The sequence below is a fragment of the Phyllobates terribilis genome, unplaced genomic scaffold (assembly GCF_046119375.1).
Source record: "Phyllobates terribilis strain yellow unplaced genomic scaffold, ASM4611937v1 Scaffold_10__3_contigs__length_209671492, whole genome shotgun sequence".
NCBI lineage: Eukaryota > Metazoa > Chordata > Amphibia > Anura > Dendrobatidae > Phyllobates > Phyllobates terribilis.
In genome coordinates this window covers 191899596-191971684 of record NW_027362770.1, presented here as the reverse complement: position 1 = coordinate 191971684, position 72089 = coordinate 191899596, and the positions used below count along the sequence as shown (strand labels likewise).

Genomic DNA, 72089 nt, shown 5'->3' with positions numbered 1-72089 from the left:
CCGAGTGTCCCCCATCCTCTGGAATTCTGTGCCCCCACACATCACTATCTGCCACACTTAGACCCTTCAGACGGAACTTGAAATCCCACCTCGTCAGGACGGCTACAGCCTGCAATGACCCCGCTGCCACCTCACCACCACCGGAGCTGCCGCAACCCCCTACCCGACTGTCTCCTCCTCATTATCCTGTATACTGTAACCCCCCAAGGGCAGGGTCCTCTCCTTTCTGTACCAGTCTGTCATTGTTAGTTTGTTGACCGTGTTTAATACTTGCATCCTGTATGTAACCCCTTCTCATGTACCGCACCATGAAATTACTGGTGCTGCAAGCATAAATGATAATATTACTTTTTATATTTAATACAGATTGCCTCTGCTGGTAACACCCAGTACTGCACAGTAGATGGAAGCATTTTCTTAGTTATGCCAGTAGGTGTCAGTAGCGCTCAGTGTCACAGAGAGATCAGGAGACAGAAAAGCTGAATCTGGGGAAATAGTGAGAACCAGTGGCGTACCGCCAATGGCGGCAGACCACGCCACTGCTATGGGGCCCGTGGCCGGAGGGGGCGGTGAGGGCCCCAAGCAGCGTGGGAACGAGGAGGATAGGTAAGAGGTTGCGGCGTCAGAGGAGCGGGTTGCGGCAGTGCAGGAGCGGGGCACACGCTGTAGCCTCTGCTGCAGCTATCACGTGTCCCCGCTGCTAAAGAGACATGAATATTCCCTCTTCTCCACTCCCATGGGCGTGGAGAAGACGGAATATTCATTCTCTTTAGTAGCGGGCACGGAGGAGAGCTGAGCCGCATCTCCTGCTGTCAGTGCAGAGGAGTGAATGTGCCGGCAGCAGCTCACCTCTGTGTCTGAGAGCGCCCGCTGCTCAGATGCCGACATGAGCTGCTGCAGACAGGACTCAGCGCTGGAGCAGGGGTGAGGAAGGAAGGTGAGTATAAGTGTTTATTGTTTTATGTGTGCAGTGATTGGGGGGGGTGAGGAAGCCACACATACCAGGAATGGGGGATTGAGGAGGCCACACGTACCAGGAATGGGGGATTGAGGAGGCCACACGTACCAGGAATGGGGGATTGAGGAGGCCACACGTACCAGGAATGGGGGATTGAGGAGGCCACACGTACCAGGAATGGGGGATTGAGGAGGCCACACGTACCAGGAATGGGGGGATTGAGGAGGCCACACGTACCAGGAATGGGGGATTGAGGAGGCCACACGTACCAGGAATGGGGGATTGAGGAGGCCACACTTACCAGGAATGGGGGATTGTGGAGGCCACACGTACCAGGAATGGGGGATTGTGGAGGCCACACGTACCAGGAATGGGGGATTGAGGAGGCCACACGTACCAGGAATGGGGGATTGTGGAGGCCACACGTACCAGGAATGGGGGATTGAGGAGGCCACACGTACCAGGAATGGGGGATTGAGGAGGCCACACGTACCAGGAATGGGGGATTGAGGAGGCCACACGTACCAGGAATGGGGGATTGAGGAGGCCACACGTACCAGGAATGGGGGATTGAGGAGGCCACACGTACCAGGAATGGGGGATTGAGGAGGCCACACGTACCAGGAATGGGGGATTGAGGAGGCCACACGTACCAGGAATGGGGGATTGAGGAGGCCACACGTACCAGGAATGGGGGATTGAGGAGGCCACACGTACCAGGAATGGGGGATTGTGGAGGCCACACGTACCAGGAATGGGGGATTGAGGAGGCCACACGTACCAGGAATGGGGGATTGTGGAGGCCACACGTACCAGGAATGGGGGATTGTGGAGGCCACACGTACCAGGAATGGGGGATTGTGGAGGCCACACGTACCAGGAATGGGGGATTGTGGAGGCCACACGTACAAGGATTGGGGGATTGAGGAGGCCACACGTACCAGGATTGGGGGATTGAGGAGGCCACACGTACCAGGATTGGGGGATTGAGGAGGCCACACGTACCAGGATTGGGGGATTGAGGAGGCCACACGTACCAGGATTGGGGGATTGAGGAGGCCACACGTACCAGGATTGGGGGATTGAGGAGGCCACACGTACCAGGATTGGGGGATTGAGGAGGCCACACGTGCCGGGGATTGGGGGATTGAGGAGGCCACACGTGCTGGGGATTGAGGAGGCCACACATGCCGGGGAGGATTGGGGGATTGAGGAGGCCACACGTGCCGGGGATTGGGGGATTGAGGAGGCCACACATGCCGGGGATTGAGGAGGCCACACATGCCAGGGATTGGGGGACTGTGGGATTGAGGAGGCCACACATGCCAGGGATTGGGGGATTGTGGGATTGTGGGATTGAGGAGGCCACACATGGCAGGGATTGGGGGATTGTGGGATTGAGGAGGCCACACATGCCAGGGATTGGGGGATTGTGGGATTGAGGAGGCCACACATGCCAGGGATTGGGGGATTGTGGGATTGAGGAGGCCACACATGCCAGGGATTGGGGGATTGTGGGATTGAGGAGGCCACACATGCCAGGGATTGGGGGATTGTGGGATTGAGGAGGCCACACATGCCAGGGATTGGGGGATTGTGGGATTGAGGGGGCCACACATACCAGGGATTGGGGGATTGAAAAGGTTACACATACCAGGGATTGTGGGGGCCACACATACCAGGGATTGTGGGATTGAGGGGGCCACACATACGAGGATGGGGAAATTTACCAGTAGCTGCTGCATTTCCCACCCTAGGCTTATACTCAAGTCAATAGGTTTTCCCATTTTTATTTTGTAAAATTAGGGGCCTCGGCTTATATTCGGGTCGGCTTATTTAATATATACTGTATTTTAAAATCAGTGAGTACGTGGTGCCCATAATACTGCAGGACTGTGGCGTGCATTATACTATATGGGGGCTGCATTTTACCCTATGAGGTGTGTAATATACTGTATGGAGGACTATGGGGAGTGCATTATATTCTATGGAGGACCATGGGAAGTTCATCATATTATATGGAGGATTATGGGGGCGCATTATACTATATGGAAGATTATTGGTGGTGCATTATACTATATGGAAGGCTATGTGGGGCCATTATAATACTTTGAGGGCTATGTTGGGGGCCATTATACTGTATGAAAGCAATTATACAGTGTGAAGGTTTGTGTGGGCCATTATACTGTTTGGAGGGCTGTGTGGGGGCCATTATACTGTTTGGAGGGCTGTGTGGGGGCCATGAGAGTGTATGGAAGGCTCTGTGGGGTTCACAGTTGGGGGATTATACTGTGTTAGGGTCACCATACTTTGCCGTGGGAGTTGAAGTGGGGTACAATAGGGTCATTATACTGTGCATGTGGAGGAATGCACCATAGGGGTATCATACTGTTTGGGGGGCACTTTTGTTGGCATCATACTTTATGGGGGCAATGAAGGAGGAATCTACGACTTCAGAAGGAGGAAAATTACTACGTAAAGGCTGGAAAGTTATGAGATCTGCTCTTCTGTGACACAGACAAATATTTATTTTTTGTAGGGGGGGGGGGGACCAATTAGAGCTTCTGCTATGGGGCCCCATGACTTCTATGTACGCCCCTGGTGAGAACGTACAAACCCGCTCGCATATTAACCCCTTAATAACATTTGACGTACTAATACGCGTCTGTGCCCTGGGACTTAAGAGCCAGACCCGTATTAGTACGTCATGGCGATCGCGCGCGCACACAGGCTGTGCGGGCGCGATCGCCGCCGGGTGTCAGCTGATTGTCACAGCTGACACCCGGTACTATGTGCAGGGAGCGGTCCTGCACCGCTCCCAGCACATTAACCCCCGCTATGCTGCGATCGAAGTCGATCGAAATCGATCGCGGCATTGCGGGGGCAAGGGGAGGTGATCGGCGATACTCACCTCCTCTTCCGGCTTCCAGCGCAGACTGCAGCGGCTTCCCGGGTGTTGCCATGACGACCCGATGTCGTCATGACAACATCCGGGTCACCAGAGAGCAGGAAGATTGCTTGGACATGCGCAGTGCATCTCCAAGCAATCTTAACACTGTGCACTTCTGACAGCCTGCATGGCATAGGGATGGTGCTCCATTCCTATGCCATGCAGGCGATCAGAAAAAAAAAAGTGAAAGTCCCAGAGTGGGACAAAGTAATAAGGTGTACAAACTGTCTGAAAGTGGAAAAAAAAAAAAAATGTGTAAAAATATTATAAAAAAATCAAAAAAAATAATACACCAAAAATAAAAATATAATGTACCCATCAATAAATATTATTATAAAAAAAAAACAATAAAAGTACACATATTTGGTATCGCCGCGTCCGGAACAGCTTGACCTATAAAACTGTCCCACTAGTTAACCCCATCAGTGAACACGGTAAAAAAAAAAAAAAAAAAAATCCCAGCAAAAAACAATGCTTTATCACCATACCGCCAAACAAAAAGTGGAATAACACGCGATCAAAAAGACGCATATAAATAAAAATGATACCGCTGAAAACGTCATCTCGTCCCACAAAAAACAAGCCGCCATACAGCTCCATCAGCCGAAAAATAAAAAAGTTTCAGCTCTCAGAATAAAGCGATGCTAAAAAATATTTTTTTCTATAAAATAGCTTTTATTGTGTATAAGCGCCAAAACATAGAAAAATTATACAAATGTGGTACCGCTGTAAACGTACTGACCCGAAGAATAAAGCTACCTCATCAATTTTACCACATGCGGAACAGAATAAAAAAAAAAAAACAATTCCTGAATTGTTGGTTTTTGTTTATTCTGCCTCCCAAAAATCGAATAGAAAGCGATCAAAAAACGTCACGTGTCTGAAAATGGCACCAATAACAACGTCAAGTCATCCCGCAAAAAACGAGCCGTCACATGACTGTCTGCCAAAATCTGGAAAAATTATAGCTCTCAAAATATGGCGATGCAAAAACTAGATTTTACAAAAAATGCGTCTTTTAGTGTGTGACAGCTGTCAGTCATAAAAACCCCATATGATTCTGGCATTGCTGTAATCACACCGACCCGAAGAATAAAGTCGTCTAATCACTTATACTGCACAAGGAAAAATAAACTCTTGGGTTAGGATTGGGCTAGGGTTAGGGCTGGGTTGGGGCTAGGGTTGTGCTGGGGCTAGGGTTGTGCTGGGGCTAGGGTTGTGCTAGGGCTGGGGTTGGGATTTTTTTCAAAAGTAAGAAAAAAAGATGACGATATGGTGACTAGTGTTGAGAGCAAGTGCTCGCTACTTGAGTTTGCATCGGGTGCTCTGGTATGCATTGAGTATCGTGGGTATTTGAGTGACATGCTCGAGTCTCTGCCCCATATGCTTCGCGGCCAAAAAACTTTACGGGGATTGCCTGCCATGCATGAGCGATCCCCGCATGTTTTTTTTTGGGTGCCTAATAACCGTGAAACATGCGGAGCAGGGACTCGAGCATGTCACTCGAGCACACGCTGTACATGGTGCATACCTGAGTACCCGATGCAAACTCAAGTAGCGAGCACTTGCGCTCAAGAATAATGACAACTTATTCAATATGATGACCTAATGTAAACAAATTCTGTGCCGTACCTCTGGGTTCAAAATGTTCACTATACACCTTAATAAAATCCTTGAGGGGTATAGTTTCCAAAATGGGGACACTTGTGGGGGAGCTCCACTGTTTAGGCACATCACGGGCTCTCCAAACGCGACATGGTGTCCGCTAACAAATTGAATGGAAAATCTGCTCAAATTGTTAGCGGACGCCATGTTGCGTTTGGAGAGCCCCTGTGTGCCCAAACATTGGAGCTCCCCCACAAGTGACCCCATTTTGGAAACTAGACCCCCCAAGGCACCTATCTAGATGCATAGTAAGCACTTGGAACCCCCAGGTGCTTCACAAATTGATTCGTAAAAATGAAAAAGTGAAAAAAAAAACACTTTTTCATTTTTATGAATCAATTTGTGAAGCACCTGGGGTTCCAAGTGCTCACTATGCATCTAGAAAGGTGCCTTGGGGGGTCTAGTTTCCAAAATGGGGTCACTTGTGGGGGAGCTCCAATGTTTGGGCACACAGGGACTCTCTAAATGCAACATGGTATCCGCTAACAAATTGAATGGAAAATCGGCTCAAATTGTTAGCGGACACCACATTGCGTTTGGAGAGCCCCTCTGTGCCCAAACTTTGGAGCTCCCCCACAAGTGACCCCATTTTGGAAACTAGACCCCCCAAGGCACCTATCTAGATGCATAGTAAGCACTTGGAACCCCCAGGTGCTTCACAAATTGATTCGTAAAAATGAAAAAGTGAAAAAAAAACCACTTTTTCATTTTTACGAATCAATTTGTGAAGCACCTAGGGGTTCCAAGTGCTCACTATGCATCTAGATAGGTGCCTTGGGGGGTCTAGTTTCCAAAATGGGGTCACTTGTGGGGGAGCTCCAATGTTTGGGCACACAGGGACTCTCCAAATGCAACATGATATCCGCTAACAAATTGTCGGCTCAAATTGTTAGCAGATATCATGTTGCATTTGGAGAGTCCCTGTGTGCCCAAACATTGGAGCTCCCCCACAAGTGACCCCATTTTGGAAACTAGACCCCCCAAGGCACCTATCTAGATGCATAGTGAGCACTTGGAACCCCTAGGTGCTTCACAAATTGATTCGTAAAAATGAAAAAGTGGTTTTTTTTTCACTTTTTCATTTTTTACGAATCAATTTGTGAAGCACCTGGGGGTTCCAAGTGCTCACTATGCATCTAGAAAGGTGCCTTGGGGGGTCTAGTTTCCAAAATGGGGTCACTTGTGGGGGAGCTCCAAAGTTTGGGCACAGAGGGGCTCTCCAAACGCAATGTGGTGTCCGCTAACAATTTGAGCCGATTTTCCATTCAATTTGTTAGCGGATACCATGTTGCATTTAGAGAGTCCCTCTGTGCCCAAACATTGGAGCTCCCCCACAAGTGACCCCATTTTGGAAACTAGACCCCCCAAGGCACCTATCTAGATGCATAGTGAGCACTTGGAACCCCTAGGTGCTTCACAAATTGATTCGTAAAAATGAAAAAGTGGGTTTTTTTTCACTTTTTCATTTTTTACGAATCAATTTGTGAAGCACCTGGGGGTTCCAAGTGCTCACTATGCATCTAGAAAGGTGCCTTGGGGGGTCTAGTTTCCAAAATGGGGTCACTTGTGGGGGAGCTCCAAAGTTTGGGCACAGAGGGGCTCTCCAAACAGAACATGGTGTCCGCTAATTATTCAAGCAAATTTTACAATCAAAAAGTCAAATGGCGCTCCTTCCCTTCCGAGCCCTGCCGTGCGCCCAAACAGTGTTTCTTCCCCAAATATTGGGTATCTGCGTGCCCAGGGGAAATTGCACAACAAATTTTGGGGTCCATTTTTTCTTGTTACCCCTGTGAAAATAAAAAAAATTGGGTCTAAAGTAACATTTTTGTGAAAAAAGTTAAATGTTCATTTTTTTCTTCCACATTCAAAAAATTCCTGTGAAGCACCTGAAGGGTTAATAAAGTTCTTGAATGTGGTTTTGAGCACCTTGAGGGGTGCAGTTTTTAGAATGGTGTCACTTTTGGGTATTTTCTGTCATAAAGACCTCTCAAAGTGACTTCAAATGTGATGTGGTCCCTAAAAAAATGGTTTTATAAACTTTGTTGGAAAAATGAGAAATCGCTGGTCAACTTTTAACCCTTATAGCTCCCTAACAAAAAAAAATTTTGGTTCCAAAATTGTGCTGATGTAAAGTAGACATGTGGGAAATGTTATTTATTAACTCTTTTGTGTGACATATCGCTCTGATTTCAGGGCTTAAAAATAGTGTTGAGCCACCCCCGTAGTGTTCGGGTTCGGTTCGGTTCGTCGAACACCGGGATGTTCGAGGAACTGTTCGTCGAACTGTTCGTTGAACACCTTAGAACACCGTCGAACACCGTTAAAACCAATGGCAGGCAAACAAAAACACATAGAAACACATAGAAAACACCTGCAAAGGTGTCCAAAAGCTGACAAACTGCTCAGAAGACACTCTCTTTAAAAAAGCCGGCCGGCAAATTCAGCAGCGGCATACACCGGTACCCGACAATTTAGACAAGAAGGAATAGAGCATCACACATAGATTAGACAGATAGAAACATGTCAGTCACACATATAAGAAGCACAGTGACAGTGTTGGTTACTGCACTTGTCATTTAGTGTAAAGGATTTATTAAAAAAAATATTAGTGTTTTCATGCACCGTCTCTTTAAAAAAGCCGGCCGGCAATTCAGCATCTGTACCCGACAATTTAGAACAGAAAGAATAGAGCTTCACACATAGATTAGATAGATAGAAACATGTCAGTCACATATATAATAAGTACAGTGAGAGTGTTGCTTACTGTACTTGTCATTTAGTGTAAAGGATTTATTTAAAAAAATAATAGTGTTTTCATGCACTGTCTCTTTAAAAAAGCCGGCCGGCAATTCAGCATCTGTACCCGACAATTTAGAACAGAAAGATAGAGCATCACACATAGATTAGATAGATAGAAACATGTCAGTCACATATATATGAAGTACAGTGATAGTGTTGGTTACTGTACTTGTCATTTAGTATTAAAATAAAGGATTTATTATTAAAAAAATTGGCGTGGGGTTCCCCTTAATTTTAGGCTCTAGCGGAGGTTAAGCAGACGGCTGGGGCAGATGTTTGAAGCCTGGGAAGGGGGTAATACCCACGGAGCTTCCCAGGCTACTAATATCAGCCCCCAGCTGAATACATAGCCTTTACTAGCTATTAAAATGGGGGACCCCCCCAAAAAAATGACGTGGGGTCCCCCCTAATTTAATAGCTAGCAAAGGCTAGGCAGACAGCTGGGGGCTGATATTAATAGCCCAGGAAGGGAGCCATGAATATTGGCCCCCTCCCATGCTAGAAACACCAGCCGTCAGCCGCCCCAGAAATGGCGCATTCATAGGATGCGCCAATTCTGGCACTTAGCCTCGCTCTTCCACGCTGCCCTGGTGCGGTGGCAGGGGGTAATAGGGTTGGGGTTGATGTCAGCTTATAATGCCAGCTGACATCAAGCCCAGGTTAGTAATGGAGAGGCGTCTATAAGACACCCCCATTACTAACCCCATAGTCAAAGTTAAAAAAAAAACACAAACACCCAGAATAAAGTCCTTTAATTGAAATAAAGACACAATCCTTTATTGTTCTAAATTAAACCATACTTACCATCACGCCCATTACAGCTGAAGCCAACGATCTCCTGCAATAAAAGAAAAATAATAAAGCAACCTCATCCTTACCTTTCCATGGTTCCCACGACAGCTTCAGCTCTGCTACATCGAGATGACAGGCTGGACCGCAGCAGAACGCTGCCATCCAGCCTGTCATCCCGCAGACACTGAGAAGCGCAGGCTTGCTTGCGCTGCTCAGCGTCTCTCTGTGACGACATCCAGATGAGCCGAGTTCATGTCCAATGAACTCGGCTCACCTCATGCACGTCACTGACAGCGTGGGAAAATTCTCACGCTGAAGCGCTGATTGCAGGAGAATTTTCCCACGCTGTCAGTGACGTGCAGGAGGTGAGCTGAGTTCATTGGACATGAGCTCACCTCATGCACATCACTGACAGCGTGGGAGAATTCTCCTGCACTCAGCACTTCAGCGTGAGAATTTTCCCACGCTGTCAGTGACGTGCATGAGGTGAGCCGAGTTCATTGGACATGACCTCGGCTCATCTGGATGCCGTCACAGCGAGACAGTGAGGAGCGCAAGCATGCCTGCGCTTCTCAGTGTCTGCGGGATGACAGACTGGATGGCAGCGTTCTGCTGCGGTCCAGCCAGTCATCTCGATGTAGCAGAGCTGAAGCTGTCGTGGGAACCATGGAAAGGTAAGGATGAGGTTGGTTTATTATTTTTCTTTTATTGCAGGAGATCGTTGGCTTCAGCTGGAATGGGTGTGATGGTAACTATGGTTTAATTTAGAACAATAAAGAATTGTGTCTTTATTTCAATTAAAGGACTTTATTCTGGGTGTTGTGTTTTTTTTAAATACTTTACTAGAAATTCATGGCGGTCATGTCTAATACTGGCGTGACCCCATGAATTTTGGGCTTGGGGCCAGCTGATAATACCAAGCTGGCCCTAACCCCTTTATTACCCAGTGAGCCACCGCACCAGGGTCCTGGATGAGTTGGGTACAGCGCCAGAAGATGGCGCTTCTATGAACGCGCCATTTTCCGGGGTGGCTGCGGACTGCAATTTGTAGCGGGGGGGGCCCAGAAAGCTTGGGCCTCCCTGCGCTGCAGATTCCAGCCCCCAGCTGCCTAGTTGTACCTGGCTGGACACAAAAATAGGGCGAAGCCCCACGTACTTTTTTTTTAATTATTTCATGAAATTCATGAAATAATTAAGAAAAAAAGGGCTTCCCTATATTGTTGTGTCCGGCCAGGTACATATAGGCAGCTGGTGGATGGGGGCAGCCCGTTCCTGCCTGCTGTACCTGGCTGGACACAAATATAGTGCGAAGCCCCACTTCAATTTTTTTAAATTATTTCAGGAAATTCATGAAATAATTTAAAAAAAATTGACGTGGGGCTTCGCACTATATTTGTGTCCAGCCAGGTACAGCAGGCAGGAACGGGCTGCCCCCAACCACCAGCTGCCTATTTGTACCTGGCCGGACACAACAATATAGGGAAGCCCTTTTTTTCTTAATTATTTCATGAAATAATTTAAAGAAAATTGACGTGGGGCTTCGCCCTGTTTTTGTGTCCAGCCAGGTACAACTAGGCAGCTGGGGGCTGGAATCCGCAGCGCAGGGAGGCCCAAGCTTTCTGGGCCACCCCCGCTGCAAATTGCAGTCCGCAGCCACCCCGGAAAATGGCGCGTTCATAGAAGCGCCATCTTCTGGCGCTGTACCCAACTCATCCAGGGCCCTGATGCGGTGGCTCACTGGGTAATAAAGGGGTTAGGGCCAGCTTGGCATTATCAGCTGGCCCTAAGCCCGAAATTCATGGGGTCACGCCAATATTAGATATGACCACCATGAATTTCTAGTAAAGTATTTAAAAAAAACACAACACCCAGAATAAAGTCCTTTAATTGAAATAAACACACAATTCTTTATTGTTCTAAATTAAACCATACTTACCGTCACGCCCATTCCAGCTGAAGCCAACGATCTCCTGAAATAAAAGAAAAATAATAAAGCAACATCATCCTTACCTTTCCATGGTTCCCATGACAGCTTCAGCTCTGCTACATCGAGATGACAGGCTGGACCGCAGCAGAACGCTGCCATCCAGCCTGTCATCCCGCAGACACTGAGAAGCGCAGGCTTGCTTGCGCTCCACAGTGTCTCTCTGTGAGGGCATCCAGATGAGCCGAGTTAATGTCCAATGAACTCGGCTCACCTCATGCACGTCACTGACAGCGTGGGAGAATTCTCCTGCACTCAGCGCTTCAGCGTGGGAGAATTCTCACACTGAAGCGCTGAGTGCAGGAGAATTCTCCCACGCTGTCAGTGACGTGCAGGAGGTGAGCTGAGTTCATTGGACATGAGCTCACCTTATGCACGTCACTGACAGCGTGGGAAAATTCTCCTGCACTCAGCGATTCAGCGTGGGAGAATTCTCACGCTGAAGCGCTGAGTGCAGGAGAATTCTCCCACGCTGTCAGTGACGTGCAGGAGGTGAGCTGAGTTCATTGGACATGAGCTCACCTTATGCACGTCACTGACAGCGTGGGAGAATTCTCCTGCACTCAGCGCTTCAGTGTGAGAATTCTCCCACGCTGAAGCGCTGAGTGCAGGAGAATTCTCCCACGCTGTCAGTGACGTGCATGAGGTGAGCCGAGTTCATTGGACATTAACTCGGCTCATCTGGATGCCCTCACAGAGAGACACTGTGGAGCGCAAGCAAGCCTGCGCTTCTCAGTGTCTGCGGGATGACAGGCTGGATGGCAGCGTTCTGCTGCGGTCCAGCCTGTCATCTCGATGTAGCAGAGCTGAAGCTGTCATGGGAACCATGGAAAGGTAAGGATGATGTTGCTTTATTATTTTTCTTTTATTTCAGGAGATCGTTGGCTTCAGCTGGAATGGGCGTGACGGTAAGTATGGTTTAATTTAGAACAATAAAGAATTGTGTCTTTATTTCAATTAAAGGACTTTATTCTGGGTGTTTGTGTTTTTTTTTTAACTTTGACTATGGGGTTAGTAATGGGGGTGTCTTATAGACGCCTCTCCATTACTAACCTGGGCTTGATGTCAGCTGGCATTATAAGCTGACATCAACCCCAACCCTATTACCCCCTGCCACCGCACCAGGGCAGCGTGGAAGAGCGAGGCTAAGTGCCAGAATTGGCGCATCCTATGAATGCGCCATTTCTGGGGCGGCTGACGGCTGGTGTTTCTAGCCTGGGAGGGGGCCAATATTCATGGCTCCCTTCCTGGGCTATTAATATCAGTCCCCAGCTGTCTGCCTAGCCTTTGCTAGCTATTAAATTAGGGGGGACCCCACATCATTTTTTTTGGGGGGTCCCCCATTTTAATAGCTAGTAAAGGCTATGTATTCAGCTGGGGGCTGATATTAGTAGCCTGGGAAGCTCCGTGGGTATTACCCCCTTCCCAGGCTTCAAACATCTGCCCCAGCCGTCTGCTTAACCTCCGCTAGAGCCTAAAATTAAGGGGAACCCCACGCCAATTTTTTTAATAATAAATCCTTTATTTTAATACTAAATGACAAGTACAGTAACCAACACTATCACTGTACTTCATATATATGTGACTGACATGTTTCTATCTATCTAATCTATGTGTGAAGCTCTATTCTGTCTGTTATAAATTGTCGGGTACAGATGCTGAATTGCCGGCCGGCTTTTTTAAAGAGACGGTGCATGAAAACACTATTATTTTTTTTGATAAATCCTTTACGCTACATGACAAGTACAGTAACCAACACTGTCACTGTACTTCGTATATATGTGGCTGACATGTTTATATCTATCTAATCTATGTGTGAAGCTCTATTCTTTCGGTTCTAAATTGTCGGGTACCGGTGTATGCCGCTGCTGAATTGCCGGCTTTTCATGTTTCACTGTTGGCACTGTTCCCATCGATTTGGGCAATCACTGTAATGCCACAACCACCATGGCTGTGGCATTACAGTGAGTGGCAGACAATCCCTGCATGATTGGTGCTCTAAATAGCGCCAGACATGCAGGACACGCTTTTGGTGCACGAACAGTTATCGAACATAACCTCGAACAGCCGAATTTTTTGCAAATCGTTCGGGTTCGTCGAACAACTCGAACACCGCCCAAAACAGCTCGAATTTGAGATTGGCGAACAGTTCTAGTCGAACACCGCTCATCTCTACTTAAAAATTCAAATTTTGAAAATCGCAAAATTTTCAAAATTTTCGCCAAATTTCCGTTTTTTTCACAAATAAACGCAAGTGATATCGAAGAAATTTTTCCACAATCATGAAGTACAATATGTCACGAAAAAACAATCTCAGAATCAGGGGGATCCGTTGAAGCGTTCCAGAGTAATTACCTCATAAAGTGACAGTGGTCAGAATTGTAAAAATTGGCCCGGTCATTAACGTGCAAACCACCCGCGGGGCTTAAGGGGTTAACCCCCTCGCGACCTTGGGATTTTCCGTTTTTGCATTTTCGTTTTTTGCTCCCCTTGTTCCCAGAGCCATAGCGTTTGTATTTTTTGGTCAATATGGCCGTGCGAGTGCTTATTTTTTGCGGGATGAGTTGTACTTTTAAACGCCATTACTGGTTTTACCATATCTTGTACGGGAAAACGGGAAAAAAATCCAAGTGCGGTGAAATTGCAAAATAAATGCAATTCCACAGTTTTTTTTTTTTCTTTCCACGTTCACTGGATGCTAAAACTGACCTGTCATTATTATTCTCCATGTCATTACGAGTCCGTAGACACCAAATATGTATAGGTTCTTTTTTATTTAAATGGTGAAAAAAAAATCCAAAGTTTGCTAAAAAAAAAAATGGCACCATTTTCCGAGACCCGTAGCGTCTCCATTTTTCGGGATCTGGGGCCGGGTGAGGGCTTATTTTTTGCGCGCCATGCTGTCGTTTTTATTAATACCATTTTGGGGTAGATACGATGTTTTGATCGTCCGTTATTGCATTTTATTGCAATTTTGCGGCGAACAAAAAAACGTAATTCTGGTGTTTGGAATTTTTTTCTCGTTACGTCGTTTACCGATCGGATTAATTCTTTTTTTATATTGATAGATCAGGCGATTCTGAGCGCGCCGATACCAAATATGTGTATGTGGGGTTTATTTTTTATTATTTTATTTTGAATGGAGCAAAAGGGGGGTGATTTAAACTTTTATATTCTTTTTACATTTTTTAAAAACATTTTTTTTTTCAACTTTTTGCATGCTTCAATAGTCTCCATAGGAGACTAGAAGCAGCAATTACCTGATCGCCTCTGCTACATAGAGGCGATGAGCAGATCACCTCTATTTATCAGAAATGCTCCTGTGCTATGAGCGCCAACCACTAGGTGGTGCTCATAGTAATCTTTACATGACAACCACTGGAGTCTGCTGCAGACCCAGAGTTGTCATGACCACCTATCGGTGACCCGCGATCATGTGACGGGGTCACCGATGGGCGGGGCTAATGCCGCGCTTCCGGCGCAGCGATGTTAGATGCCGCTGTCAGAGATTGACAGCGGCATTTAACATTTTAACCCTAGAACGCATACCTGGGGCCTCGCAGGCCCGCCCTGTTAATTGTTTTCTATTTTCTGCAAGATTTCTTTAGTTAGAATTTTGAAACTCTAGGTATTCCTGAGGTATATAGTTGTTTGTCATTTCCAGTTGGTCATTTATTTATTATTTGCACACGGGCCTAAAAGGCCCCAGGTATGTGAAAGTGTAGATTTTTATGGTCATGCGTTCTAGGGTTAACAGCTGCGGGTGGATCGCGATTCCACCTGCGGCTGTTGCGGGCACATGTCAGCTGTAATAATCAGCTGACATGTGTCTGGTTCAGTGCAGGCTCACCGCCGGAGCCGTCACTGAATCGGGGGTGATGGCCTGGGGCGTACTAATACGCCCTGGGCCAGTAAGGGGTTAAATATATACATTTTTGTGTTTTGCATTATCTTCACCTTCAAACCAACAATGTAATGATATTTGTTCCAGATGTGACTGAGGGTTAATAATGATCTCCCGATATAAAATTCTTATTTGCTATTTGTATATAAAGTCTGTGTCACGATGTGTTGTCCAGGCTGCTCTACACTGGCTATTCACAGGTGTGGTCCCAATACTGATGAGCATGGGGGTTTTGACCTGCTCTGTTTCTGACCTGGGCTGGTTCACCCCTCATTAGGGCAACCTGGTAGCTCCGAGCTCCCCCAGAGTCACCATATTGATGCTGAACTTAGTGCGGACACCTGATTGACATAGCACAGGGCAGCGCAGAACTCCTGGACTCAAGTGATCCACCAGCCTCAGCCTCCCAAGTAGCTGGGATTACAGGCGCGCACCACCGCACCCGGCAATGCTGAGTGCTGCTATTAATGACTAGAGGCTGCAGGAGCGATGACGTCACCGGGAACCACAGCGCCATCTAGTGTCTGCTGGATGAAACTGCTATACACTCAGTTATAGATGTGTCAGTGAACACCTGCAAGTATGTGTTAGAGGTGTTGGAGGCTTCTGACAAATCACAGACACAAATGTGATCAGAGCCTTATTTTTGCAGTTTGGTTCCGGTACCAGATCCATGTTCTAGGCTTGGTTATGTTACTGCTGTTTACAATTCACAGGTTACAAATCCGCAGCAAATCGGACACGTATTTACAATAGGATCTATGGATCTCTGCTACTACTGTGCCGTGCGCCCTGTATACCCCAACTGAGCGCAGGACTCCTGAGGGGCACAGTCCACATCATGACGGGGAGGTTTTTCCATTTTTGTAGCTTCATTTTAATTCCCTTCTTCTAACAGAAATTAGCATATAAAGTGGATATAAAATGTAACTTTTTTTGGTATTTGCTGATGCCATTTTTTCTGACCATTGTCAGTTTATGATCCCATACAGGGACACGGGCAATTTTCTCAGTTTTATGTGTTCTATGTATTTATTATGTGTACTGTCAATATTTTGTATTGAGGATTGTCAGTTTTTATCTTTTGATAGTAAAAGTTAAGTTTTATATCCACCTTATATGCTAATTTGTCTTGACCTGTGGATCTGGCAAGGTAGGGATTTTGTACATATCCCCTCCCTTACTTCATTTTTGCTCTATTCCTTCTTCTAGGAGCCAAAACTGTGTAATTTTCCTATCACCATATCCGTGTGAGGACTTGTTTTTTGAGACACCAGCTGTAGTTGTAAGTGACACCATTAATTTTACCATATAATAAATGTACTGAAAAAAGGGGGGGGGGTGGATCCAAAGGGGCGACCTACATTGTTATTTGGGTTTTATTTTTTAAGGTGTTCGCTGTGCAGTAAAGATGATCTGGCAACATAATTCTACCGTTCCACAAGACTGTGGTAGTGATTGACCGAACTTCCAAGATATTTTTACATTTTAATAATTAAGAAAATTCAGAATTTTGTGAAAATGAAAATTCATTTTGTGTCGCTACTTTCTGAGACAGGTCACATTTTTATATTAATGAACCTGTGTGAGAGGTTTTTTTTGCACTGAGCTGCAGTTTTTATTGATATTTTGGTGAAATCCATGAGAAGTTATGATTGCCTTTAATTGTATTTTTTTAGGACATGAAGAAACCAAATAACAGGAATTCTGCCATTTTATTTTTTTCCTTTTCGGCTTTTTTAATATTACAGTTACAGATGTGGCAATACAAAACATATGTAGAAAACATGCTGATAGGTTCACTGTGAAGGGGAATTTCTCAGACATTTATGACATGGATATGCACGGCCAGGAGCAGACATACCGCCGGTGCAGCGGAGATGGCGTGGGACCCTTTCTGGGCTGTAATAATGAGGGCAATCTGGCCTGTTACTCGGAGCCCGAGGCTCTGGAGATGGAGAGGTAAGTGTTTATTTTTTTCCCAGTACACAGAAAGAAGACAATGTGGGAGAGAGAACACTCTGATGGATGTGGGGGAGAGCACACTCTGATGGGTGTGGGGGAGAGGACACTATAATGGATGTGGGGGAAAGGAAACTATGATGGATGTGGGGCAGAGGAAACTATGATGGATGTGGGGCAGAGGAAACTATGATGGATGTGGGGCAGAGGAAACTATGATGGATGTGGGGCAGAGGACTATGATGGATGTGGGGCAGAGGACACTATGATGGAGTGGGCAGAGGACACTATGATGGATGTGGGGTAGAGGACATTATTGTGACATGCAGAAGTAGTGCTGTTGCTTCAAAAGGATCCAACAACTATTAGAAGTAACAAGCACAGGAGACAGGAAGTGTTGTGCTCCAAATGCATCCAGCAACTAGAGGGTTACACGTTAACACAGTCACAGGAGACAGGGAGTGTTTTAGCAAAGCCCCAGGGGGATTGTTGGGAAGTTGTTTACTGTCTGGCTGAAGCCGAAGAGAAAGTGGGTGTGTGATCTGTATCTCAAGGGAACTGAATTAAAGTCAGGAGGGAAGCTAAACACAGGTTAGATAAACTCCCTGAGCTAACAGTGTGGAGTATTATTGGGCAGGAAGATAAGGACTGGAAGGAATCATGTCATAGGGATCTTCTCCCTCATCAAACCCTCCCCCCTTCATCTCCATGCAGGATAAAGAATGCTGTGTATTATTGAAGGAAAAGCCGGTGGTTGTGTATGCATAGAAGTGCGCTGCGAAAAGATCTAATCTGTGCTGAATTATGCTACTGAAGAGACTGACATTACTGTGCCTGTTTTATTAAACATTATTATTATTATTTATTTTTGTTTTATTATTGATTTTCCTTAAAAGACTTTGTAGAAAAAAATAACTGTTAAAGCCTAGTGAGAGACATCTGATTGAAGACGTGCGAAAAACTCCAGCTGAAGAGATGCTGATTGTTTTAATTGTGTTTATTGTTTATTCCTTACAGGTGTCCTACAAGAAAAAGGTTGTATGAATAGGTTGTTATTAGTGATGAGCGAGCACTAAAATGCTCGGGTACTCGTCGTTCGGGTCGAGCAAATTGGAATGCTTGAGTGCTAGGACCGAGTAACGAGACCAATGTAAGTCTATGGGAAACTAGCATTTTTCCGGCGGTCTGCAGAGGGCCTAAAAATTGCCCAAATCGATGGGAAGAGTGCTCAAATGACCTGGGATCAGCAGGGGGAAGACCCCTGGAAGCATTTCGGACACCCAGATCACTGCTGTCAACAATGTTGTCAGAGGTATTACGCCACTTTTACGGACTCACAATAAAACATATACAGCAAAAAATGGCAGAATTAAAATATAACTTTTAATGGGATAATTAAATCTAAAATAGTATCTAGATACACACAAACAAACAAATAGGGATGTTATTCACCCAGTGGGGTGGACTAGTTCAGAAAATACAACAGGAGATATATGTTCCTTAATTTACTACAATAATGTTTACTCCTTAATAGTAGAGAGAGACTATCATATGCAAACAGTGGAAATTCATAAGTAGAAAGAAAAGGAACAATCTCACCGGTCCTGCAGCACGAATTTCTCCACAGAATAGCACAGGGTTAATCCAGCGGTCATCCACCTCTGACCCTATAATGCCCTGTTCTCATATGCTGTCCCTAGGACCCCAAAGCTCCCGCCCTGACAAGGGCAGTCCACAGCTGACCCTAAAGATCTGATCAGCCCTACATGGACCCTACAGAAGTTTCCCAACGCGTTTCCTCACCATCAAGTGATTCATCAGGGGAGTAACAGAAAAATTATTATCAATGGTCTAGGGTATGGTAACCCTCCATGCAGGTATATAGAAAAGGCAGTGGCAAAATGGCCACAGGTTGATTGCCTTAAGTATGTTCAGGTACAATTATTCCAAATAATTCCCATGTGTGTACCTTGAGACACATCTGGTCTCATTGGATAACACCGTAAATAGCAGCGAACTTTAGCCAATTAAAGCTCGTATATGCAAATGCCCCCTGCAGGAGCTAAACCCACCCACACATACATGCCCCAGCGATCCACAAACGCCCCATAAAGGGCAGACAGCGATCCCCTACCCCCCAAGGCAGGATCCCCCCGAGGAGACACATCTAAGACCCCCACATAGAAAAATCCATTATAAGACCCCCTGAAAACGAGACAATCTAACACTTCCCATGCAGTATGCTCCATTCCCACGCCGTGGAACGCTGTTTGCGCTCCACGTATGTCACTTCCGGTCATGTGATCCACACCGCGGCGTCACTTCCAGTTTCTTGGAATGCAAGCCTGCGCTCCACCGCCGTCATTTCCGGTTTCGTGGAACGCAAGCCTGCACTCCACCGCCCCATAGCCATCTCACAGACCCAAAATCAGTGGTCTCAGCAAGCATAGCACAATGACCGACCACAAAGAGCATCCCCACTATGTCATAATGCCTGCACAATGCCCCTAAAGAGGGAATGTGCAAATGACAAAAAAAAAAGGGGGGGGGGGGGACGCCTCGTATACATAAGATCTATAAGACACACCCCCTATATATATATATATATATATATATATATATATATATATATATATATATATATATATATATATATATATACCTCATAAGCTTAAAGCCACACAACCTCCAGTGGGAGGATAAAAATGCAAAGAGTGAGGATATGTACAGGGGTTTATAAACGATCTTGGATAGCATGGGATAAGAGGGCATAATCAGTACATTAGAAACGAATAAGTGGTGAAAAGGGGGGGGTGAAGATGGAGAGGAGGGGGGGAGGGGAAAAGGAAGAAGGGAACGGGAGGGGGACAAAAAAGCTCAACTCACAGGGAGAATATATAAGTAGATTTTCATATAGGGATTCAGAGCCATATCCCTGTTCACTCTATCTCATACACATATGAAAGAGAAAAGGTTTATTTATACATTGATGTCCAAGCAGGTTCAAAAGAAGGTTATGTTATGTTTCTCTTATAGAAAAGGTGAGAACGATAGTTTTTCATTTAGCCCAGAGGGGGACATGGTGTCCAGAGCGAAAATCCAACGACATTCTCTTTGAGCTAAGATTTTCTTTCTGTCACCTCCCCTGATACCACATAATATTCTGCCTATTCCAATAAATTTAATTTCATCAGTATTGCACTTATGGTGTAACCTAAAGTGTTTTGGGATGGTTTTTAATACAGAGACATCCTCAGCCGTGCTCGCGGCTTTAATGTCTCTGATGTGCTCCCTCACTCGTATGTGGAACTGTCGGGACGTGAGTCCTACATAATGGAGGTTGCAAGTACAAGTGGCACGATAAATAACATAACTCGTACTACAAGAGATGTAATGAGTGATCCGATAGTCCCTACCCCCATCAGAAGATGAAAAACAGGCAGCTCTAGTGATGCTTCTGCATGCCATGCAGGATCCACATGGAAAACAGCCCCATCTCTGCACACCAGCACCGAACGGGTTCGGAGGATTTGCCACATAGTGGCTCCTTACTAAGATGTCTCTCAAATTCCGACTTTTCCTTGCGGTAAGTAATGGATGGTCAGGAAGGATTCTCCTCAAAGTAGGTTCTGTAGTGAGAATCGGCCAGTGTTTTTGTAATATTTGTCGCATTCTCGGCCATTGATTGTTGAAAGTTGAGATAAATCTCAAAGGGGGATCTTTCTTGGAGTTTTTACTTTTATTCACCAATAACAAGTCTCGAGGTGTTTTTTTGGCACAATGGTATCCCTGTTTTACAGCTCTCCTACTGTATCCGCGTTCAAAGAATCGGTTTGACAGGTCCCGAGCCTGAGCCTCAAAGATCTCCTCTGAGGAGCAGATACGCTTCACTCTAAGAAATTGACCTGTTGGTACTGAACGGATTGTATGTACAGTATGTGCCGATGTTGCATGGAGGAGGGAATTTACTGATGTTTCCTTCCGGTACACATCCGTCTGGAGCACACCATTATTTTGCACTCTTGTTTTCACATCCAAGAAGTCAATCTCTTTCCTCGAGTGTTTGTGAGTGAGTTTGATGTTTCTTTTGTTCTTATTGAGTTCACAGATGAAGTCATGAAGCCCAGGCTCCGACCCCTGCCAAATGATAAATAGATCGTCTATATATCTGTACCAGCACTGCGCATGGGAGGAGGCACCCGCGCCGTCAATGACAACCTCCCTCTCCCAATATCCCAGAAAGAGGTTGGCATACGACGGCGCACACGCCGCCCCCATCGCAGTGCCTCGTCTCTGTAAGAAGAAGCGGTCTTTGAATGTAAAAAAATTATGAGTTAAAATAAATTGTAGGAGTTCCAAAACAAGGTGCCATAGTGCAGAGTCTAGGTTACTCGTACTAAGGAAGAATTCTACTGCCTCCAATCCATCCGAATGATCAATGCTGGTGTACAGAGATTCGACATCCGCAGTAACCAGGGTCATATCTGAATCCAAGTACAGACCATCGATTTTTCTAAGGACGTCCGTAGTGTCCCTGACATAGGAGGGCAAGTTTTCGACCAAAGGATGTAAGTAGTGTTCAATAAATTTGCACACAGGGTCACAAAGCCCTCCTATGCCAGAGACAATCGGACGTCCCAGGGGTTCGAGAGCATTCTCATGTACTTTGGGTAGTAAATAGAATGTAGGGTCTACCGGACACTGTACCACCAACCCATCAAATATTTTTTTGGGGATGATCCCCTGTGCAAATGCTCATTCCAGAATATCAATTAGAGTTTGAGAGAAGTCACTCAAGGGATTATGGGTAAGAGGGGTATATGCCTCACGGTCCCTCAGCTGTCTAAAGGCCTCCTTCTCGTACCTCCGAGCCGGCCAGACCACCACATTGCCCCCCTTATCTGCTGGTTTTATGACCACATCCTTCATGCCCCTCAATTCCTTGAGGGCTTTATGTTGGACCCCCGTCAAATTATCATTTCTCCTCCAATTGGGAATCCTTTTAAAATCCTCATTAACAAGTTTGTTAAATATTTCTATCTGGGGGCACAGGGAGAAGGGGGGGGGGACGTGGTCGATCTAGGCAACACCGAGGACGGGAAGGCACCTGTAGCAGCAGGGATACTCTCTTGTGCCAACTCCTCCAATGCCGCTAACGCTTCCTCCTCTTGTAAGGTATTCAGGTCCTGTCCACTCACCGGGCGAGTATGAAGTTTTCGTAAAGTTACTTTTCTTAGAAAGAGTTGTAAGTCTTTTATTGCTAAAAAAGAATCAAAGTTGTTATCAGGGACAAAAGTAAGACCTAAGCTAAGTACTTCCCGTTGTGCATCGGTTAATACGTGTTCAGAAAGGTTGATTACCTCTAAACTAGTGCTTTGTTTGGGCTTCTTTTCCTTGGACTGGGGTGGTGTTAGTTTGCGTTTATTCTGGCTTTTGCCCTTATTAGATCCTTGCCTTCCCTGACCAATCCGCTCTTTATAAGTATTGCCAAACTGACCGCTTGTAGAGGGATCCTCATCCATTGAGGATAAGGATGAGAAAGAGTGTGTCCGGGGTCTGGGGGTCGCATTGTTCGACCTCTGTTTGTTCCTCCATCTATAAACATGGTTCTCAGCGTAATCCAAGAGATCCCTTTGATATTTTTTAGACTTAGAATTCACAATCTCTTTTTCCCATATCACAAAGTCCCCCTCCTGATCTTTATTAACCTTCAACAATGCTTCAGAGTCAAGTTTTTCTGTCAAAGTCACCTGGATTGAGTTGATTTCACTTTCAATCATTTCCAGGGTGGTCATATTGGATTTGATTCATAATTCCATGTACCCCCTGGAGCAGTTAGATAGGTTTTCCCACTCCTTCTTAAACCCCTCATCTTCAATTGTAAATGAAGGAAAAACCTGCACGCGAAGGCCTCGGGGAATCAGTCCCTTAATATATCTCTCTAGGAAAGCTTTGTTCCACCATATCCATGTTTTCTTATTATAAAGTTGTTTTAACTTAGTAATCAAGTCCTCAGTCTCTCCAGTTTTTAAAACCACACATGATTCCTCACCAAATACCTCATCTAGCTTGGTAAGCCACGTTTTCTCACGTGCCTTATAGTCCATGCGTTCAGGTTGAATAGCTGTGAAAATACACAGTATAGTCAATATATGCATAATACCTACGCAACGGGTGATTAACTCACATGTTATCCCATACATGGGGAAAGAGGGGATTTTACCACATCATAAAGTATATAAACCTATAAGAGAAATGGTGCACCCCAAAAATGCAACTCGGTGCTAGAGAATGAATTAAAAGATATATATATATTTTTTTTTTTGTCGTTGGATTTTCGCTCTGGACACCATGTCCCCCTCTGGGCTAAATGAAAAACTATCGTTCTCACCTTTTCTATAAGAGCTAATCCGTGTTTTTGTCCCTCTCTCTCCAAATGGTTTTAAATTTGTATGTTGTTCTTTTAACTGATTTTTATATACTCTTTTCACATTCCATAGTTGGATACAAGATTATCTTTGATGTCTCTATTTATATACCCTACCTATTGATGGACGTGACCCTCAACTCTATAAGCCATTATGGGATCCTGTGAGAAATGGAGCGCATATGGAGATAAACACAGTCCTAGATTTGGGAACGCAGAAGAAATATAGGATTGTCTTCCTTGGGACCACATATGCCGACGCATATTGCATTTGAGTGATGTCCCATTTAATGAGATTTACTTGTTCCCATACGGATTGTGACTGTCCCGTTTGTTGTCTCTCTATGCTCCTCTCTTGGTCCCCCGGTCCCAATACTCTCCACAACCCACTAATTGGACAATGATTTAAGACGAGAGAGTGGTGAGTTCTGCCCTTCATTTTTGCCCATAAGGAAAATGGCCACCTGGATGTGCGCACGTGCTGTGGGTCCCTGCAGCACCATCATCACCGAAGGCATCCATACGATGCGACGCGGGAAATGACATCACAGGAAACACTTTCCTGACCCGCGCCATCATCGCGATGGCTGGAAGTGACCTATGGACGCCGGGATTTCGCTCGCGTGCGCCGTCACCAATGGCTGTTATGGACATTTTGATTGAGGATGGGGATATAAATGGACATGAGACCTCATACATACCACACCGCCCCCCGAGGAAGCCTACCACGTGAAACGCACGTCGGGGCGCGATCACAGCGGGATACATATGGGTAAGCCTGACTCATGTTAAGTGGCGAGCGCACATATATGTGTATACTGTTTACTAGGTTGCTATTTGAATTGTGCGCATGGCACTGTCCTATGAGTCCATGCATGTTTGTGGCTTAAACCATGAATACTGCCGTTTTGGCATCTATTAATACAAAGGACCCTTATGCACCCTTATATATAGAGCCCCTATGCCCCTCTGTGATCTTTCTTTCATGTATCTCTCACCTCATACCCATTGATCTTTCTTTTATATTTTTGTAGTGATTTTGGTTTTTAACTATACTTAAATAAAATATATATCTTTTAATTCATTCTCTAGCACTGAGTTGCATTTTTGGGGTGCACCATTTCTCTTATAGGTTTATACAGGTTATTCTGTAATGTGTTTTATTGTCTGTACAAGTCCCCTCTAAAATGTAAAATGCTGTGGAATATGTTGGCGCTATATAAATAAAAATTACTGTATTCATCCATGTAGTGCCATAAACCCCCATATAGTGCTGTATAAATCTATATGGTGCTTTATACCCACCATCTTGTCCTTTGCTCATTTATCTCAGCAACCGATCCTGCTGTGAAAAACATGTGATTGGCTTCTCCATTAATAACAATGTGAGATTCAGACCAAGAAATAGATCAGTCTTTGAAAGTTCATTGATCAGGTTTCTCCACTGGTCTGGGGAGCAAAGGGTGTGTAACATCAGAGGAAGTGCAGATCTGAACATTGAGAAACATGAAAATGCAGCTGAGCACTGAAAGAGTTAACAGCCCATCCTCCCCCATTACCAGGAGAACACTGGAGGCAGAGGGCACTAGGACCCAGTGCTCAGAGAATGGGTTCATTAAGTGAGAGGTGACCAGCAGGAGTCCTTCATAACATGCCAATGTTAATCTAGGTGACACCTTTAATACTTTTAAGACGTGGAGCCCCAAACTGGATCCCATATTATAAAGGCTACCCCTCTATAAATATCTAGAGGCCACAAATACATTGGGATCAAATGATCTCTTTATACATCCTCAAATCTTATTTGCTTTTGTTGCTGCTGCCTGATATTGATTGCTCAACTTGTAACCAGAACTCCCAAGTCCTTTTCTGTAGACTGGAACTTTACTCTCCTTCACAAGGTCATTAAAGAAGAGATTAAAGATAATTATTCCAAACCTCTTTTTGGCCCCTACTGCTCCCAGTCCAGATCCTTGTGGTCCCCACCTAACAGATTATTAAATGAATCACCTGATGTAGAGGTAAAAGCTTTGCATCAGACAGAATTCACACTTTATAAAGAGGAGCAGCAGAACAAGGTGGTGGTCCAGTGATCTGCCTTATCTGACCTCTTTATTGTGGGGTCAGGGTGTTTCAGGAGAAGGGATGAGTTCCTGAAACACTTCATTTATGGTGCAGGGGTTTGTGGGGACTGTAAATGATCAATAGGGTGGTCTCCAATGTAGGGGCTGTGGGATCTGAATATCTGGTATATATGGGGGCATACGGAGCACTATATGGGGAGTATACAGCACCACATGATTTACAGCAGTATATGGAGGATCTATAGCACTATATAAAGGGTATACAACATTATATGGATGGTATATAGCATTATAAGGGGGTATACAGCTGGATATGTAGGGTATACTTCACTATCAGAACCATTTGTGACCAACATCCTCATGATAGAAAGTGGAAAAAGGACAGTAAAAAGGGCGGGAAATTCAAAATCCCCAACAGTTCTGTGCTTCGCCCACATCTGCTCCCAGTACAGATCCGAGGTCCCCACTTCTGGCAATATCATACTTAGAAAATCTACCATTTAAAACATGTTTCCTGTCCCTTAACCAGTTCTTCACCCATCTGCATACTGGACCGAGTCCCGGCTTCTGGCTGTTGTGTGGTTCAGCGTCAGACGCCTTTGCAAAGTCCAGATATATCACATTGGACGCATGACCAACAACCATAATAGCACTTACCTTCTCAGAAGTCTAACATGTAGGTTAGGCATAACTTCTCTTTCATGGATCCATCCTGGTGGTCAACTATATTTTTTGCAATACGTTTCTGCACGGAATTTCTTGCAGGACACCCAAGCAGCCACAGCTCTGATGTAGACGAGGTGGGTGGCTCTTAGAAGAGCCTTTGGGTTGTGGGTACAGAGCTTGGAGCAGATCACTTGGCGCTGGTGTACTTGGTGACGGCCTTGGTGCCCTCGGACACGGCGTGCTTGGCCAGCTCTCCGGGCAGCAGCAGGCGCACAGCGGTCTGGATCTCCCGGGAGGTGATGGTGGAGCGCTTGTTGTAGTGAGCCAGGCGGGAGGCTTCCCCTGCAATGCGCTCAAAGAGGTCATTGACAAAGGAGTTCATGATGCCCATGGCCTTGGAGGAGATGCCGGTGTCAGGGTGGACCTGCTTCAGCACCTTGTACACATAGATGGCATAGCTCTCCTTCCTGCTCTTCCTCCGCTTCTTTCCGTCCTTCTTCTGAGTCTTGGTCACAGCTTTCTTGGAGCCCTTCTTGGCCGCTGGTGCAGACTTGGCAGGTTCAGGCATGATGACAGCAGAATGTTCTCTTCACTAGAGAGAGAATAATGATCCTGCTCCTCCCAGAGCGGCCGTATTTATAGACCGGCCATGCAAATGAGCAATGCTGTCAGATCACTGTACTATTGGGTGAGAAAGTCATGTGACCAATGTTCACTAATCTCCGCCCACTGCAGCTCATTGGTGTTTCCACAAGTCTTGTTTCTATAGGTGACTTCAGATCCAGCTAATGGCATGAGAGGAGGGCGGGGCAGCAGCAGCAGCAGCAGCTTATAAAAGGCGCAGGAGTCATCACACTTCTCACACAAGAGACTTCTCTATCTGCTTATAACTGTGAGTGCAGTGATGTCTGGACGCGGCAAACAAGGAGGGAAGGTCCGTGCTAAAGCCAAGACCCGCTCATCCCGGGCAGGACTGCAGTTCCCGGTCGGTCGTGTGCACAGGCTTCTCCGCAAGGGTAACTATGCTGAGAGGGTGGGCGCCGGCGCTCCGGTCTATCTGGCTGCTGTGCTGGAGTATCTGACCGCTGAGATCCTGGAATTGGCCGGCAATGCCGCCCGGGACAACAAGAAGACCCGCATCATCCCCCGCCACCTACAGCTGGCCGTGCGCAATGACGAGGAGCTGAACAGACTGCTGGGTGGGGTGACAATCGCCCAGGGGGGCGTCCTGCCCAACATCCAGGCCGTGCTGCTGCCCAAGAAGACCGAGAGCAGCAAGGTGAGCAGCAAGTCAGGCAAGAGCAAGTGAGCGCCGCTGATCCTGTATCATCCACACAACCCAAAGGCTCTTCTAAGAGCCACCCACACCGTCACCACAAGAGCTGGCGCCGCTGATCTCAGGAATTATCTGTTCTATAGCAGAGATTATTTATATAGCACCGTTAATTCTATAGTGTTGTACTGTACATGAGGAGGGGTTACTTACAGAATGTAAACTAACAATGATAGATTGGAACAGAGAGAAGAGGACCCTGCCTTTGTAGGCTTATATTCTACAGGATGATGGGGAAGGAGACTGTAGGTTGGAGAGGAGGTGGGGGGATTGCAGTGGCAGCGGGGTCATTGCAGGTTGTAAAATTTCTTGTAGAGATGGGTTTTCATGTTACGTTTGAAGGATCCGAATGTGGATAATCGGACATGTTGGAGCAAAGAATTCCAGAGGAAGGGGGATAATCGGGAGAAGTCTTTGCGGCAATTGGGTGAGGAACAAATAAGTGTGGAGGAGAGGAGACTGAAGATATCGGTAGATTATTTTGGAGATGTATGGAGGAGAAAGGTTATGGATGGCTTTGTTTTAGATCAGGGGTCTCAAACACGCGGCCCCTGAGGCTGCTTTATGCGGCCCGCAGGCACAGACCCCTTGATCCCGACCAGGTCCAGGAGGAGCCGCCGACAGCAGCGCTGCATTGCCGCACAGAGACTGTTTCCCAGCACTGATTTCCAATGCCAGCCGCCGGCCAATCAGAGGCCAGCAGCTGATATCTGCGTGTCGGCGCAGCGAGTATGACGTCATTGCCATATGCAGATGTCAGCTGCTGGCCTCTGATTGGCCAGCGGCTGGCATTGGAAATGCAGTGCTGGGAGACAGTCTCTGTGCGGTAATGCAGCGCTGCTGTCGGCGGCTCCTCCTGGACCAGGTCGGGATCGTCAAGGGGTCTGACTCTGTGGTGCCTGCGGGCCACATCTGCAGGAAGGACGCCGAGGGAACGGAGGACAGGTGAGAATCATCTATTTTTTTTTTTTTTTGTGTGTGAAGAACAGCACAGGGGGCACAGAGCCACAAGAGGGGACCAGGATGGGGCACATAGCCACAAGAGGGCACCTGGATGGGGCACATAGCCACAAGATGGGGACCTGGATGGGGCACATAGCCACAAGAGGGGACCTGGATGGGGCACATAGCCACAGGATGGGGACCTGGATGGGGCACATAGCCACAGGATGGGGACCTGGATGGGGAACATAGCCACAAGAGGGGACCTGGATGGGGCACATAGCCACAAGAGGGGACTTGGATGGGGCACATAGCCACAAGATGGGGACCTGGATGGGGCACATAGCCCCAAGATGGGGACCTGGATGGGGCACATAGCCACAAGATGGGGACCTGGATGGGGAACATAGCCACAGGATGGGGTCCTGGATGGGGCACATAGCCACAAGAGGGGACCTGGATGGGGCACATAGCCACAAGAGGGGACCTGGATGGGGCACATAGCCACAGGATGGGGTCCTGGATGGGGCACATAGCCTCAAGATGGGGACCTGGATGGGGCACATAGCCACAAGATGGGGACCTGGATGGGGAACATAGCCACAAGAGGGGACTTGGATGGGGCACATAGCCTCAAGATGGGGACCTGGATGGGGCACATAGCCACAAGATGGGGACCTGGATGGGGAACATAGCCACAGGATGGGGTCCTGGATGGGGCACATAGCCACAAGAGGGGACCTGGATGGGGCACATAGCCACAGGATGGGGACCTGGATGGGGCACATTAGTACAAGATGGGGACTTGGATGGGGAACATTACTACAAGATGTTTGCCATTATTACTATATGATGCTAATTGTAAGACAATATTACTGAATGTGGCCAATTGGGGGAAACAAAATTGTAAAAATCCAAAAAATAAAAATAAAGCATGAAAAAATATTGGGCACTAAAAATGCTGTTTTATATGTAAACTAAAGTAAACACAAAAAAGTGCACGCTTATTATCGCCACATCCATAACGACCCAAGCCATAAAAAAATAAACACGGAAAAAATGTTCAAAAGGTGTATACAAAAAAAAATGGTATCACTAAAAATGTCACATTGAACAAAGAATGCGGCCCCCCAAATTCAAATTTTTTCCATGTGCGGCCCATATACCCAGCCGAGTTTGAGACCCCTGTTTTAGATCGATGAATTGGGAGCCAATGAAGGGATTTGTAAAGGGGGGATGAGCGAGATGAACTAGTGAGGCAGCAGAGTTAAGTACGGACTAGAGAGGTGCGAGAGTGTTCGCAGGTAGGCCACAGAGGAAGATGTTGCAGTAGTCGAGGCGGGAGATGATGGGGGCATGCACAAGCATTTTAGTAGATTGAGGGTTGAGGAAAGGACGGATTCTGGAAATATTTTTGAGCTGGAGGTGGTAAGTTTGTATGTGGGTTTTGAAGGACTGAGCAGAGTCAAGGGTACTCCAAGGCAGTGAATTTCCGGCACAGGGGAATATATGATGTCATTTATTGTGATAGGGTAGAGTGGATACGTGAGACGGAGGAAAGATTGAGTACAGATTTGTCCACATTGAGCTTGAAGAAGCGAGAGGAGAAAAAGGAGGATATGGCTGATACTCCGGGATTCTGGACAGCAGAGAGGTACAGGCGCATCTCGTAAAATGTGAATATCATCAAAAAGTTAATTTATTTCAGTTCTTCAATACAAAAAGTGAAACTCATATTATATAGATTTATTACAAACAGAGGGATCTATTTCAAGTGGTTATTTCTGTTAATGTTGATGATTATGGCTTACAGCCAATGAAAACAGAAAAATCATTCTCAGTAAATTAGAATGCTTGAAAAATGATTTTAAAATCCGAAATGTTGTCCTACTGAAATGTATGTTCAGTAAATGCACAATATTTGGCCGGTGCTCCTTTTGCATCAATTACTGCATCAATGCGGCCATGTGGCATGGAGGCGATCAGCCTGTGGCTGCTGAGGTGTTATGGAAGCCCAGGTGGCTTTGATAGCCGCCTTCAGCTCGTCTGCATTGTTGGGTCTGGTGTCTCTCATCTTTCTCTTGACAATACCCTATAGATTATCTATGGCGTTAAGGTCGGGCGAGTTTGCGGGCCAATCAAGCACAGTGATACTGTTTGCTTGATGATATTCTAATTTTGTGAGATGCACCTGTAGATCTGAGTTTCATCAGCATTCAGATGGTACTGAAAGCCATGGGACTTAAAGTTGTCCCAGGCCAAGGGTAAAGATGCATGAGTAAGAGAGGATATGTAGTAGGAGGCAGTGGTCAACTGTATTGAAGGCAAAGGACAGGTCAAGAAGGAGGAGTATAGAATTGTCTGTTGGCTTTGGCTGTAAATCGTTAGTAATTTTGGTCTGGACATTTTCAGTGGAATGGTGGGGACGGAAACCAGATTGTAGGTTGTCGAATAGTGAGTTACATGAGAGATTAGAGGAGAGTTCAGCGTGAACATGCTGCTCAAGGAGTTTGAAAGCGAATAGGAGCAACGATATGGGGTGATAGCCCCCCTCCGTTATAGAGTTCATCAGGAGGCTCATGGAGCAAACAGTGTCAGAGTCTTGACATCTGCGATATGCTGTGAAAAGAGAGAAGAGAGGGAAAGGATGTGAAAATAAAACTTTTATTAATTATTAAATCAAATATTAATTTCTTAATAACAATTCTACCTACATCCAGTTAAGGATGTATATTGGATCACAGTTAATGAATTAGTATGTATTATTGGTGACCATGATCCACTAAAGTCCAGATAGAAAACAGATAAAGGGGATGTAATCTATTGTAGATTCCTAACCAGTGTCCCTATTTTAATTAATGGTTGGGTTTATATATTAACTAGACGGTGGCCCGATTCTAACGCATCGGGTATTCTAGAATATGTATGCGGCAGACCGGGCGCAATCAGCAAAACGGTGTTTAAATTTGGCGCCAAAATCGCTGATTGGTCGCGGGCAGCGTCCGTGACCAATCAGCACAGCAGTGTTTAAATTTGTCGGCAAGATCGCGGATTGGTCGCGGGCATCGTCCGCGACCAATCAGCACAGCAGTGTTTAAATATGTCGGTAAGATCGCTGATTGGTTGCCTGCAGTGTCCGCGACCAATCAGCACAGCAGTGTTTAAATGTGTCGGCAAGATCGCTGATTGGTCACGGCCGCTATTTAAATGTGGCGCCCAAATCGGTGATTGGTCGCGGGCAGCGGCCGCGACCAATCAGCACAGCGGTGTTTAACTTTTGAGCCAAGATCACTGATTGGTCGCGGCCGGAGAGCGCGACCAATCAGTGAATCGTATTGGTGAGGACCGGGGAGCGCCGCTGCCTGTGCGGCTACTTCCGCTGCGAGAAGCTGGGAGATGAGCGACTGCTCGCAGCAGAAGTATCCCGACCCGCAGCGCCGCTCCCCGGTCCTCCCTTGACACACTAGCCGCATGGAGGTCAGCGGCGCCGGCGGTCGAGGTCCTTCTGCTGCTACCGGCCGGGAGATGAGCGCCTCGCGACGGTCATCTCCCGGCTGCATCTCCGTCCCGCAGATGAGCCGCTAACGGCCGCCATCTTTTTTCTGAAATCCCGCGTCGCTGATTTGCCGCTGGCGGACCAATGAGCGAGGCAGGATTTCCTGGACAGACAGACAGACGGGATAAGACGATTATATATATATAGAGTAGATGGTGGCCCGATTCAAATGCATCGGGTATTCTAGAATATGTATGCGGCCGACAGGGCGCAATCAGCAGAGCGGTATTTAAATTTGGCGCCAAAATCGCTGATTGGTCGAGGCCGGCAACCGTGACCAATCACCAAAGCGGTGTTAAAATTTGGCGCCTATATCGCAGATTGGTCACGGCCGGCGGTCGCGACTAATCAGCAGAGCGGGGTTTAAATTTGGCGCCAATAATGCTGATTGGTCGCGGGCAACGAACGCGACCAATCAAAAGAGCGGGGTTTAAATTTGGCGCCAATACTGCTGATTGGTCGTGTCCGGCGGTTGCGACCAATCAGCAGAGCGTTGTTAAAATTTGGGGCCAATATTGCTGATTCGTCGCCGCCGGCGACCGCGACAAATCAGCAGAGCGGTGTTTAAATTTGGCGCCAATATTGCTGATTGGTCGCGGCCGCCGTCCGCAACCAATCAGCAGAGCGTTGTTAAAATTTGGCGCTAATGTTGTTGATTGGTCGTCGTGGGCGACCGCGACAAATCAGCAGAGCGGTGTTTAAATTTGGCGCCAATACTGCTGATTGGTCGCGGCGGCCGACAGCAATCAATCAGCAGAGTGTTGTTTAAATTTGGAGCCAATCTCGCTGATTGGTCGTGGCTGGCAGCCGCGCCCAATCAGCAGAGCGTTGTTTAAATTTGGCGTCAATCTCACTGATTGCTGGAAGCGACCAATCAGCACAGCAGTGTTTACAAGTCGCGTCAACATCGGTGATTGGTCGCCGGCGCTATTTAAATGTGGCGCCCAAATCGGAGATTGGTCGCGGGCAGCGTCGGCGACCAATCAGCACAGCGGGGTTTAAATGTCTCTGCAAGATCGGTGATTGGTCGCGGCCGCTATTTAAATGTGGCACACAAATCGGTGATTGGTCGTGGTCTTCGGCCGCGACCAATCACTGATCTTGCTGCAAAAGTTAAACACTGCCGTGCTGATTGGTCGCGGACGCTGCCCGCGACCAATCACCGATTTGGGCGACACATTTAAATAGCGGCCGCGAACAATCACCCATCTTGCAGACACATTTAAACACCGCTGTGCTGATTGGTCGCGGTTGCTATTTAAATGTGGCGCCCAAATCGGTTATTGGTTGCGGCCGCTATTTAAATGTGGCGCACAAATCGGTGATTGGTCGCGGTCTTCGGCCGCGACCAATCACTGATCTTGCTGCAAAAGTTAAACACTGCTGTGCAGCATCCGCGACCAATTAGCACAGCGGTGTTTAAATGTGGCTCCAAGATCGGTGATTGGTCGCGGGCGATATTTAAATGTGGTGCCCAAATGGGTGTTTGGTCGCGGACAGCGCCCGCGACCAATCAGCGGTTTTGAACACAAATTTTCCGGACCTTAGTAACACCATGCGGCTAGTGTCGGGAGATCAGCGGCTAGGGTGAGCGGCGCTGCGGGTCGGGATACTTCTGCTGCGAGCAGTCGCTCATGTCCCGGCTTCTCGCAGCGGAGGTAGCCGCACAGGCAGCGCCGCTCCCCGGTCCTCACAATACGATTTGCTGATTGGTCGCGGTCTCCGCACCCGACCAATCAGTGATCTTGGTGCAAAATTTAAACACCGCTGTGCTGATTGGTCGCGGCCGCTGCCCGCGACCAATCACCGATTTGGGCGCCACATTTAAATAGCGCCCGCGACCAATCACCGATGTTGACGCCACATTTAAACACTGCTGTGCTGATTGGTTGCGGCCAGCAAGCAGCGAGCTTGGAGCCAAATTTAAACAACGCTCTGCTGATTGGTCGCGGACACCAGATGCGACCAATCAGCGACATAGGTGCCAAATGTAAACAGCGCTCTGCTGATTGGTCGCGGACGCCAGATGCGACCAATCAGCGACATTGGTGCCAAATGTAAACAGCGCTCTGCTGATGGTTGTTTTTAACACTATTATTTTGCAGATAACTGTATACACAATGTAAATTTCAGCTTAGACTCACAGGTTTATATAGACAGGAAACAAAGGAATTGCAAGTATTCAGGGTGGTCCTGACATGCACAATGGATATGACCTGCAGTCTTGTATTTAAGGTTGAGGTGGGAGGGGTCCAAGTACTTGGGTAATTCAGGGAACAAGATGGAATATACAGAAAACAAGTTTCCCTCATGATACCATTCATCTAGTGCTGTATACACTCAGTGGGCGGTAGATGCCCATACTGTACTGTACACCCTCCACAGTGCGGAGTAACCAGATGTGAGATATTCAGTCACCCGGCAACCGCCGCCATCCTGACACCACATGTTACACAGAGAACACAGAGCAGAAGAGATCAGCCTCAGTGCAGGAATCACACACTCAGTGCTCAGCCAATCAGCGCTCAGCAGGGCTATGGCTCCACCCACAGGCAGCTCCTCAGTGTTAACCCATTAGCGCCTGCGATGTCTCCAGCCGCCCCTGGAGCAGCAGCCTGCAGTCACCCCAGCACAGGGGGTCTCCAGCCCCTCGCCCTCCCCAGCAGCAGGAGCTCCTCCTCAGAAGATGTGGGCGGCTCTGAGAAGAGCCTTTGTGTTGTTAGAGCAGAACAGAAGCATTAACCCCCGAAGCCGTAGAGAGTGCGGCCCTGGCGCTTGAGCGCGTACACCACGTCCATGGCGGTGACGGTCTTCCTCTTGGCGTGCTCGGTGTAGGTGACGGCGTCACGGATCACGTTCTCCAGGAAGACTTTCAGGACGCCGCGAGTCTCCTCATAGATGAGGCCGGAGATGCGTTTGACTCCTCCTCTGCGGGCGAGACGGCGGATGGCAGGCTTGGTGATGCCCTGGATGTTATCACGGAGAACCTTCCTGTGCCGCTTGGCACCGCCCTTCCCCAGACCTTTCCCTCCTTTGCCGCGACCAGACATCTTCCAAGCAGTCAGCAGAAAGCTATGACTGACAGTGCGCAGTCCTCCTTTATATAGAGCGTGAGGGGACCAGAAAGAGGACTGCAGAGGTGACGCGCTTCCAGGGCGGGGATGGAAAGGAATTTGCATTATCAGCTCCGCCCCTTCCTCTGATTGGCCGAGCACAGAGCTGTTAGTGATTTTGAATTTCCCGCTCATTGTCCTGGTATTTTCCTGCTTCTACTGTGATGGTGGAAATAGTCACAGCCCTGATTCCTCTCTGGTGACATCCTGCTCGGAGGAATTACACTGTGACACCTGGAAATCAATCACTGTGAGGTCTAGAGTTATATACTCTCCTCCATCCAGTGATGTATAAGCTCCATATCCTGCTGTATACCCCTATATAGCGCTGTATAACTCCATATACAGTTTCCCCATATAGTGCTGTATACCCTCCATATACTGCTATATATCCCCCATATCCTGCTGTATACCCCTATATAGCGCTGTATAAACTCCATATACAGTTTCCCCATATCCTGCTGTATACCCCTATATCCCCTCCATATAGTGCAGTGTACACTCCATACCCTGTTGTATACCCTCTATATACTCCTGTATTCCTCCATATAGAGCTGTATACCCTCCATATACTCCTGTATACCCTCCATATTGTTCTTTGCACATTTATCTGTTTCAGCTCCTGCTGCGATAAACAAGTGATCGGCTTCTCCATTAATCACAATGTGAGATTCAGACCTAAAAATCGATCAATCTTTAGGAGCTTATTGACCAGGTGCCTTCACCAGTCTGCGGAGCAAAAGGTGTGTAACATCAGAGGAGGATCAGCGAGAAAGTGCTGGAAACGTGCCGAGCACTGAAAGAGTTAACAGCCCATCTCCATCTATTGGCAGCAGAACAATGGAAACAGAGGGCACTAGGACCCAGTGTTCTGGGAGAGAACAGGATTCCATGTGTGAAGGGCAATGGAGTATTTATGGCTGCCTGCATCTGACCTTTTATTGTCAGATTGGATGCGGAATATCCTACATCTCACTGCTACTAACCTCATCACTCTCCCCAACTTCATCTCCTTCTTCTAATCCTCCCCTTCTGCCCAGCGCTTTATGGCCAGATCTGTGCAGCCAAATGTCCCCTGGAAAGAGGAGCAGAACATTATTATTGCAGGTCATCTCTTCTGCAGGTTGGTGCAGCAGGACAGACAAGCAGCCACAGCTCTGATGTAGACGGGGTGGGTGGCTCTTAGAAGAGCCTTTGGGTTGTGGGTACAGAGCTTGGAGCAGATCACTTGGCGCTGGTGTACTTGGTGACGGCCTTGGTGCCCTCGGACACGGCGTGCTTGGCCAGCTCTCCGGGCAGCAGCAGGCGCACAGCGGTCTGGATCTCCCGGGAGGTGATGGTGGAGCGCTTGTTGTAGTGAGCCAGGCGGGAGGCTTCCCCTGCAATGCGCTCAAAGATGTCATTGACAAAGGAGTTCATGATGCCCATGGCCTTGGAGGAGATGCCGGTGTCAGGGTGGACCTGCTTCAGCACCTTGTACACATAGATGGCATAGCTCTCCTTCCTGCTCTTCCTCCGCTTCTTGCCGTCCTTCTTCTGAGTCTTGGTCACAGCTTTCTTGGAGCCCTTCTTGGCTGCTGGTGCAGACTTGGCAGGTTCAGGCATGATGACAGCAGAATGTTCTCTTCACTGGAGAAAGAATAATGATCCTGCTCCTCCCAGAGCGGCCGTATTTATAGACCGGCCATGCAAATGAGCAATGCTGTCAGATCACTGTACTATTGGGTGAGAAAATCATGTGACCAATGTTCACTAATAATCTCCGCCCACTGCAGCTCATTGGTGTTTCCACAAGTCTTGTTTCCATTGGTGACTTTATATCCAGCCAATGGTAGGAGAGGAGGCGGGGCAGCAGCAGGTTATACAAGGCGCAGGAAACCTTGTATAAGAGAGTTCTCTGTCACCACAAGAGCTGGCGCCGCTGATCTCTGGTGTGAACATTGACAAAATACTAATGAATGATGGGAAATTACCAACACTCGTGTCCCCAAAGAGCAGAGCACTAGGGGCATGAATTATCCCACTATGTACACACCATATTGTGCAATAAATGTCATATGCTGTATAGTGTATATGCCCTCCATTCTTATAAAGCTGTAAACTAAGAAATAGTGCAGTATACCACCCATACACTGCTGAATACTCCCCCATTTAGTGCTGTATATCCTCCGTATATATTGTATACCCCCTATATAGTACTGTGTCCACATTCACAGTGGATTAAACCTTGTACATGAGTGAGAATATGATCAGAGGAAGGTGATGAATTGGGGGTGTGGGGCGGACATTGTACGTTTCTAATCTGATGTGCTCTAGTTCTTAATCATATTATCACTGCTAGACAAGATATAGCGCTATATACTGCCATATAGTGCTGTACACCGTGATGTAGTGCTCTCTACCACCCATGCACTGTCGGATACTTTGTCTATTACCTTACCCATGCTCTCCATTTTACAATAGCCTTCATAATCTGAATTTCCCACTCTCTCATCCAGGACTTCTCTTGTGCTGCACCAGGTTTCTGGAATGCGCTGATCACCATGCTTCATTAATCTAACGCTCCCCCTCTGATATTTCCTTAGAATCTGTCGCTCTTATTCATCTGTCTCCACAGCCTCCATGCACCCAATAGCACTGGGTATCTGGATGAAGTCCGGATCATGCAGCTTTATATGAAAAGCCTTGTGATGGCTGGACCGTACATGACAAGCACACTCTACCTATTGTGACCACCCTATTCCCTGTAATCTTGTGAGCAGCAGGACCCTCACTCCTCTCATCATGTCTTTACAATTGACGTGAACATGTACAATGCTGCTGAATATGTTGGCGCTATAGAAATAATTGGATACCTCCATACAGCGCTTTATTGCCTCATTCCATGTAGTGCATTAATCATCCATATTGTTGTATACACCCCATATAAAGCTTTATACGCAAATTTATTACTGTATACCTCCATATAGATCTCTACAGCGATAGGATACGGTTTACCCTTAAAACTGTAGCACATGGTGATATAGTGCTGACTATATTGTATATCAAATATTCACTCACAGCCTGAGAGCCGCCATCTTGACACCACGTTTTACACTGAGAACAAAGGAAAGTAACCATCAACCATTATGCGGGAACTCCATATTCATTGGCAGCCAATCAGCACTAAGCAGGGCTATGGCTCCGCCCAGTCAGCACCAGATTAGTGTTAGGCAGTAACCCCTTCATCCATGTGGCACGTGGTGTCAGGACAGGCGACCGCTACGGGTCATCACGGAGTGGGGAGCTCTGGATGTAACAAGTCCCTGGGCAGCTGCATCCCCTGAAAAAATGTCTAATACAAGACAATGACATCCCTGCGATTTGTATTTTTGTCACATTAACCATTTCCGCCTATGAGACCACTCGATTTCCAGGAATGAATCTCACATAACTGAAGGAGTTGATGGACCATCTCCACCTATTACCAGCAGAACACTGGAGCCAGGCGGCAGAAGGATCTGGAGTTTAGGAATTGGCTCGTTAGTGGAAGGATTTGGTGGCTCTGAGAAGAGCCTTTGTGTTGTCTTTGGTGCCCAGGGCAGATCTAAGCCCTCTCCCCACGGATCCTGCGGGCCAGCTGGATGTCTTTAGGCATGATGGTAACCCTCTTGGCATGGATGGCGCACAGGTTGGTGTCCTCGAAGAGTCCCACCAGATAAGCCTCGCTGGCCTCCTGCAGGGCCATGACGGCTGAGCTCTGGAAACGCAGATCGGTCTTGAAGTCCTGGGCGATCTCCCTCACCAGGCGCTGGAAGGGAAGCTTACGGATCAGCAGCTCGGTGGACTTCTGGTAGCGGCGGATCTCACGTAGAGCGACTGTTCCTGGCCGGTAACGATGCGGCTTCTTCACTCCGCCAGTGGCAGGAGCGCTCTTCCTGGCGGCCTTAGTGGCTAGCTGCTTGCGAGGAGCTTTCCCTCCGGTGGATTTACGGGCGGTCTGCTTAGTTCTGGCCATAGCTCTGTATAGACGAGTACAGAAGTGATGAGCGGAGCGGCGGGAGCAGGGTATTTATATAGTGTGCGCGTGCTCATTGGTTCACATGAAACACGCCCCCTACACTCCATTGGCTGCTTCAAACACGCCCCCTAAACTCCATTGGCTACTTCAACCCCTGATATCTGTGACCAATCATTATGCAAAGTGAGCTCCGCACAACTCATAGTAATCTCATGGTTCTCTCCTCCATGAAGTGCTGCTGGGTGTCCGCAGTTCACACTGGTTACAGGATGCGCTAACGCATGAAAGGGTCACATCATGTCTACAAGAGTCTTCTGCAGTTGCGGCCTCCGATGTCATTGTGCTTCCATATCCCCGTACACTGCTATAATGGCGCTGCTGACGGAAGCAGAGGGGAAACTCGGACACTGATCACACATATGGTCTGTACATGTCCCCAGCCTGCGGTATACTGCCATAGTGTGCTGGACATAGTGTCACTATAGTACAGTATAAATCCATATGGGGCTATATACTATGATACAATACTGTATACACTCAGTATAGCGCTGTATTCCTCCAGATGATGCTGTCTATGGCCAAGTACTGACATTACCCTCCATATACCGCTATATAACACCTCCATATAGCGCTGTATACGGCCACACGATGTTATTACCCTCCATATAGCGCTGTATACGGCCACATGATGTTATTACCCTCCATATAGCGCTGTATACGGCCACATGATGTTATCACCCTCCATATAGCGCTGTATACGGCCACATGATGTTATCACCCTCCATATAGAGCTGTATACGGCCACATGATGTTATTACCCTCCATATAGCGCTGTATACGGCCACATGATGTTATCACCCTCCATATAGAGCTGTATACGGCCACATGATGTTATTACCCTCCATATAGCGCTGTATACGGCCACATGATGTTATTACCCTCCATATAGCGCTGTATACGGCCACATGATGTTATCACCCTCCATATAGCGCTGTATACGGCCACACGATGTTATCACCCTCCATATAGCGCTGTATACGGCCACACGATGTTATTACCCTCCATATAGCGCTGTATACGGCCACACGATGTTATTACCCTCCATATAGCGCTGTATACGGCCACATGATGTTATTACCCTCCATATAGCGCTGTATACGGCCACATGATGTTATTACCCTCCATATAGCGCTCTGCACCACGTGTTACACTGAGGAGAACAAAGAGCGGGAGGAACTATCAGCCGTTGTGCGGGGATTTCATATTCAGCGCTCAGCCAATCAGCGCTCAGTAGGGCTATGGCTCCGCCCACAGGCAGCACAGGATCAGCTCCTCCCCGCAGACACTTGGTGTTAACCCTTTAGTGGCCGATGTTCCCAGTCCCCGCAGAGCAGACTGCAGCCATCCGGGCACAGGGCGGTCAGCAGCCCCTCCCCCAGCAGCAGGAGCTGCGGCTTCTCCTCAGATGTGGGCGGAGCACAGAACTGTTGGGGAGGTTGAATTTCCCGCCCTTTTTCCTGTCATTTTCCCGAGCGAGGATGTTACATCCGGTCACAGAGCTGACTCCTCCCCGGTGACTGCTGCTCGGGTCACTGACAGGTCTATAGTGCTGTATACCTCCATATACAGCTATATGCCATCTATATCCTGCTGTATACCTCCATATACTGCTGTAACCCCCCATATAGTACTATATACCGTCTATTTATACTCTCCACAAAGAGCTGTGTACACTCCATATCCTGCTGTATACCCCATATAGTGCTATATACACTCCATATCTTTCTGTATACCCTCCATATCCTGCTGTATATGAAGCGCCCCCTGGGCCATGTTCTTTAGGGGAATACCCGGAGCCGGATCAGATGGGGGTTGTAGTCTCCGAGTGGCTGTGACCCGGTCCGTGCCCAGGGTGTCAAACTCAGTGTGTGTGGCAGTCCTACAGATGTTACAAAGTTCGTTATGTCGACTACGCCACCCGTTGGATTGCGGTCACTACGGCCGCCGCTGCAGCAGGGTCCGCTGAGGCTGATGGTGTTGGTGCAGCTTTAGATGGTATAACCCCCAACGGGAGGGGTATGGCCTCAGGGGGTCAGGTGCAGAGGATGGGGGTTGTGGTGGTGCAGCGTAGATGATAAGTAAAGACAGAGTCGGGTTGTGCAGTTTAGGGTATTTACTTACTGCTGATGTTCCGGTCACTCCGGCCTTCAGTGACCACCCGAGCCGTGCTGCGTCCACCAGGTCCTGGATTCAGCCAACCCCCAAGCAAGTCCGGAGCGTGTCCCTGAGCCCTCCTTCTTGTCCTTTCTTCTGGCCGTCCCCACCAGGGATCCACCTAGGTCCAGCTCCCTCGGGCCTTCTGTTGGGAGACCCTTGGCCTTGGGTTCCCTGACCCTACACGTGGTTTGCCTTCAGGGTGGATGTGGTGGGTGGCCGTGGCAGACGCTGCCCATGGCCTCCGGTCTCTGGCTAGGGTGTGCTTTTGCCCCCACCAGTTTGGGATCCGGTACCCTATTGCCGACTCTTCACCCGGGGATTGAATTTGGGTTCTCAGAGTCCTTTCTTTTCCCCTCTGGGTCTTTCCTTCTCTGCTCCACTCTCTCTCTGCAGGCTCATCTGGACCTCTGCTTCCTCCTGACTCTGACAGACTGACCGACTGTGGCAGACTGACTCCTCTGCAAAGACTGACTGACTGACCCTGATCTTTGATGGTGCCCACCTTAAATACTCCCTCTATGTGTGAGCTCAGGTGACCAGCACCCAATGAGCTCCTAACTTTACCCAGGCTGCTCCCCCTATCTGCCCCTACACTACTGGGATGTACCACCCCCCTCCCACTCCAGCCAGGAACAGACTCGGTCGTACCTGCACATTTCTAAGTGGGAGTACCGTTGGTCTGTTCCTCGGAAATGGGATGTGTGTAGTGCATGCAGCTTTCTGGACTCAGTCCCACACTCCATCCTTACCCGGGAGTGGAATATCACACCTCTGGGTTGAGGTGCAATACCCCTGTAGCAGCCGAATCCTCAGGGTGCTACATATACCTCATATAGTGCTATATACCCTCCATATCCTGCTGTATACCCCCCATATCCTGCAGTATACCCCATATAGTGTTATATACCCTCCATATCATGCTGTATACTTCCATGTAGTGCTGTATACTCTCCATATCATGCTGTGTACACTCCATATCCTGCTGTATACCCCTGCTATATATCCTCCATTTCCTGCTGTATACCCCCCCATATCCCACAGTATACCCCATATAGTGTTATATACCCTCCATATACATAGTGCTGTGTACCCTCAATATATCACATTATATACAGAGCTCCTGTGTATAGTGTCAGTGTACAGATAATGCAGGGATCACTAGTGACATTATATACAGAAGCTCTGTATATAGTGTAAAGGAAATACAGTGATCACTAGTGACATTATGCACAGGAGCTCTGTGGTCCGAGCCCCTCCTCTTTGCTTCTTCTCACCGGGCCCCATACACTAGTAAGGGCAGTAACGCACTGATGGCGGCCCTTCATATGAACACGACCTCAGCGTTACAATTTATTACATTTTTTATGGGTTTAATAGAGGAAAAATAACAATCACGTTGGTTTTTTAAGCCATTTTACTGATCCCCGTACATAATCTGATCGCTGTGTTGTGTTGCTGGTCGTTAGGATTACAGAGACACCAAATATGTCTGTTATTTGCTCGTTTGTGATGTTTATTATTTTTTAACAAAGCAAATTACCATATTTTTTGGACTATAAGACGCACTTTTTTCCTCCAAAATTTTGGAGGAAAGTGGGGGATGTGTCTTATCGTCCAAAGGTACTGTTGCTGTGGATGGTGGGAGGAGTGGGGGGAGCGTCGTAGGAGCCATCTGCTGCAGCCAACACTGTTCCCCGCTATAAAAGAAAATGAATATTCACTGCTGCTGTGGCACCCCAGGTCTGGTTGCCACAGTGGCAGCAATGTCATGTCTGAGAGCAGGTGGGAGGTTCCCTGGTTGGGGACAATTAGCATTCAGCACCTCCTGTCTCCGTCCAGGGAGGGGAGAAACCTGCCCTTTATAAACTGGATCTGGGGCGGGGTTAGTCAGTCCAGCCAGAGAGAATTTCCAGACATGCCGCAGATAGGGACAGGTCAGCAGCAGGCTGAGGAGTCCCTGTAGGCAGAGGAGGAACACGAGGCCAGGAGGGGAGCTAGCAGAGCTCATCCGGCCTAGAGACTTACAAAGCCGGACACTGGAGTCCGAGGCTGTGAGGGCTATAAGCTCAGCAGCAGAAAACCACCACGCAGGGGACTTCAAGTCCTCTGGCCCAAGGAAGCCCAGAGGCTCAGCCACACGAGAGGGACCACTACTACCCCGGAGGGGTGAGATGTATGGAAGGCCCAAGTCGCCAGTCATACGGGTGATAACAACATGGTACACTCAGAGACGTGGGCTACCACTACACTACAGCAGAATAGCCAAGAAAGAGTGAAGTCAGCACGGTAGGCCTACAAACTCCCCCTGACCAGCAGGATTTCCCAGTTGCTCTCAGACTGACCAGGCCTCCATTGTTAACCTGTATTCCGGACGGGTCCCTTAATACCACCAACAGTAAAGACCCTGAATTGCATGATAGACTCCGTGTGGTTACTGCTTCTCCCGCGCACCATCACCACCAACATCCCTATTTACTGCCTTGAGGCTATACTCCTCCCGTGGGGAGTTATACTATGTTCTGCTGCACCCACAACACCAGCCTCAGCGGTCTGCCCTGCAGCGGCGGTTCACTCTGACCACAATCCACTGGTGGCGTAATCGGACATTTAATATCACAAAACCCTATAAATAGACTGCCATTTGGGTTGACCACCCTGAGCCACGGGACCGGGTCCCCGCCACACGAGCACTAAAACACCCAGCATCCGCAACGGGTCCGGTTCCGGGTATCCCCACACTCACACAGCCCAGGGGGCGCGTCAACTTTTGGCGTAGTCGGCAGGATTTTGTGCCCGCCACCAATGGGTACTGCGTGCCTGAAGAAAGACTGTAAAGCTTATGTTGGTAGAGTTTCCCGCCATCCGCATCCGTTTCCCGCTATCCGCGGACATTTTCGCTGCGCAAGGTCCTGAAAGGAGCCGAGCGGACGCTGACGTCACCAGGTCACGACACAAGGTCCTCAACCCCGACGATCGCCTGCAGAGCCGCGGCCTACAGAAGGAAAGCAACGGAAGGTAGGCCACGGTTGACTAGGGGGGAAGAGGATGACGGAAGCAGAGGGAACTGTCACCGCCAGCACGGCTGCTGCCGCAGTAATGCCGTTCACGATGCCTTATATCCCCGGAGCGGCCTGGTTGCCCCAGTACTGAGGGGAGTCGCATACCCTGAGCGACTTTAAAGAGAGAGTATATAGCATATTCAAGGTGTACCCCCAGACGGAGGAGCAAAAAGTGACCATACTGATAGGCCAGTTAACCGGCGCGGCCCAACGAGAAGTAAAGTCCTGGTCAGTCAAGGACAAGGGGACCGTGAAGTAGATTTTGGCCCGTCTAAAGGACACTTTTGATACCCGCACCTCAGCAGAGATCAAAATGAGATTTTATGGGTGCAAGCAGCGGGCAAAAGACAGTATAAGAGACTATGCTTTGAACTTGCAAGAGGCCCTGAGAGCCATCAAGCAGGCAGACCCTGACAGTGTGAGGAATGCAGATAAACTGCTGACTGAACAATTCATTGAGGGTCTGCTGTCCAGCGCCCACCGAACTCAGTTACGCCTGATGGCCCTGCAGAACCCTGAGCTAGACTCTGCACAGTTTAAGGACAGAGCCATCCGTGTACTCCGACAACCCGCACCCGGTGGCGTTGCGGCCTCCAGGCGCCCTGCTATCACTTATCACCAGGAAGCGGCGCCCCAGTCTACAGAATCTGCAGGAGCCAACGCACAGACCATGAATAGTACCCCGTCTACAGACCTGCACCATCATGTCCAAGAACTGACTAAATGCGTTGCCGCACTAACCAGGACTGTGCAGTCGTTGCAGGTATCCTCTCCAGGAAAGATCCTGCTGGCTACCAGTCCGGAGGACGTCCCGTGGCGCCGACAGAAGAGGATCCCACTGTCCAGAGGGAAGCCAATGAACCGCAACGACCAGGATGGACAACCCATCTGCCGCCACTGCAGCCAGCCAGGACATATTGCGAGGTACTGTAATTTAAACGGGCCCAACCTGGGGCAGAGGGCCAACCCCCAGGCGTAAGATCATCAGGCCCGTCAAACTGGCGTGACAAGTATGTGGGGGGACGACCGGTCTTGCCTGTGGTACTGGATGGCATTCCCATGAGTGCACTGTTGGACACCGGGTCACAGGTAACCACCATCCCCTATATACTTTTCAAGCGGTACTGGGATGACACGGATATTACCCGCTACCCAGATAATGACTTGAGCATCATCGCCAGCAATGGTCAGCCCATGCCGCAGGTGAGGTTCAAGGAGGTGACCATCAAGATTGGTAAAGTTGAATAGCCGGCGCAGGGACTGATTATTGTGGACATTGACCGTAGTGAAAATCACCCTAAAATAACCTTGGGTACTAACGTAATTGAAAATTGTCTTTCAGAGATAATTGTTATATTACAGCAGGCCGCAATGAATGCCAGCTCCAGCCAGCAGCGTGTCTTACAAAAGGAGATCAGAGCCCCGATGAAGGGGCAACAGGTAGAACTGTCTGGTGGTGAGATTGGAAGCGTTAGAAGCCATGCCCCCAAAAAGTGAAATGATGATCTGGTGCCGGTCTGCAATCGGGTTAAGAGGTAGAGACTATCAAACTATGGTAGAACCCGTTTACTCAGACTGTAGGTCCACCATTTTGACAGCACGGGGGGTGGTTGATGTCCGCCATGGGAGGGTACCAGTCCGCATCCTAAATATTGGGGAAAGAGAAGTACACTTGCCCCGGTATGCCACTCTGGCCAAATTGTTCACCATTAACCAAAACTCTGTAAAGGCCGTGGAACCCTTGCCTCCATCTCCCCCAGAGGAAGGTAACGGCTCTAAAAGACAAATGGAGGACTGGTGCCAGAAGCTGCACGTGGGCACAGACTCCACTTCCCCACACCAGAAACAGGGAGTCTACCGGGTGGTTCAGGAGTACGAAAGAGTCTTTAGCAAACACCCGCTAGACTTTGGGCAAGTAAAGGGGGTAGAACACCAAATCCCCACAGGAGACTATCCACCCATAAAAGAGAGATACCGGCCTGTACCCCCTGCACACTATCAGAATGCCAAGGGTATGTTGCGAGAGATGAAGGAGGCTGGGGTGATCAGGGATAGCTGTAGCCCCTGGGCAGCTCCTCTAGTTCTTGTAAAAAAGAAAGATGGCAAGATGAGGATGTGTGTAGATTATAGAAAGGTCAACAGAATAACACACAAAGATGCGCACCCGTTACCTAGGATAGAGTAGTTTTTGGCTGCACTAAAATCTGCTAACTTCTTCTCTACTTTGGATCTCACTAGCGGGTACTGGCAGGTTCCTGTAGCAGAGTCAGACAAGGAGAAGACCGCCTTCACCACCCCAATGGGTCTCAGTGAATTCAACTGTATGCCGTTCATACTCTGCAACGCACCAGTGACCTTCCAGAGGCTGATGGAGTGCTGTCTGGGGCACAGGAATTTAGAGACAGTCCTACTCTACCTGGACGATGTCATCGTATATTCCAAGACCTATGAGGACCATCTAAAGCACCTGGCAGAGGTGTTCGATGCCCTGGCAGGCTTCGGCCTAAAGGTGAAACCCTCCAAGTGTCATCTACTGAAGCCAAAAGTACAGTACCTGGGACACATGGTGAGTGCTGACGGAGTAGCCCCAGACCCTGACAAGATCACGGTGATTAAGGACTGGCCAAGACCCTCCAGCATAAAGGAAGTGTGGCAGTTCCTCGGGTTGGTAGGCTATTACCGAAGATTCATCTCCGGATTCACCAAAATGGCAGCCCCTATGCAGGACCTCCTGTTAGGTCAGTCAAAGACTAAAAGTCAGAAGCCACCCCTTAAGTGGGACAAGCTGGAGGAGGAGTCTTTCCGCCAGCTGAAGATGGCCCTCACGGGGGATGAGATCCTGGCCTACCCTGATTACGGCCAGCCTTTTATCCTCCACACCGACGCCAGTAACGTGGGGCTAGGATCCGTACTGTCCCAGATCCAGCAGGGCAGAGAACGGGTAATTGCTTATGCTAGCAGAAAGCTGAGACCCACAGAGAGAAACCCTGAGAATTATAGCTCCTTCAAGCTAGAGTTCCTGGCAGTGGTGTGGGCAGTCACCGAACGCTTCAAGCATTACCTGGCTTCTTCTAAGTTCACTGTGTACACGGACAACAACCCGTTGACACACCTGGACACTGCAAGACTTGGTGCCCTAGAGCAGAGATGGATGGCCCGGCTGTCCAATTATTAATTTACTATCAAATACCGGACAGAGCGCGCTAATGCCAACGCAGATGCATTGTCCAGAATGCCTCACTTGCAGGACGGGGGAGAAGATCCAGAAGAACTGGAAGAAATTGAACTCCCTGAATTCCACCGTCATGGGATCGCCCAGTGTTCCCACTGCGTAAAGGAGAGGTGCTCTGCTACCACTACGTTCAATCCCTTACCCCACCACGGCTGGGCCGAGAAGCAAGATAGTGACCCCGCAGTCCGCCTGGTGAAAGAGATGCTGACCCAGGCTGATGCCCACCTTGATCCGGATGCTCCAGAAGAGGCCAAACAGCTGTGGAAGGAGAGGAGCAAGCTGTTTCTCTACGAGGGGAGGCTGTGCCGCAGGACCGTCAACTCTCGAACACATGAGCTGATCTGGTAGGTAGTGGTCCCAAGGCAGGATGCGGCTATGGTCCTAGAAGCATACCATGACGGCGCAGGGCACTTTGGATGGAAGAAGCTGGAGTTCCTGTTGCGTGAGCGGTTCTTCTGGGTAGGCATGAGAGGGGCTATAGAGAGATGGTGCAGAGACTGTGGCCCGTGCAACCTTAGGAGGAAGGACCGCGCCAGCCAGAAGACTCCCCTGCGGCCCATCATCACAAAGCAGCCCCTTGAGCTGGTGGCCCTGGACCACGTAAAGCTGGCTCCAAGCAGATCGGGATACGTCTACGCCCTCACAATCGTAGATCACTACTCCCGGTTCCTAGTGGTGGTCCCTGTCAAAGACTTAACAGTTCAGACGGCCGCCAGAGCCTTTCAGCAGCATTTCTGCCGTCCACAAGGGTATCCATAGCAAGTGTTGACTGATCAAGGTCCAGCGTTCGAGGCTGAAGTCTTTCAGGAATTCTGCAACCTGTATGGCTGCAAGAAGACAAGGACAATGCCTTACCACCCCCAAACCAACGGGATGTGTGAGAAAATGAACCAGGTAGTAATAGACCTGCTCAAGACGTTGCCCCTGGAGGAACGCAGCCTGTGGCCTGAGAAACTGCCGGATCTGGTGGACTTGTATAACCATATCCCAGTGGGTTCTACCAATTCCCCCCCGGCTTACCTAATGAGGGCAAGACCTGGTAAGCTGCCAATTGACCTGGAGATGGGAGTCCTGACACCTGAGGACACCTCACCAGAAGCAGACTGGGACACAGAACGACAGCAGCAGTACCGGAAAGTACAGGAGAGCGTGGAGCGAAGTCTGTCTCAAGCAAGAGAGGAACTACAACCAGCATGCTCCTGCTGCTCCCCTGGCACCTGGAGAGCAGGTCTTGAAGAGGAAGAGACGGCTCCACAAGTTGGATGACCAGTGGGAGAAAGACCCGTACACCGTACTGCCGTCAAGCCATGAAGACCCAAAGGTGTGTGTTATCAGTAAGGATGGAGGAGAGACCACAGCCACTGTCTCCAGAGACCACCTGAAAAAGTGTCCCGAGCAGCTGCAAAGCGCTGATGAAGACCAAGATAGCCCTCGACCCGCAGAGGAAAGGGAGGAAATGGTCAGTACAGTGCTCGGAGGATTTCCCCGGTCCTGGACACAAATCAACAACGCCATAGTGGTACCCTTCCTTACCTTCCTCCAACCAGCCCCTCAAGAGCCTGCAGAAGAGCAAGTGGTGTTGGAAAAGCAAGTGGCCCCGGAGGCAGAAGAGTACATACCAGCAGCCCAGGAGAATCAACCCTCTGCTAGTAGTGAACCTGCCATGCCCGTGGTGAGCCAAAGAGTACGCAGAAAGCTGCCCAACCTACCCGTTACATCTGCAAACACCTCTAGTGCAGACATGAGCACACCCAGTACACAGGGGGTGGAAACAGGGGACCCGAGTAGAGTACCACCAGACAGTGGGTTACGTAGGTCCACCAGGAGCACTAAAGGCCAGGTACCCGCTCGCTGGAGAATCTAAATGCAATGTATATATACCTGTAAATTGCAAATGTTAAAATGTTTGTTGCTTGCATACTTATTATGTTTCTCTAGTTACCCGACAGGGTTCATGGACTAACAGGTTATGGACAATGAATAACCAGAACTGTACCTTGTACATAGTTGCACCTGATAAGGTGCCCTCTTTTGAAGACGACCACAGAACACAAAACCCGTAGAGGTGGCTGAAGACTTGGTCCAACTCCGGATCATCAAAGCCCTGTAGCCACCCCAGGGCCTACGTGGAGGGTTTGGGACGGGTCCCTCAAACTGCATCATGGGTGACAAGGACACCTGGTTACGGGAGTGCCGTGACCTAAAAAAAGACTAAACTTCTTGTAAATATGTTACTGTATTGTTATTACTTGTTGTGTTTTTGCAAAATGTTTTGTCCCAGAGTACTAAATTTCAATAGGGGAGAATATGGCACCCCAGGTCTGGTCGCCACAGTGGCAGTAATGTCATGTCTAAGAGCAGGTGGGAGGTTCCCTGGTTGGGGACAATTAGCATGCAGCACCTCCTGCCTCAGTCCAGGTAGGGGAGAAACCTGCCCTTTATAAACTGGATCTGGGGCGGGGTTAATCAGTCCAGCCAGAGAGAAGTTCCAGACAAGTCGCAGATAGGGACAGGTCAGCAGCAGGCTGAGGAGTCCCTGTAGGCAGAGGAGGAACACGAGGCCAGGAGGGGAGCTAGCAGAGCTCGTCCGGCCTAGAGACTTACAAAGCCGGACACTGGAGTCCGAGGCTGTGAGGGTTATAAGCTCAGCAGCAGAAAACCACCACGCAGGGGACTTCAAGTCCTCTGGCCCAAGGAAGCCCGGAGGCTCAGCCACACGAGAGGGACCACTACTACCCCGGAGGGGTGAGCAGTACGGAAGGCCCGAGTCGCCAGTCATACGGGTGAGAACAACACGGTACACTCAGAGACGTGGGCTACCACTACACTACAGCATGATAGCCAAGAAAGAGTGAAGTCAGCACGGTAGGCCTACAAACTCCCCCTGACCAGTAGGATTTCCCAGTTGCTCTCAGACTGACCAGGTTTCCATTGTTAACCTGTATTCTGGACGGGTCCCTTAATACCACCAGCAGTAAAGACCCTGAATTGCATGACAGACTCCGTGTGGTTACTGCTACTCCCGCGCACCATCACCACCAACATCCCTATTTACTGCCTTGAGGCTATACTCCTCCCGTGGGGAGTTATACTACTATCTTCTGCTGCACCCACAACACCAGCCTCAGCGGTCTGCCCTGCAGCGGCGGTTCACACTGACCGCAATCCACGGGTGGCGTAGTCGGACATTTAATATCACAAAACCCTATAAATAGACTGCCATTTGGGTTGACCACCCTGAGCCACGGGACTGGGTCCCCGCCACACGAGGACTGCAACCCCCAGCATCCGCAACGGGTCCGGTTCCGGGTATCCCCACACTCACACGGCTCAGGGGGCGCGTCACCGGTGCGAGGCGCTCATCTCCCGGCCGGTAGCAGCGGAAGGACCGCCAGGGTCGCTGACCTCCATGTGGAAGGGAGGACCGGGGAGCGTTGCTGCGGGTCGGGATACTTCTGCTGCGAGCGCCCGCTCATGTCACGGGTTCTCGCTGCGGAAGTACCCGCACAGGCAGCACCGCTCCCCGGTAGTCAACAAGACGATTCGATGATTGGTCGCGGTCTTCGGACCCGACCAATCACTGATCTTACCGCAAAAGTTTAACACTACTGTGCTGATTGGTCGCGAACGCTGCCCGCGACCAATCACCAATTTGGGCGCCAAATTTAAATATCGGCCGCGACCAATCACCGATCTTGGCTCCACATTTAAACACCACTGTGCTGATTGGTCGCCGACGCTGGGCGCGACCAATCACCGATTTTGGCGCCACATTTAAATAGCATCCGCGACCAATCAGTACAGCGGTGTTTAAAAGTGGAGCCAAGATCGGTGATTGGTCGCGGCCGATATTTAAATGTGGCGCCCAAATCGGTGATTGGTCGCGGGCAGTGTCCGTGACCAATCAGCACAGCAGTGTTTAAATGTGGCGCCCAAATCGGTGATTGGTCGCGGGCAGCGTCCACGACCAATCAGCACAGCGGTGTTTACATTTTACGGCAAGATCAGTGATTGGGCGCGGCTGAAGCCCGCGACCAATCACCGATTTGTGCGCCACATTTAAATAGCGGCCGCGGCCAATCAACGATCTTGCAGACACATATAAACACCGCTGTGCTGATTGGTCGCAGACGCGATTTAAAAGTGGCACCCAAATCGGTGACTGGTCGCGGGCAGCGCCCGCGAACAATCTGCGATTTTGAACAAAAATGTCCGGACCTTAGTAACACCGTGCGGTTACTGTTGGGAGATCAGCGGCTAGCGTGTGAAGGGAGGACCGGGGAGCGGCGCTGCGGGTCGGGATACTTCTGCTGCGAGCGCCCGCTCATGTCCCGGGTTCTCGCAGCGGAAGTAACCGCACAGGCAGCGGCGCTTTCCCGTCCTCACCAATACGATTCGATGATTGGTCGCGGTCTTCGGCTGCGACCAATCACCGATTTGGGCGGTACTTTTAAATAGCGCCCGTGACCAATCACCGATCTTCCACACACATATAAACACCGCTGTGCTGGTTGGTCGCGGACACGATTGAAATGTGGCGCCCAAATCGGTGATTGGTCGCGGGCAGCGTCCGCGACCAGTCAGCACAGCAGTGTTTAAATGTGGCGCCCAAATCGGTGATTAGTCGCGGGCAGCGAACGCGACAAATCAGCACAGCGGTGTTTAAATTTTGCGGCAAGATCAGTGATTGGCCGCGGCCGAAGACCGCGACCAATCACCGATTTGTGCGCCACATTTAAATAGCGGCCGCAACCAATCACCGGTCTTGCAGACACATATAAACATAGCTGTGCTGATTGGTTGCGGACGCGATTTAAATGTTGCGCCCAAATCGGTGATTGGTCGCGGGCAGCGTCCGCCACCAATCAGCACAGCGATGTTTAAATTTGGCGCCAAGATCGGTGATTGGTCGCGGCCGATATTTAAATGTGGTGCCCAAACCGGTGATTGGTCGCGGGCAGCGCCCGCGAACAATCAGCGATTTTGAACAAAAATGTCCGGACCTTAGTAACACCATGGGGCTACTGTTGGGAGATCAGCAGCTAGCGTGTGAAGGGAGGACCGGGGAGCGGCGCTGCGGGTCGGGATACTTCTGCTGCGAGCAGACGCTCATGTCCCGGCTTCTCAGAGCGGAAGTATCCGCACAGGCAGCGGCGCTGACCTCCAAGCGGAAGGAAGGACCTGGGAGCGGCGCTGCGAGTTGGAATGCTTCTGCTGCGAGCGACCGCTCATGTCCCGGCTTCTCGGAGCGGAAGTATCCGCACAGGCTGCGGCGCTGACCTCCATGCGGAAGGGAGGACCGGGGAGCGGCGCTGCGGCTCCGGATACTTCTGCTGCGAGCAGTCGCTCATCTCCCGGCTTCTCGCACCGGAAGTAGCCGCACAGGCAGCCGCTCCCCGGTCCTCACCAATACGATTCGCTGATTGGTCGCGCCCTCCTGCCGCGACCAATCAGAGATTTGAACGCTAAATTCAAACACACTCCTTAGTAACATGGCGCGCGAGATTTAAAACCCGCTCCTATGATTGGTCGCGGTTGCCGCCCGCGATCAATCACAGATTTTCACACCAAATTTAATCACGCTCTCCGGCCAATTACCGCAACATTTCAAATAGCTACGCCACCTTCGGGAGATAGCAGGGCTAACTCCGCCCATGTGGTCATGTGACTCACAAGCTGCTTATAACGTACTGAGCAGGTTTTCTCAGTCACACTGTGCGAGGGACTTCAGTCAGACTGTGCGAGGGACTTCAGTCAGACTGTGCGAGGGACTTCAGTCAGACTGTGCGAGGGACTTCTGTCACACTGTCCGAGGGACTTCTGTCACACTGTGCGAGGGACTTCTGTCACACTGTGCGATGGACTTCAGTCACACTGTGCGAGGGACTTCAGTCACACTGTGCGAGGGACTTCAGTCACACTGTGCGAGGGACTTCAGTCACACTGTGCGAGGGACTTCAGTCAGGTTTACTGAACACGTTCTGCCAGTGACAGCGCGCTGAAGAGATACTTCTTTACGCTTCCTGTTTTATAATGGGTCCTAAGGGAAAATATGCCATGGAGGAAGACAGAAAAGCAGCAGAAGCAGCAAGAAAACGACAACGTCAAGACATCACAACATACTGCCACCAGACAAGCCCAGGATGCGGAATCTCACCAAAAACGCCGGGAACAGGAGACACCCCAACACACTGCTGCCAGACAAGCCCAGGATGCGGAAGCTCAACAAAAACGCCGGGAACAGGAGACACCACAACACACTGCTGCCAGACAAGCCCAGGATGCGGAAGCTCACCAAAAACGCCAGGAACAGGAGACACCACAACACACTGCCGGCAGACAAGCCCAGGATGCGGAAGCTCACAGAAAACTTCGGAAGCAGGAGACAACACCACACACTGCCGCCAGACAAGCGCAGAATGCGGAAGCTCACAGAAAACTTCGGGACCAGGAGACACCACAACACACTGCCGGCAGACCAGCCCAGGGCGCGGAATATCACAGAAAACGTCGGGAACAGGAGACTTCACAACACACTGTCGCCAGACAAGCCCAGGATGCCGAATGTCACCAAAAACGCCGGGAACAAGAGACACCACAACACACTGTCGCCAGACAAGCCCAGGATGCGGAATCTCACAGACAACATCGGAAACAGGAGACATCACAACACACTGCCGCCAGACAAGCCCAGGATGCGGAATCTCACAGACAACGTCGGGAACGGGAAACACCGCAACACACTGCGGCTAGACAGGAACATGATGCGGAATCCCATAGACAATGTCGGCTGAATGAATCTCCAGAATCCAGGACAAACCGAGAACAACACGATCGACAAATTTATCAAAAACGAATGCTCTACCAACTAAGGCAAACCCAGCAGAACATTCAACAACTTGCACGTTACGTAACAGACAATGAAACTATAATTATTCAACACTACTGTGGGGAGATGAATGTAGTTTGTTCAAAATGCGACTCTCTAAATTTCATCGAGGAAAAACCATCTGACAATCAGTTTACTCAATGCAGCCAAAAAGGAAAAGTGATGCTACCAAGATGTCACTACTCAAATCTTTGTGAGCAGTTGATGAAAGGAACGCATGAACACAGTAGAAATTTTATGGAAAATATCAGAAGTATCAACAGTTCTCATGCGTTTGCTTCATTTGGTGCCAGCATTGCACAGCCCCCTGGATTCGGACCGTATTGTTTTAAAATTCATGGCCAGATCTACCACCGCACTGGAACACTTCACCCAGAACTAGGACAACCACCAACATCACGTGAAGTAATTATCGGTCTTTACTCCTCTTTGGTCAGACCTCATCTGGAATACTGTGTACAGTTTTGGGCACCACATTTTAAAAAAGACATAGACAAACTGGAGCAAGTTCAGAGAAGAGCGACCAGAATGGTGACTGGTCTGCAAACCATGTCCTATGAGGAACGGTTACAGGATCTGGGAATGTTTAGCTTGCAAAAAAGAAGACTGAGAGGAGACTTAATAGCTGTCTACAAATATGTCAAGGGCTGTCACATTGTAGAAGGATCATCTTTATTCTCATTTGCACAAGGAAAGACTAGAAGCAATGGGATGAAACTAAATGGGAGGAGACACAGATTAGATATTAGAAAAAACTTTTTGACAGTTAGGGTGATTAATGAGTGGAACAGGCTGCCACGAGAGGTGGTGAGTTCCCCTTCAATGGACGTCTTCAAACAGAGGCTGGACAGACATCTGTCTGAGATGATCTAGTGAATCCTGCTTTGAGCAGGGGGTTGGACCAGATGACCCAGGAGGTCCCTTCCAACTCTACCATTCTATGATTCTATGATTCTATGATTTGCACAATTATACATCTTTGATCCAAATGAGGCTACAGAACAAAGGATGAACCGAAAATAAAATGAAAAGTGTAATGCAGAACTGATGAACCTAATTGCCGTACATTTACACACAATCAGCCCATTTGCTGCCGCATATCGCATGCTAAAAGACGTTGAAGCTGAGGAGGAACAGAGAGCTATACAAAATGGAACGGAAATGCCTTCTATTATCATGGAAATTAAACAAGAACATCAACAAGATCCCCGATGTTACAATAAACCACGTGTAAGTGAGGTCGCAGTTGTTTTTCAAAACGATGATGGAGAGCCTCCTTTTCAAAGAGACATATTAGTCCATCTTAAGCCAGACAAAAACAACCCTTTCGTTCCTAAACCACAACGTATTAGCATTTTGCACAGCAACCTTGATGCTCTTCTGTATCCGCTATTCTTTCCAAGCGGTGATCAAGGGTGGCATGAAAACCTACACCAGCAAGGAACTTCAAGAAGAATTTCACAACTACAGTACTACAGTTTTCTTCTGTCTGTGGGAAATTACTTCAATCCTATTTTAAACGGTGGGTGGGAAACTGACACAATAGTACTTAGTCGACGCATACGTTAAAATTGAAGCGAATCGGCTCAATTTCATACGAATGAACCAAAAACAACTTAAAGTTGAAGACTACTGCTTTCTTCAAGAACATTTACAAAAACAATCCATTCAAAAAGGAATTCCAATTGGAAAAACAGTAATTCTCCCGACATCCTTTGAAGGTAGCCCCCGCAACATGCAACAGCGTTATCAAGATGCAATGGCAATAGTAACAAAGTATGGAAGACCTGACATTTTTTTAACAATGACCTGTAATCCTAAATGGCCGGAAATTACCGAAAATCTACAACCCTGGCAGCAAGTTGAACACAGACCGGACTTAGTTGCACGCGTATTTCGACTAAAACTCAGCAGCCTTTTTAAAGACATGAAAAATGGGCTTTTTGGAACAGTCGTAGCAATGGTACACGTCAGAGTTTCAGAATCGAGGTCTCCCACATGCGCATATATTAATTATTTTAGACGCGGATTCCAAGTTTCACAGGGAGGACGAAATTGACAACATAGTGTGGGCTGAAATTCCTAACCAAGAAAAGTATCCTGAATTGTATAATATTGTAATCTGTAGTATGGTTCATGGCCCATGCGGTGTAGCAAATCCAAAAAGTCCATGCATGGAAAACGGAAAGTGTACAAAAGGTTTTCCAAAGCAGTTGAAATAGCACACTGTTAAAGATTTGGACGGCTACCCATCCTACCAGAGTCAACTGATTGATAACATTGTACACAACAAAAAGATTATAAATAACTCATGGATAGTTCCATACAACCCGTACTTATTAAAACGCTACAACTGTCACATCAACATGTGATGATGGTAGGGTATGAGATATATTTTTGTCTTTTGTAGGTTTAACTGTCACATCAACGTTGAAATCTGCTCTTCAATAAAAAGTGTTAAATATCTTTTCAAGTACATCTACAAGGGGCATGACAAAGCTAATGTCAAAATACAACAAAAAACAGTCAATCACGATGAATCATCACGGTTTGTTGACTCAAGATATGTCAGTGCTCCAGAAGCTGCTTGGAGAATATTTGCATTTCCAATGCATTCGCAGTCCCATGCCATTATACGTTTAGCTATTAATTTACCAAATCAACAGCAGCTTTATTTCTTTGAAAATGCTCAAGTCGAAGATGTCTCCAAAAATTTAAGCACAACGTCAACATTAACCCCTTAAGCCCCGCGGGTGGTTTGCACGTTAATGACCCGGCCAATTTTTACAATTCTGACCACTGTCACTTTATGAGGTAATTACTCTGGAACGCCTCAACGGATCCCCCTGATTCTGAGATTGTTTTTTCGTGACATATTGTACTTCATGATTGTGGAAAAATTTCTTCGATATCACTTGCGTTTATTTGTGAAAAAAATGGAAATTTGGCGAAAATTTTGAAAATTTTGCAATTTTCAAAATTAGAATTTTTAAGCCCTGAAATCAGAGCGATATGTCACACAAAAGAGTTAATAAATAACATTTCCCACATGTCTACTTTACATCAGCACAATTTTGGAACCAAAATTTTTTTTTGTTAGGGAGCTATAAGGGTTAAAAGTTGACCAGCGATTTCTCATTTTTCCAACAAAATTTACAAAACCATTTTTTTAGGGACCACATCACATTTGAAGTCACTTGGAGAGGTCTTTATGACAGAAAATACCCAAAAGTGACACCATTCTAAAAACTGCACCCCTCAAGGTGCTCAAAACCACATTCAAGAACTTTATTAACCCTTCAGGTGCTTCACAGGAATTTTTTGAATGTGGAAGAAAAAAATGAACATTTAACTTTTTTCACAAAAATGTTACTTTAGACCCAATTTTTTTTATTTTCACAGGGGTAACAAGAAAAAATGGACCCCAAAATTTGTTGTGCAATTTCCTCTGGGCACGTTGATACCCAATATTTGGGGAAAAAACACTGTTTGGGCGCACGGCAGGGCTCGGAAGGGAAGGAGCGCCATTTGACTTTTTGATTGTAAAATTTGCTTGAATAATTAGCGGACGCCATGTTGTGTTTGGAGAGCACCTGTGTGCCCAAACTTTGGAGCTCCCCCACAAGTGACCCCATTTTGGAAACTAGACCCCCCAAGGCACCTTTATAGATGCATAGTGAGCACTTGGAACCCCAGGTGCTTCACAAATTGATTCGTAAAAATGAAAAAGTGAAAAAAAAAACACTTTTTCATTTTTACGAATCAATTTGTGAAGCACCTAGGGGTTCCAAGTGCTCACTATGCATCTAGATAGGTGCCTTGGGGGGTCTAGTTTTCAAAATGGGGTCACTTGTGGGGGAGCTCCATTGTTTGGGCACACAGGGACTCTCTAAATGCAACATGGTATCCGCTAACAAATTGAATGGAAAATCGGCTCAAATTGTTAGCGGACACCACATTGCGTTTGGAGAGCCCCTCTGTGCCCAAACTTTGGAGCTCCCCCACAAGTGACCCCATTTTGGAAACTAGACCCCCCAAGGCACCTTTATAGATGCATAGTGAGCACTTGGAACCCCCAGGTGCTTCACAAATTGATTCGTAAAAATGAAAAAGTGAAAAAAAAAACACTTTTTCATTTTTACGAATCAATTTGTGAAGCACCTAGGGGTTCCAAGTGCTCACTATGCATCTAGATAGGTGCCTTGGGGGGTCTAGTTTCCAAAATGGGGTCACTTGTGGGGGAGCTCCAATGTTTGGGCACACAGGGACTCTCTAAATGCAACATGGTATCCGCTAACAAATTCAATGGAAAATCGGCTCAAATTGTTAGCGGACACCACATTGCTTTTGGAGAGCCCCTCTGTGCCCAAACTTTGGAGCTCCCCCACAAGTGACCCCATTTTGGAAACTAGACCCCCCAAGGCACCTTTATAGATGCATAGTGAGCACTTGGAACCCCCAAGTGCTTCACAAATTGATTCGTAAAAATGAAAAAGTGAAAAAAAACACTTTTTCATTTTTACGAATCAATTTGTGAAGCACCTGGGGTTCCAAGTGCTCACTATGCATCTAGATAGGTGCCTTGGGGGTCTAGTTTCCAAAATGGGGTCACTTGTGGGGGAGCTCCAATGTTTGGGCACACAGGGACTCTCCAAATGCAACATGATATCCGCTAACAAATTGAATGGAAAATCGGCTCAAATTGTTAGCGGACACCACGTTGCGTTTGGAGAGCCCCTCTGTGCCCAAACTTTGGAGCTCCCCCACAAGTGACCCCATTTTGGAAACTAGACCCCCCAAGGCACCTTTCTAGATGCATAGTGAGCACTTGGAACCCCCAGGTGCTTCACAAATTGATTCGTAAAAATGAAAAAGTGAAAAAAAAAACACTTTTTCATTTTTATGAATCAATTTGTGAAGCACTTTTTGTTTGGCGGTATGGTGATAAAGCATTGTTTTTTGTTTCTTTTTTTTTTTACCGTGTTCACTGAAGGGGTTAACTAGTGGGACAGTTTTATAGGTCAGGTTGTTCCGGACGCGGCGATACCAAATATGTGTACTTTTATTGTTTTTTTTTTGTTTTTTTTACAATAATATTTATTGATGGGTACATTATATTTTTATTTTTGGTGGATTATTTTTTTTATTTTTTTTTTATATTTTTGCAAACTTTTTTTTTATTTTTTTTTCCACTTTCACACAGTTTATACACTTTATTACTTTGTCCCACTCTGGGACTTTCACTTTTTTTTCTCTGATCGCCTGCATGGCACAGGAATGCAGCACCATCCCTGTGCCATGCAAGCTGTCAGAAATGCACAGTGTGAAGATTGCTTGGAGATGCACTGCGCATGTCCAAGCAATCTTCCTGCTGTCTGGTGACCCGGATGTTGTCATGACATCGAAGCCTTTGCAGACTGCGCTGGAAGCCAGAAGAGGAGGTGAGTATCGGCGATCACCTCCCCTTGCCCCCACAATGCTGCGATCGATTTCGATCGACTTCGATCGCAGCATCGCGGGGGTTAATGTGCTGGGAGCGGTGCAGGACCGCTCCCTGCACATAGTACCGGGTGTCAGCTGTGACAATCAGCTGACACCCGGCGGCGATCGCGCCCGCACAGCCTGTGTGCGCGCGCGATCGCCATGACGTACTAATACGGGTCTGGCTCTTAAGTCCCAGGGCACAGACGCGCATTAGTACGGCAAAAGTTGTTAAGGGGTTAATGGAATGGTTTTTGCTGAACCAACGTGACAAAAACGCAAGGCAGTATTTGTATCGAGAGATTCCAGAGCATTACGTTTGGAATAAAACTTGGAAGCCAAGACAACGAGGACTTAACAGAATAATTGGACGCATGTATACTGTTAGTGTCAAGGATTAAGAAAGATATTGCCTTCGGCTGATACTACTGCATATCAAAGGAGCTAGAAGTTACGAAGATTTGAAAACAGTTAATGGAGTATTGAACGATACATTTAAAGCTGCAGCTTTGGCTTTAGGACTTCTATTGGATGATACTATGTGGACACTTACTTTAGAAGACGCAGTTACCCTACATATGACTAAGAAACTTCGTGAATTGTTTGCCTACATTTGTGTCTTTGGACCGCCTACAAATCCGGATAAACTTTGGACAAATTTCAAAGAACATATAATTGAAGATTACTGCTTACGTCTTCACAACAAAAGTGGAAATTGTCAAAATTGCGAATCTTATGTCATGCAAGATGTCCAAAATATCCTACTACTGCATGGAAAAACGTTTTCAGACTTTAATTTGCCACAGTCTGCAAGTCAAGTTGCACATATTCAAGAGTATGACAAAGCTTATGAATTATTGTTGGCAACAGAGAAGAAAAACTCCTTAAATCAAGAACAAATGATTGCATATGACACTATTGTGAGCGCTGTACAAAACCAAGCCGATCCACCGCCAAAATGTTTCTTTATTGACGGTCCTGGAGGCAGCGGTAAAACATACCTCTATGAAGTTTTAATGCATCACGTTAGAGGGTTAGGAAAAGTTGTATTGCCATCGGCTACAACAGGTATTGCAGCAAACCTTTTAAGAGGAGGTCGCACTATGCATTCACTCTTTGGGATACCAGTTCCAGTCAATGAAATCTCCGTTTCCAGAATCAAACAAGACACATTTGCAGGAAAACAGTTGAACAGTGCAAATCTTTTGATACTTGATGAGTGCACCATGGCACCCAAATATGCTTTGAGCTTAATTGACAGACTTCTGCGTGAAGTTATGACTACAAATATTGCTGAAAAAAATGAAATTCCTTTTGGAGGTAAAGTTTTTGTCCTTGGCGGAGATTTTAGGCAATGCCTTCCAGTTGTACCAAATGGAACAAGAACAAATATTATCGAGTCAACCTTAAAAATGTCAGACCTTTGGAAAGAGTTTAATAAACTCCAACTAATTAACAACATGCGATCTTCTGACCCAGAGTACAGCAACTGGCTTCTTAAACTTGGTAATGGTGAACTGAGCAATGAATATAACCTTGGAGAAGACATTATTGAAATACCAGAAGACATGTTGCGCACTGACTGCATCGTAAGTGATGTTTTTGGACAACGCGTTGAAATAGATGTGAACTACCAAAGCAGTGTTGAGAGGGCCTCTTCCTATGCAATTCTCTGTCCCAAGAACGATGACGTAGCTTTGCTAAATTCCCGTGTGATGGATAGAATGCCTGGAGAGTATAAATTATACAAAAGTGATGATTCGGTGGATGTCGACAATGAAGATGAACGAGAGCATTATCCAGTTGAATTTTTAAATAGTGTTACGCCATCAGGAATGCCATCCCACAGACTACAACTTAAAGTTGGAGCAATCGTAATATTGCTGCGGAATCTAAATACAAGAAATGTTCTATGTAATGGAACTCGCCTTATTGTTACTGGACTCCATTCTCACATAATTCAAGCAACAGTGATCACTGGATCTGCAAAAGGAGAGGAAGTGTTCATTCCACGCATTGATTTATGTCTTTCAGACACCGGTCTTCCATTTAGGCTTCGACGTCGACAGTTTCCAGTAAAACCAGCATTTGCCATGACAATAAACAAGTCACAAGGTCAAACTCTACAACGTGTTGGCATATATTTACCAGAGCTCGTTTTTGGTCATGGACAACTCTATGTTGCATTTTCAAGAGTTAAAATGAGATCAAATGTCAAGGTGCAAGTTTTGGATACCCATTTACAAGGAAAGTTGCTTAGAGATAGTCCAAAAGTATTCACCAAAAATGTTGTGTACAAAAATATTTTAGGTTGATATTGTTAAGAAATATATTCTAGGGTCTTACTTCTTTTGTCCGATGATTTATTGTAAAATATTGTTACAGATTCATGGAATAGTTTATATATTTTGATCATCTGTTTAATAATTTTGTTCAGTTGTATTAAGTTCTATAACCAATAATAGTTAATAATAAAGTATTATTCTGTGTTTTCATTGTATTATTGTTAAATCTTCATAGCGGCATCTGCAGCATGTGCTACTAAAGTGAATGCAGATTTGTGCCTCTCCACGCACTTAGTCCCGGCGTGGAAAGCAGCGAATCTACAGACAGCAGCTAATCACAGCAGTATCTGAGAGCGCGTGCTGTGCCTCACATCCTGCGAGGAGCTGCTGAAAACAGGACAGACAGCGCTGGAGCAGAGAAAGGAAACAAGGGGAGGATTAGGGTTTAGTTTTTTAACTGTGCTGTAGAGATGGGGGAATGAGTAGGTCATACAAAACCAGGATAAGGGGGCCATACAAGCTAAGATGAGGAAGCCGTACAATCCAAGATAAGTCAGCCATACAAACCAGGATTAGAGGATTTTAGAAAGGCAGATTTTAAGAGACTCAGAAAGAGAATAGGAGGGATCCAATGGCTGGATGTCCTTAAGGACAAAAATGTCCAGGAAGGATGGGAAATTTTTAAAAATGAGATTCTCAAAGCACAATCGTTAACAATCCCGAAAAGTAGGAAGAATGGGAAGCATTTAAGGAAACCAGGATGGATGAACACAGAACTTAAACACATGCTAAAAAGAAAGAAAGAAATGTTTATTAAATGGAAAGAGGGAGGCATATCTAAAGAAGATTATAATGCAGTCTGCAGATCCTGCAGGGCACGTATCAGGTTAGCTAAAGCTGACAATGAATTAAGGCTTGCAAGAGATGTCAAAAGCAATAAAAAAGGATTTTGGGGGTATGTCAAAAGTAAAAGAAAAGTCAAAGATGCTATAGGATTTTTACAGGATGCAAATGGAGAAATGGTAAGAGAGGATGTTGAGAAGGCCGAACTTTTTAATTCCTATTTTGCATCTGTTTTCTCTCAGAAAGAAAATGTAACATCAACTGATCTTCACTGTCCTTTTAAAGGAATAGAGGAATCCAAGTTATCTGTAAACAAAAAGATTGTGAGGGAATATTTAGCTAACATAAATGAGTTCAAGTCTCCAGGTCCAGATGAATTACACCCCAGAGTACTGAAGGAGATCGTAGAAGAAATTTTAGAACCACTCTCCATAATCTTTGAAAATTCTTGGAGAACAGGAGAAGTCCCAGAAGACTGGAGAAGAGAAAATGTTGTTCCTATCTTCAAAAAGGGGAAGAAGGTGGACCCAGGGAACTATAGGCCGGTGAGTCTGACTTCTATACCAGGAAAGATCTTTGAACAAATTATTAAACAACATGTATGTAAGTACATGGATAAGAATGAAGTGATTAACCAGAGTCAGCATGGGTTTGTAACTAACAAGTCATGTCAGACTAACTTAATTTCCTTCTATGACAGAATCACTGACTGGGTGGATCAGGGAAATGCTGTAGATATAGTATATCTTGACTTCAGCAAAGCATTTGACAAAGTATCTCACACCATCCTTATTGAAAAAATGACCAAGTATGCAATGGACCAGGCAACTGTTAGGTGGATTCATAACTGGCTTAGTGATCGGACTCAATGGGTGGTTGTAAATGGCTTCACATCCAGCTGGATGAATGTCTCAAGTGGAGTACCACAGGGCTCCATCCTGGGACCTGTATTGTTCAACATCTTTATCAATGATTTAGATGAAGGAATTGAGGGTAAACTGATTAAATTTGCTGATGACACAAAGCTAGGAGGGATAGCTAATACTAGAGAAGAGAGAGAGAGGATTCAAAAAGACCTAAATAAACTGGAGCAGTGGGCAGCAAACAACAGAATGGTTTTTAACAGGGAAAAATGCAAAGTACTACATCTGGGCAATAAAAATGAAAAAAGCATATACAGAATGGGAGGAATAGAGCTAAGCAACAGTACATGTGAAAAAGACTTAGGTATACTAATAGATCATAGACTGAACATGAGTCAACAGTGTGATGCAGCAGCAAAAAAGGCAAATACAATTCTGAGATGTATTAACAGAAGCATACAGTCTAGATCACGTGAAGTCATTATCGGTCTTTACCCCTCTTTGGTCAGACCTCATCTGGAATACTGTGTACAGTTTTGGGCACCACATTTTAAAAAAGACATAGACAAACTGGAGCAAGTTCAGAGAAGATCGACCAGAATGGTGACTGGTCTGCAAACCATGTCCTATGAGGAACGGTTGCAGGATTTGGGAATGTTTAGCTTGCAAAAAAGAAGACTGAGAGGAGACTTAATAGCTGTCTACAAATATGTCAAGGGCTGTCACATTGTAGAAGGATCATCTTTATTCTCATTTGCACAAGGAAAGACTAGAAGCAATGGGATGAAACTAAATGGGAGGAGACACAGATTAGATATTAGAAAAAACTTTTTGACAGTTAGGGTGATTAATGAGTGGAACAGGCTGCCACGAGAGGTGGTGAGTTCCCCTTCAATGGACGTCTTCACACAGAGGCTGGACAGACATCTGTCTGAGATGATCTAGTGAATCCTGCTTTGAGCAGGGGGTTGGACCAGATGACCCAGGAGGTCCCTTCCAACTCTACCATTCTATGATTCTATGATTCTATGAATGACGCAGCCATACAAACCACATTGACAGACCGCGCTGTGGATGCTGGATGTGACACGATGAGGGATAACCCCGCCCACAGCCCGTCATTCACTGTGGTGCGCGGAACAGCAGACCCCTGGCTGCAGACGCAAATAGTCGTGATGTAAACGGAAGCAAGATCCGACAGCAGGCGGGAGAATTACGTGCTGGCTGTGCGTCATCAGCGATGTTGTCACAAACAGGATTGACAACATGACGTAATGACAAAATTCATTAGGGGCCCCGGGGGCATACATTGGGGGGTTAAGTTAAAGTAGTGCACAACCCATTTAAACACTGCTTCGCTGCTTAGTCGCGCCCGGTCAGCCGCATGCATATTCTAGATTACCCGATGCATTCGAATCGGGCCACCATCTAGTTACATATATCAAACTGAAATAGCTGTTGCAAAAACACCAATTTTTATAAAACATTAAGCTTAAGATTAATAGGGGTGCCCAAACTTTTCATATAACTGTATATGGGGCTTATATATACCAAGATGGAGCCAGGATGATGGACATATATACCAGGATGGGGGACGTATACATAATCAGGGTGTGACAGCGCCCTCAGGAGGTCGTTCTTCATATCCTTGATAGGTACAAGAACACACAAGTGGTTTCCTGTCCCTATCAGGGACAGACGCAGAAGAGGTGAACTTACAGTTTCCAGTCAAGCAGAAGCTCCTGATGTCGGGCACAGGAGGATCGGGATGGGGTCCTCACATCTCTCCCCTTCCTCCTGCCGTGGGTCCAGAGGCCGGCACCCCGCTAATCGAGGGGACCCTCAACCTGTCCAGTTGAGCTATGGCTCCTGAGGTGAACCGCATACCCCTTAGGGGGTTCTCGGTTCACACTGCTCCGTCCCTGCGAGTCTCCTGTGCGCACTGAAGATTGAATGCAGGAGCACTTCCGGTTACAGAGGTGATGACTAGAGATGAGCGGTGTTCGACTTGAACTGTTCGCCAATCTCAAATTCGAGCTGTTTTGGGCGGTGTTCGAGTTGTTCGACGAACCCGAACGATTTGCAAAAAATTCGGCTGTTCGAGGTTATGTTCGATAACTGTTCGTGCACCAAAAGCGTGTCCTGCATGTCTGGCGCTATTTAGAGCACCAATCATGCAGGGATTGTCTGCCACTCACTGCAATGCCACAGCCATGGTGGTTGTGGCATTACAGTGATTGCCCAAATCGATGGGAACAGTGCCAACAGTGAAACATGAAAAGCCGGCAATTCAGCAGCGGCATACACCTGTACCCGACAATTTAGAACCGAAAGAATAGAGCTTCACACATAGATTAGATAGATATAAACATGTCAGCCACATATATACGAAGTACAGTGAAAGTGCTGCTTACTGTACTTGTCATTTAGCGTAAAGGATTTATCAAAAAAAATAATAGTGTTTTCATGCACCGTCTCTTTAAAAAAGCCGGCCGGCAATTCAGCAGCGGTACCCAACAATTTAGAATAGAAGGAATAGAGAATCACACATAGATTAGATAGATAGAAACATGTCAGTCACATATATAAGAAGTGCAGTGACAGTGTTGATTACTGTACTTGTCATTTAGTGTAAAGGATTTATTTAAAAAAATAATAGTGTTTTCATGCACTGTCTCTTTAAAAAAGCCGGCCGGCAATTCAGCAGCGGTACCCGACAATTTATAACAGACAGAATAGAGCATCATACATAGATTAGATAGATAGAAACATGTCAGCCACATATATACGAAGTACAGCGACAGTGCTGCTTACTGTACTTGTCATTTAGCGTAAAGGATTTATCAAAAAAAATAATAGTGTTTTCATGCACCGTCTCTTTAAAAAAGCCGGCCGGCAATTCAGCATCTGTACCCAACAATTTATAACAGACAGAATAGAGCTTCACACATAGATTAGATAGATAGAAACATGTCAGTCACATATATATGAAGTACAGTGATAGTGTTGGTTACTGTACTTGTCATTTAGTATTAAAATAAAGGATTTATTATTAAAAAAATTGGCGTGGGGTTCCCCTTAATTTTAGGCTCTAGCGGAGGTTAAGCAGACGGCTGGGGCAGATGTTTGAAGCCTGGGAAGGGGGTAATACCCACGGAGCTTCCCAGGCTACTAATATCAGCCCCCAGCTGAATACATAGCCTTTACTAGCTATTAAAATGGGGGACCCCCCAAAAGAAATGACGTGGGGTCCCCCCTAATTTAATAGCTAGCAAAGGCTAGGCAGACAGCTGGGGGCTGATATTAATAGCCCAGGAAGGGAGCCATGAATATTGGCCCCCTCCCAGGCTAGAAACACCAGCCGTCAGCCGCCCCAGAAATGGCGCATTCATAGGATGCGCCAATTCTGGCACTTAGCCTCGCTCTTCCACGCTGCCCTGGTGCGGTGGCAGGGGGTAATAGGGTTGGGGTTGATGTTAGCTTATAATGCCAGCTGACATCAAGCCCAGGTTAGTAATGGAGAGGCGTCTATAAGACACCCCCATTACTAACCCCATAGTCAAAGTTAAAAAAAACACAAACACCCAGAATAAAGTCCTTTAATTGAAATAAAGACACAATCCTTTATTGTTCTAAATTAAACCATACTTACCGTCACGCCCATTCCAGCTGAAGCCAACGATCTCCTGCAATAAAAGAAAAATAATAAAGCAACCTCATCCTTACCTTTCCATGGTTCCCACGACAGCTTCAGCTCTGCTACATCGAGATGACAGGCTGGACCGCAGCAGAACGCTGCCATCCAGCCTCTCATCCCGCAGACACTGAGAAGCGCAGGCTTGCTTGCGCTGCTCAGCGTCTCTCTGTGACGACATCCAGATGAGCCGAGTTCATGTCCAATGAACTCGGCTCACCTCATGCACGTCACTGACAGCGTGGGAAAATTCTCAAGCTGAAGCGGTGAGTGCAGGAGAATTCTCCCACGCTGTCAGTGACGTGCAGGAGGTGAGCTGAGTTCATTGGACATGAGCTCACCTTATGCACGTCACTGACAGCGTGGGAGAATTCTCCTGCACTCAGCGCTTCAGCGTGAGAATTCTCCCGCTGAAGCGCTGAGTGCAGGAGAATTTTCCCACGCTGTCAGTGACGTGCATGAGGTGAGCCGAGTTCATTGGACATTAACTCGGCTCATCTGGATGCCCTCACAGAGAGACACTGTGGAGCGCAAGCAAGCCTGCGCTTCTCAGTGTCTGCGGGATGACAGGCTGGATGGCAGCGTTCTGCTGCGGTCCAGCCTGTCATCTCGATGTAGCAGAGCTGAAGCTGTCATGGGAACCATGGAAAGGTAAGGATGATGTTGCTTTATTATTTTTCTTTTATTTCAGGAGATCGTTGGCTTCAGCTGGAATGGGCGTGATGGTAAGTATGGTTTAATTTAGAACAATAAAGAATTGTGTGTTTATTTCAATTAAAGGACTTTTTTCTGGGTGTTGTGTTTTTTTTAAATACTTTACTAGAAATTCATGGTGGTCATGTCTAATATTGGCGTGACCCCATGAATTTCGGGCTTAGGGCCAGCTGATAATGCCAAGCTGGCCCTAACCCCTTTATTACCCAGTGAGCCACCGCATCAGGGCCCTGGATGAGTTGGGTACAGCGCCAGAAGATGGCGCTTCTATGAACGCGCCATTTTCCGGGGTGGCTGCGGACTGCAATTTGCAGCGGGGGTGGCTCAGAAAGCTTGGGCCTCCCTGCGCTGCGGATTCCAGCCCCCAGCTGCCTAGTTGTACCTGGCTGGACACAAAAACAGGGCGAAGCCCCACGTCAATTTTCTTTAAATTATTTCATGAAATAATTAAGAAAAAAAGGGCTTCCCTATATTGTTGTGTCCGGCCAGGTACAAATAGGCAGCTGGTGGTTGGGGGCAGCCCGTTCCTGCCTGCTGTACCTGGCTGGACACAAATATAGTGCGAAGCCCCACTTCAATTTTTTTTAATTATTTCAGGAAATTCATGAAATAATTTAAAAAAAATTGACGTGGGGCTTCGCACTATATTTGTGTCCAGCCAGGTACAGCAGGCAGGAACGGGCTGCCCCCAACCACCAGCTGCCTATTTGTACCTGGCCGGACACAACAATATAGGGAAGGCCTTTTTTTCTTAATTATTTCATGAATTTCATGAAATAATTAAAAAAAAAGTACGTGGGGCTTCGCCCTATTTTTGTGTCCAGCCAGGTACAACTAGGCAGCTGGGGGCTGGAATCTGCAGCGCAGGGAGGCCCAAGCTTTCTGGGCCCCCCCCCGCTACAAATTGCAGTCCGCAGCCACCCCGGAAAATGGCGCGTTCATAGAAGCGCCATCTTCTGGCGCTGTACCCAACTCATCCAGGGCCCTGGTGCGGTGGCTCACTGGGTAATAAAGGGGTTAGGGCCAGCTTGGTATTATCAGCTGGCCCCAAGCCCAAAATTCATGGGGTCACGCCAGTATTAGACATGACCGCCATGAATTTCTAGTAAAGTATTTAAAAAAAACACAACACCCAGAATAAAGTCCTTTAATTGAAATAAAGACACAATTCTTTATTGTTCTAAATTAAACCATACTTACCATCACACCCATTCCAGCTGAAGCCAACGATCTCCTGCAATAAAAGAAAAATAATAAACCAACCTCATCCTTACCTTTCCATGGTTCCCACGACAGCTTCAGCTCTGCTACATCGAGATGACTGGCTGGACCGCAGCAGAACGCTGCCATCCAGTCTGTCATCCCGCAGACACTGAGAAGCGCAGGCATGCTTGCGCTCCTCACTGTCTCGCTGTGACGGCATCCAGATGAGCCGAGGTCATGTCCAATGAACTCGGCTCACCTCATGCACGTCACTGACAGCGTGGGAAAATTCTCAAGCTGAAGTGCTGAGTGCAGGAGAATTATCCCACGCTGTCAGTGATGTGCATGAGGTGAGCTCATGTCCAATGAACTCAGCTCACCTCCTGCACGTCACTGACAGCGTGGGAAAATTCTCCTGCAATCAGCGCTTCAGCGTGAGAATTTTCCCACGCTGTCAGTGACGTGCATGAGGTGAGCCGAGTTCATTGGACATGAACTCGGCTCATCTGGATGTTGTCACAGAGAGACGCTGAGCAGCGCAAGCAAGCCTGCGCTTCTCAGTGTCTGCGGGATGACAGGCTGGATGGCAGCGTTCTGCTGCGGTCCAGCCTGTCATCTCGATGTAGCAGAGCTGAAGCTGTCGTGGGAACCATGGAAAGGTAAGGATGAGGTTGCTTTATTATTTTTCTTTTATTGCAGGAGATCGTTGGCTTCAGCTGGAATGGGCGTGATGGTAAGTATGGTTTAATTTAGAACAATAAAGGATTGTGTCTTTATTTCAATTAAAGGACTTTATTCTGGGTGTTTGTGTTTTTTTTAACTTTGACTATGGGGTTAGTAATGGGGGTGTCTTATAGACGCCTCTCCATTACTAACCTGGGCTTGATGTCAGCTGGCATTATAAGCTGACATCAACCCCAACCCTATTACCCCCTGCCACCGCACCAGGGCAGCGTGGAAGAGCGAGGCTAAGTGCCAGAATTGGCGCATCCTATGAATGCGCCATTTCTGGGGCGGCTGACGGCTGGTGTTTCTAGCCTGGGAGGGGGCCAATATTCATGGCTCCCTTCCTGGGCTATTAATATCAGCCCCCAGCTGTCTGCCTAGCCTTTGCTAGCTATTAAATTAGGGGGGACCCCACGTCATTTTTTTTGGGGGGTCCCCCATTTTAATAGCTAGTAAAGGCTATGTATTCAGCTGGGGGATGATATTAGTAGCCTGGGAAGTTCCGTGGGTATTACCCCCTTCCCAGGCTTCAAACATCTGCCCCAGCCGTCTGCTTAACCTCCGCTAGAGCCTAAAATTAAGGGGAACCCCACGTCAATTTTTTTAATAATAAATCCTTTATTTTAATACTAAATGACAAGTACAGTAACCAACACTATCACTGTACTTCATATATATGTGACTGACATGTTTCTATCTATCTAATCTATGTGTGATACTCTATCTTTCTGTTCTAAATTGTCGGGTACCGGTGCTGAATTGCCGGCCGGCTTTTTTAAAGAGACAGTGCATGAAAACACTATTATTTTTTTAAATAAATCCTTTACACTAAATGACAAGTACAGTAAGCAACACTATCACTGTACTTATTATATATGTGACTGACATGTTTCTATCTATCTAATCTATGTGTGAAGCTCTATTCTTTCTGTTCTAAATTGTCGGGTACAGATGCTGAATTGCCGGCCGGCTTTTTTAAAGAGACGGTGCATGAAAACACTAATATTTTTTTTAATAAATCCTTTACACTAAATGACAAGTGCAGTAACCAACACTGTCACTGTGCTTCTTATATGTGTGACTGACATGTTTCTATCTATCTAATCTATGTGTGATGCTCTATTCCTTCTTGTCTAAATTGTCGGGTACCGGTGTATGCCGCTGCTGAATTTGCCGGCCGGCTTTTTTAAAGAGAGTGTCTTCTGAGCAGTTTGTCAGCTTTTGGACACCTTTGCAGGTGTTTTCTATGTGTTTCTATGTGTTTTTGTTTGCCTGCCATTGGTTTTAACGGTGTTCGACGGTGTTCTAAGGTGTTCGACGAACAGTTCGACGAACAGTTCTTCGAACATCCCGGTGTTCGACGAACCGAACCGAACCCGAACACTACGGGGGTGGCTCAACACTAGTGATGACGCACAGACCTCCAGTACCCGGCTTGCGTTCCACCGCACTTTGGAAATTTAAAAAAAAGGGCACCAAATCCTAATTAAAGGGAAAACACCTTTTGACGATTCAGATAGAAGACAGGTGAGATAATACTATTTAAGGTGTTTTCAGAGGGGAGCTGAGGTTACCAGTGCATCTAGACTGCCAGCTATGGAAGGACAAACCACTGCTAAAGAGAATGAATATTCACTCTTCTCCATGCCCATGGGAGTGGAGAAGACTGAAAATTTATTCTAATAGCGGGCACACAGGATCGGGGAGCTGCAGCACGAAGCTGGGGGCTGCGATTGACAGTGTGCGCT

General features: G+C 47.4%; 5 protein-coding genes and 1 long non-coding RNA gene across 6 annotated transcripts; 2 read left to right on the top strand and 4 right to left on the bottom strand.

Annotated features, from left to right (window-relative positions):
• The first annotated feature begins 16825 nt into the window (after nucleotides 1-16825).
• Nucleotides 16826-24472, top strand: LOC141164331 (uncharacterized). The gene is made up of 3 exons (XR_012250895.1): nucleotides 16826-17014; nucleotides 18032-18326; nucleotides 23515-24472. It is a non-coding gene; the product is annotated as an uncharacterized lncRNA (long non-coding RNA).
• A 1906-nt stretch (nucleotides 24473-26378) lies between these two features.
• Nucleotides 26379-26785, bottom strand: LOC141164330 (histone H2B 1.1-like). Its single transcript, XM_073649463.1, has one exon. It carries the CDS (start codon nucleotides 26757-26759, stop codon nucleotides 26379-26381), a length of 381 nt encoding a protein of 126 aa, XP_073505564.1. The 5' UTR covers nucleotides 26760-26785.
• A 273-nt stretch (nucleotides 26786-27058) lies between these two features.
• LOC141164329 (histone H2A.J) lies at nucleotides 27059-28001 on the top strand. The gene has a single exon (XM_073649462.1). The coding sequence runs from the start codon at nucleotides 27096-27098 to the stop codon at nucleotides 27498-27500; it is 405 nt and encodes a 134-aa protein (XP_073505563.1). The 5' UTR covers nucleotides 27059-27095; the 3' UTR covers nucleotides 27501-28001.
• Nucleotides 28002-34650: 6649 nt separating this feature from the next.
• LOC141164328 (histone H4-like) lies at nucleotides 34651-35280 on the bottom strand. Its single transcript, XM_073649461.1, has one exon. It carries the CDS (start codon nucleotides 35268-35270, stop codon nucleotides 34761-34763), a length of 510 nt encoding a protein of 169 aa, XP_073505562.1. The 5' UTR covers nucleotides 35271-35280; the 3' UTR covers nucleotides 34651-34760.
• Nucleotides 35281-36359: 1079 nt separating this feature from the next.
• Nucleotides 36360-36768, bottom strand: LOC141164327 (histone H2B 1.1-like). The gene has a single exon (XM_073649460.1). It carries the CDS (start codon nucleotides 36738-36740, stop codon nucleotides 36360-36362), a length of 381 nt encoding a protein of 126 aa, XP_073505561.1. The 5' UTR covers nucleotides 36741-36768.
• A 1953-nt stretch (nucleotides 36769-38721) lies between these two features.
• On the bottom strand, nucleotides 38722-39152 carry LOC141164326 (histone H3). Its single transcript, XM_073649459.1, has one exon. The coding sequence runs from the start codon at nucleotides 39130-39132 to the stop codon at nucleotides 38722-38724; it is 411 nt and encodes a 136-aa protein (XP_073505560.1). The 5' UTR covers nucleotides 39133-39152.
• Nucleotides 39153-72089: the final 32937 nt, after the last annotated feature.

What these genes read in the sequence shown, in the direction of transcription:
- LOC141164326 (XM_073649459.1), bottom strand. Translation starts at nt 39,132, where the DNA reads ATGGCCAGAACTAAGCAGACCGCCCGTAAATCCACCGGAGGGAAAGCT.
- LOC141164328 (XM_073649461.1), bottom strand. Translation starts at nt 35,270, where the DNA reads ATGAGCGGGAAATTCAAAATCACTAACAGCTCTGTGCTCGGCCAATCA.
- LOC141164330 (XM_073649463.1), bottom strand. Translation starts at nt 26,759, where the DNA reads ATGCCTGAACCTGCCAAGTCTGCACCAGCGGCCAAGAAGGGCTCCAAG.
- LOC141164329 (XM_073649462.1), top strand. Translation starts at nt 27,096, where the DNA reads ATGTCTGGACGCGGCAAACAAGGAGGGAAGGTCCGTGCTAAAGCCAAG.
- LOC141164327 (XM_073649460.1), bottom strand. Translation starts at nt 36,740, where the DNA reads ATGCCTGAACCTGCCAAGTCTGCACCAGCAGCCAAGAAGGGCTCCAAG.